Source organism: Oncorhynchus mykiss, chromosome 9 (assembly GCF_013265735.2).
Source record: "Oncorhynchus mykiss isolate Arlee chromosome 9, USDA_OmykA_1.1, whole genome shotgun sequence".
Taxonomy (NCBI): domain Eukaryota; kingdom Metazoa; phylum Chordata; class Actinopteri; order Salmoniformes; family Salmonidae; genus Oncorhynchus; species Oncorhynchus mykiss.
Window position 1 is genome coordinate 64,465,317 of NC_048573.1, and position 52,692 is coordinate 64,518,008.

Genomic DNA, 52,692 nt, shown 5'->3' on the forward strand with positions numbered 1-52,692 from the left:
CAGACATGAGTGCATTTCTCGATTGGTCAAATTAACATTTGGGGGCTCAAGGGAGAATGATACAATTACTCCATGCAAAGAGAAGGGGATTAGAGTCTAGCTCCCTTTCCTTTGACTATCATCACGAATGTGTGTGATCAGGCTCCAGGACAGAAGCAGCTCGATAACTGAGCACCCCATTTCTCTTTGATCTGGCTCTTCCCTTCATCCCTCTGCCAAATCATCATTAAAGATAGAGATTAGAGGAAGGATAGAGGGATCAGAGAAGAGGCCCAAAGGAAGGGGGGCTTTAGGTGAGGAACCCCATTTGCTCACTGTGTTTGATAGTAGCAGTAGTACTGCATGGTCCTAGAGACAAGCTGGGGTTGTCAACTTACAACTGGCTTTGTGAGTTACTACAGCCAAGACACTAAAGGAAAATCTATGAAGGAGTTATGACTTTTATTGGATTCAGAGGAGGCTGGTGAGAGGAGCTATAGGAAGACGGGCTCATTGTAATGGCTGGAATGTAATCAATGAAACGGTATCAACCACATCAAACATACAATAACCACATTTGACTCCGTTCCATCAATACAGCCAATACAATGAGTCCGTCCTCTTGTAGCTCCTCCCACCACTGATGTTGTTATATCATGGACACTGAATGATATACTGATGCTTCATACAAACCAGACGTCTGAAGCAGACATGTACCACCATCTGTTTGTGTTGCCTCAGGAAAACATGAGTAATGCTGAAAATAGAGCCAAGGTCTGGACAAGGAGGACCGCTCACTCCAAAACGGTCCACATTAGGCATGGTCATGGATGGACCAGTTACACAATACCTTAAAGACGTCAGCTTAACATGGTGTGTAGCTACACCAGGGACAAATTTATCAGACACCAAATCGAGAAAAAAAAAAGAGACTGAAGAGGGACTAACATTCTGTTTCTCGTTGAGAAATGTTGTGTAAAGGTCTCAGTTGCGTGCCCTAATGAACATGACCCATTGGTAGTGAAATGACATAAACAAGAACAGGAATATTTTTGTAATAGACATCACTGCCAGGTTCATATCTACATGATAGTCTGATCTCACATCCACTTCTCTGGAGGGCATCTTTCATTTGCATTAAGATGAGCTTGTGTGTGTTTTTGTGAGGCAGGGGGGGAATTATCAAGAAGAAAAAACAGTTAGCTGAAGCACACATTTCATCTCTCTATTGCTCAGTTTGAAATGGATCACAAGTGCAGGATGATTATCAAGGGGAAAAACTTGACTAATTAGATGTGACAGATTTGTAAACACCACAATTTTACAGCATCGAAACACAATTGAAAATGTCTCAATAAAGACACTTACATGTGAAGTGTTAACCTCAGGGATGTGTTTTGGTACATTGACCAGAAGATGGAGCCCTTGCTTTAGCTGTGAGTCGCTCCCTGTCTGGCTAGCAGAGTTCTCGAAGTACAATGGTGTGACAAGGGAACTCTGCAACTGAGGAAACAGTACATGGTTCAAGTGGACTGAAATTCTACATAATCTACAGTATAAAAGAGCATATTTATATATTATAGTGGCTACCTGAGCTTCCATTCAATAAACCTTGACATTGAAATATGTTAAAGTGTGACAAGAACAAAAAGGGCAAACAACCACAAAATATAGTCACAACTTTAGTGTCTATAAATGTTTTTATTCAAAAGATTTAAATGCTTGAATTTATCCAGTATTCTGAAGGAACAAAGTGACTAACAACAAGGTTGCCTGATCTGACCATATGTCTGTACCATAGAAATAATTCCTTCCTATTTCTATGGTCTGTACTATAGTTAACACATGGAATGTTATCAGAGATGAGGGACATAAAGCTGTCAACTTAACTGGTAAGAAAATGCAAACCAGGCAGCAAAAATGTATTGACACACTACCATCCAATATCCCTCTCATAGCTAGCTACATAGCCAGATACAAGAATACCCTTTTACAGTAACGACACATGATCGAAATAATAAATTCAGACAGACAATACTCAAAGATATCCCTGGCCCTGGGAGTGTCTGATTGGATGAGTGATCAGCCTCTCCTGAGTCCTGACTGGAGGAATGGTGTGGAGTGAGTAGAGGGGAAGAGATGACATCAGAGAGAGGGAGCCATGTGTAATGGTGGTACAGTGTTAGATGAGGGGAGTTGACAGGTCCTATCGTAGCAGAGACCATTTGATCTGTTCCTTGGCAGACTGTAGCACCTGTAGAAGAAAACTAGCCTTCTAAAATAGATCATACAAATAACATACAAACACACACGTTTGTATAATGAGCCTCCAGTCTGTGTTTATGACATCCATTTGAACTTTCTTTGCATTTTAAAAATGAGACTTTCCCTTTCAAAACAAAGAATGTAAATGAATACCACCAAGATGGATAGACGGAGACCAACTGCCCAAAGCAGACGATTTTATCTCAATAACAAATCATTTCTGGTTTACAATTAAGCACCTTACTGTAATAGTTTTTGATTAAAATGGTCAAAAGGAAACAAAAAGCTTTTTAGCAAAAATATATTTTTAAAAATTCAAACAATTTTGATAGGACTGTCTTGGAGTTGTCTGAGTGAGGGACCTAATTGGAGTGGCCTAATGGGAGGGATATGTAAGCAGAAACTATACGTGTTATTGTAAGATGTTTGAGAGTCGGTTATTGGTCTATTAATTTCTACCGCCTGGTGATGTCACCAGGCAGGCCATAATTCCACCCATGCAAAACCCGCTGATGAGAAGGTCCAGTGTAGATAGTTGCTGGTTGTAAAAACTCAGGAAATAATACGGCTAACATTTTTTTTTTTTTTACAATTTTACAGTGTTAGTTTCATTAGCTGTTCTACAAATATGACAAAACACAGGAAACCCTCATTTTGACTGCACTGGGTCTTTAAGTAAATGAAGGGAGACCACATGATTTACCTCAAACTTTGACAAAGACTAGATAGAGAAAGATGAGGAATGCAAGTAAAGCAAAATATGCAGGAATGAATTCATGATTAATTTGTTGAAGGAAAAGAACCACAAGGAAGACAGCCAGCCATTAATCATTAGACAGGGAGGGAGAGAGAAGGGATGGGAGGACAGCAGCTTCTTAAATGAGAACATAATCAAGACTGGAGAGGACCTCAGCTCATAGGCCACACACACACACACACACACACTGGAACCACCTGCCTATAATTAGCAATCGTGGGCTTTCCATGCATAAGGAAGAGTGGAAGCAGTAGGATTGGAGAGTGATGTTGAAGTATATGAGAGAGGGACGTCGGTAGCCTGGAAAGCCAGACTTAATTCAGCTCCATTTCAGTTTTGTTTTCACTAAATTAGTTAAGTGAAACAAGTGAGGTAAAAATATAGTTTGATTCAGTCTGGATTCCCAGGCTAGGACGTTGGGCCCAGCTCTTAAGCTTGTAAGGCTGGGTCCTGGTCAAAAGTAGTGCACTACATAGGGACTAGGGTGCTATTTGGACACATCCTAAGTCTCAGGAGAGTAGAGAGTGAATATTGTAATGGCGCATGATCCACACAGAACAATGTAGTATGCTGAGATTAATGAGGTAACTAGGGCTGTTGTACTCACCTGGGTGACAGTCTGCTCTGAGTAGGGCACATCTTCCCCCTGTAGAAGAGATTACATACTGGGGTTAGGCAACCACACTCAGAACATTAGAGTCTACTTGGTTGAGTGAAGAATGTTTTCTGAAGAGGAAAGGGACCCTTACCCTTAGTGCCACGCGGTGGACCACTTGCTGAGGATCACTTTCCAGAATCACTCTTTAGGAGACAGCAGAGAGAGAAGCTTGTTATCACTCACACTGTGCAAATAGACAGCCACACAGGACCAGACCACAGCTGTCTTATGACTGTGTTTCACTAAGATCATACAACCATACTTATTGGTTTGGACAGTTGAAAATAAGCAGTGGTAATTCATTTAGAGTCAATATTCAAAAATTATAAGACATGGAACTCACCCCCCATCCACAATTTCATCCACAGCGAGAAAGAGACCTTCCATGTTCTCAAGTAGAGCTCTCCTCTCAACATTCTTCCTACAGAGAAAGACAGATAATTATAAGGTTTGCCTTTTGATGAAAGATGGCAAAAGATGTGATGTAAGATTAGCTCTCACCTCAACATTCATCTCAGTGAGTCAAACAAACAGTTCAGAACAGCTTTAGGTCTCACCTCAACATTTGGCTCAGTGAGTCAAACAGACAGTTTAGAACAGCCAGAGATCTCACCTCAACATGTCTCAGTGAGTCAAACAAACAGTTTGAACAGCTTTAGGTCTCACCTCAACATTTGGCTCAGTGAGTCAAACAGACAGTTTAGAACAGCCATTAGCATCAACTGTTGGAGGGGAACAAAACACAGAAACAACAAAAAGGTAATTTAGAGCATGGCAGAGTGCACTGCACCGAAATTAATAATACAATTGATTTATTATATATACACAATTTATTTATTCATATATATATATATATATATATATATATCTCCAATCACGGCCTTCCAATATGATTACCTCATTTTCATGCGAGCTTCCAACGACATAGAAGAAGAGATCAATGTTGCTCTTGTAGACAACTGTGAGGCCCTCTAGCAAAGCGATCTCACCTGAGTATGCACAGAAACATGACAATGGCTGCATTTATACATGGCCAATTGTGATAATTTTTTTCACGAATTGGTCTTCTGACCAATGAGATCAGCTCTGAAAATGATCTGATGTGAAAAGATTTGATTGCTCAAAAGACCAATTAGTGGACAAAAGACCAGAACACTATTCACTGACCTGAGAATATGTACATGTGTGTATTAAAATGCATTTCATACTGTCAGTCCGGTGTGTCTTGCTGAAGATGTTCTTCTCAAAAGCTTTCTGTTCCTTTACTGAAGGGTAGGTGTCATCATAATACTGTAAATAAAGCATTAATAAAGAGGCGTTAAACCACAACTAATTGTTGTTTGTACATTTCATATGGTATGCTAATAATGCAGCTGTGTATTACATAATGACAGAATGAGTTACATAGCAGGGATCACCAACTTTGGCCCTAAGGTGTATGTGTATGTGTATGCAGGCTTTTGTTCCAGCCAAGTACTAACACACCTTTATGTAATACACTTATCAAAGTCTTACTTTAGCATAGAGTCGTTCGCCATCATTATCCAGAATGAGGACTGCTTTCACGGTGTATAATGACGGTTCCTGTTGTGAAGATACACAGACATGACTGCCTTGCAGATAAGTTACACATCATCAATACACAGTCGGTAGCTAGCTAGCTAGCTAACGTTAGCAAACTAGCAAGCTACCAAACTAAAGAAAAGTACACTTACTAGCGGAAACATGTGTCAATACTACCCTGATAGCCATTCCTAGTAACTACGCATTGTAACCAGATATTTGCTGCTGTAACTAACTAGCAAGTTAGTTTTCTAAAACAGCGGATGGTGAGTTCGCCAGGTAACGTTACCGTCTATAGCTAACTAACTAACAGCTCCTTCCCAATTCTAAGCAGGCAGCAAGCACACTAATCTCTCTTTTGCAAAGGTTGCTAGACTCCCAACAAAAATCGAATCAGGAAATGTAACATAAATAATGATTTTTTTTAAATAATAAACGTTACCAGCATTACCGTATCCATCTTATTTGCTAAGTAGCTAGCAAACTTCCTAGTTAGCTGCCTAAACGTTTCTCGTCTTCCATTGGATGATAAACCGCATCAATCAAAACGCCCCGCTATGACACCGCTCATTCTGTTCTGAGGACAGAGTTCAAAGCACAGACAGAACAATGGCTTAGTTATAAAATTCGTTGGTACAAGTCAACAAGCCCATAACAACAATTTATATACACACTAGATGACAGATTAGGAGTGCTGTGTTGAAGCCAGTGCCTCCATTTTGGCACTCCCCCCACAGTTGCGTAAAAAGGTTGCACATTTTTAAATAGTTTTCAGAATTTCAGTTTATGTGATAAAACAAGCAAGTATGGTGTATAGAATGATTTTACCATCTAACCCACTGTGAAATGTATTTTTCCATAAACAAAATATTGTATTTTCAAATATTTGAATCCGTGTATAAAGCCGAAAATAAAAGATGCAAAAACTAAACTGAAGGGGAAGCATAGAAATAGCCCACACAGAACAAATCTACTGCTTCTTAAGGCCAGTTTATACTTGCTCTACTGACATGTCTGTAGACAATTAGATTGCTACAAGTGTAGTAGGTCAAAACAACATTTCATTTATATTCCGGTGGAATGTCTGTAGACCGCCATGGCGACTGTCAGTTTCCTTGTTGTACAGACTTGAAAAAAGTTTAAATGTCTGCGACTGTTACCGGACTGCCACAGCAACCAGACCAAATCCTCCAGTGACAAGATGATGCAGGAGTTCTAATATTCTAAGATAGAATGACCTACTTTTATTTCGTCACACTGTGGCAGTATGCTATTTTCTTTAAGGTCGCCATTACATTGTAAATAATTATCTTGTTGTGGGTTTATTTTCCTGTAATAATGAAAGCTAAAGTTAAGACATTATAGATATACCATGGACATTTGGTTTGTTGCTAAATAGTTAGCAACAAACCAAAACATTGTTTAGAAAATTGCTTTTAGTTGCCTGGCTTGATAGGTTGACATTTACTGAATTCATTTTTTAACGGATGGATTTATTGGTGTTAAAATAGAGAACGTATGCTATTTGGAGCACCGGGCTGCTGATATCAAGCAGAGGCTGTTGTTTTGTGTTTATAGCTTTTCAGCACAACAACGCCAAGTTTGATGTCGGATGGCAATAGAATGTTCATGATGTCGCTACGAGAATTGACTACAGACATGACTGTAAACCAGCCTTTAGACTTGCTTTTAATGAGAATGACAGATCTATAACTCACATTTCTATGTGAATTTGGTTGGGTAGCCCACAATGTCAGATATTGCAGCTTTAAATACATGTAACTCTGTCCTTGAAACGTTTAATTGAAATCTGTAGATCTCCATTCATTCCTATGGACGACTGCGCCTACTGGGGAGTGCCAATATAGCCGATCGGTGGTTTCAAAGTCTCTATGGTCAATACATAGCATCAGCAATCAAGGGTTTATATACAGTGCATTCGGAAAGTATTCAGACCCCTTGACTTTTTTCACATTTTGTTACATTACAGCCTTATTCTAAAACTGATTACATCGTTTATTTCCTCATCGGGGCAGCAGGGTAGCCTAGTGGTTAGAGTGGTGGACTAGCAACCGAAAGGTTCCAAGTTCAAATCCCCAAGCTGACAAGGTACAAAATCTGTCGTTCTGCCCCTGAACAGGCAATGTTCATAGGCTGTCATTGAAAATAAGAATTTGTTCTTAACTGACTTGCTTAGTTAAATAAAGGTAAAATAAAAATCAATCTACACAATGACAAAGTAAATACAGGTTTTTAGAAATTGTTGCAAATGTATATTAAAAAAAATTGAAATATCACCCCGCTTCCAGTTCTCTGCTGCCAATGACTGGAACGAACTGCAAAAATCTCTGAAACTGGAAACACTTATCCCCCTCACTAGCTTTAAGCACCAGCTGTCAGAGCAGCTCACAGATTACTGCACCTGTACATAGCCCATCTATAATTTAGCCCAAACAACTACCTCTCCCCTTACTGTATTTATTTATTTAGCTCCTTTGCACCCCCATTATTTCTATCTCTACTTTGCACATTCTTCCACTGCAAATCTACCATTCCAGTGTTTTTTATTTTGTATTATTATTATTTATTTTTTACTTGCTATATTGTATTTACTTTGCCACCATGGCCTTTTTTGCCTTTACCTCCCTTATCTCACCTCATTTGCTCACATTGTATATAGACTCATTTTTCTACTGTATTACTGACTGTATGTTTGTTTTACTCCATGTGTAACTCTGTGTTGTTGTACGTTTTGAACTGCTTTGCTTTATCTTGGTGTAACGGATGTGAAACGGCTAGCTTAGTTAGCGGTGCGCGCTAAATAGCGTTTCAATCGGCGACGTCACTTGCTCTGAGACCTTGAAGTAGTAGTTCCCCTTGCTCTGCAAGGGCCGCGGCTTTTGTGGAGCGATGGGTAACGATGCTTCGTGGGTGACTGTTGTTGATGTGTGCAGAGGGTCCCTGGTTCGCGCCTGGCGAGGGGACGGTCTAAAGTTATACTGTTACATTGGCCAAGTCGCAATTGTAAATGAGAACTTGTTCTCAACTTGCCTACCTGGTTATATAAAGGTGAAATAAATAAATAAAAAGTATTGGTGGTTCCAAACTTCTTCCATTAAAGAATGATGGAGGCCACTGTGTTCTTGTGGACCTTCAATGCTGCAGATTTTTTTTGTTACCCTTCCCCAGATCTGTGCCTCGAAACAATCCTGTCTTGGGGCTCTACGAACAATTCCTTCGACCTCATAGCTCGGTTTTTACTATGACATGCACTGTCAACAAAGGGAAGCAAAGCCACAAGCTGCCCAGTGACACGAACCTACCAGACAAGCTAAATTACTTCTATGCTCGATTCGAGGCAAATAACACTGAAACAGAGCACCAGCTGTTCCAGATGACTGCATGATCACACTATCCGTAGCCAATGTGAGTAAGACCTTTAAACAGGTCAACATTCACAAGGACGCAGGGCCAGATGGATTACCAGGACGGATACTCCGAGCATGCGCTGACCAACTGGCAAGTGTCTTCACTGACATTTTCAACCTGTCCCTGACTGAGTCTGTAATACCAACATTTTTCAAGCAGACCACCATAGTCCCTGTGCCCAACAACACTAAGGTAACCTGCCTAAATGACTACCGAGCACGCCCCCATTTTCATCGACGGGGCTGTCGTGGAACAGGTTGAGAGCTTCAAGTTCCTTGGTGTCCACATCACCAACAAACTATCATGGTCCAAACATGATCAGAGAAAGGCCCAAAAAATTGTCAAAGACTCCAGCCACCCTAGTCACAGACTGTTTTCTCTGCTACCGCACGGCAAGTGGTACCAGAGCGCCAAGTCGAGGTCCAAAAGGCTTCTTAACAGCTTCTACCCCCAAGCCATAAGACTACTGAACAGTTAATCAAAGGGCTCCCCAGACTCCTCTTTTATGCTGCTGCTACTCTCTGTTTATAATCTATGTATAGTCACTATAACACTAACCACATGTATATATTATCTCAACTAACCGGTGCCCCCGCACATTGACTCTCTACCGGTACCTGCTGTATATAGCCTCGCTTGTTATTTTACTGCTGCTGTTTAATTACTTGTTACTTTTATTTTCCATTTTTTTTCTTAAATTCTTAAATCATTGTTGGTTAAGGGCTTGTAAGTAAGCATTTCCATGTAAGGTCTACCTACACCTGTTGTATTCGGCACATGTGAGAAATAAAATTTGATTTGAACCTTATATAGAAAGATGTGTTCCTTTCCAAATCATGTGCAATCAATTGATTTTACCACAGGTGGATTCCAATCAACTTGTAGAAACATCTCAAGGATGATAATTGAAAACAGGATGCACCTGAGCTCAATTTTGAGGCTCATATCAAAGGGTTTGAATACTTATGTAAATAAAGTATCTCAGTGTTTTACTTTTAATACATTTGCAAAAAATGATAAAAACCTGTTTTTGTTTTGTCATTATGGGGTATTATGTGTAGATTGATGAAAATGTTTTTTTTAATACATTTTAGAATGAGGCTGTAACGTAACAAAATGTGGAAAAAGTCAAAGGGTCTGAATACTTTCCAAATGCTCTGTACATAATTGATCCAGACTATTGTTTGACTTGGGCAGGAGCTCACCGGAGCTGAGTACCAGAACCTCAAATTTGCTACTGCTAGAGCTCCTGTAACCGCTTGTAGAATATTAGCTAATAAGCATTGTGAAGCTCCTGCACCTAAATATAAACAGTACCGTCACCCAAAATGAGTACAGGCACCTATTTCAATGAAGTCAATCACTGGTCCAGGTCATTCTAATTAGGTGTAATACTTGAGAGAATATACTTTGAATGTAATCTTTATGTTACTGCAAATTAAACAATTGGTCATATAATTAATTATGCAGGCTTTAATTGTGTTTAGGTATCAGGTTCAGGGTCCAAAGTTTGTGGTTGGAGGAGCTGACTGTATCAAATCAAGACAAAGTCATGGAGGGACTGTGCAGTTAGGTAGTAACATTTCCAGCAAGCAGAGTGGTGGTATCCCACATAGCCAGAATAGGGGTATTATAAAAGTCTCAAGTCAGTTCGTTTTCTTTGACCAAAGGACATGCTCTTTGAGGTCATGTTCTTCAACTACACCACTGCAAACAGTAGATTTTACATTGCAGCATTATGTAACTTTTATATAACCATTATATAAAGGCCTACGGTAATGGAGGTAGGCCAACTGTGTTCCACTCTGACCGTAGATCCTCTGATTTCCCCTTTGATTCCAAAGTCTGTCTGAGTATATTCAGACATGTCGTATGAAACGTTTTTTTAAAGATCCTCCCACATTAAACCAACCTAATTATCCTGGTTGTTTCTTCTGGGAAGTATCAATCTGGAAACCCATGGATGTTGATGCTGATGGGATTTCCCCTTTTTTATTCCCAATCCATTCAGCATGACATCAGTGTTTACGTGTCAACCTCTATTTTGGTTAAGACATCAATTATGTCTGTTATTGTTATTGCAGTTATAGGCAGTATTGTGATTGTGATATTGTTTTCAGGGGAATGGCACATTGCCATTAAAGTTATTATTTAGGTCCTAGAATGTATGCTTCCAAACTTAAATGTAAATTCATATTCTAGATTATGTAGCCTGCATTAAATGATAGCATATGATTACAAAAAAATACACTTGCAACAGTCCTGTGGTTAACCGACACATTTTGCAATGTTGCAATGGTTTTTCACAATTTTACCACTAAAGATTTCGAAATGACCCTTGATGTCTGAGAGGAAACACAATATGCAGCCTTGAACTGTTCAGTTAAAAGGTTGATGCTTCTCAGAGGAATGTTGGCATGCCATATTGTTTGTAGTTTACAAGTATAAGAACATTTTGGTTTTAACCGAATCCTCTGATCTTGTACTTGAATTGCCTGTGTTTTTACTGTATAGACTATTCGCGATATAACCATGACAACAGTGACTGTTGCTACTTTACATGCCTAATCCAAAAATCTATTCATAATTTACCCAAAGATTTGTATAACTAAACCAAGATAGACCACAGCCTGTCATTTCCAATGGGAACAAATTAGTCATAGTGTGTAGAACAAGCAAGGAAGGGGGTAGAGCCAAGCACCAGCTAGCAAGATCCTATTGGCGCATTTTAGCATGACCTGCATATTTCCGTTAGGGAACGCCTACTATGTGAAGTGCACGTGTTCAATAACTCAAGGAGTGCCTTTAGAAGGGTTGCCTTTGCACTCCTTCTAAACAACTCAATTTAAAAAAAAACTTTTGCAAAGGGTAAAGTCTACAAACCTTAGTCAACTCTGTTCATAACAAATTATAAGTTTTGGGAACAGAAAACTGTATTGAGATCAAATGTTTCATCAATGAGAAAATGTGCAGAATGTCGGCCAAAATCCATCTCGTTCCATCTTCTCCCACTGCCCGACAGTGGGTTTACTCTCACTACCATATTTTGTAGTGAGTGGAAACGCCAAGTGGATGCTTCACATTTATACATCCAGTGAAATATCTGTATCCTTGTTGTATCTGGGATTTACCTCTTTACAAGATGGGCAAATGGGTTTTCCTTTCAATTCAATAGTATTGAATCTGAAAGACAGGTCACAGAGAGGGGAAGAGGCCTCCATAACCATAGCTACTAGCTTTTCAAATAACACACTTGTAGTGAGAGCTAGAGGAGAACATGTTTTCATGTAACTGATGGAAAATCGTAAGCCGTTGACAGTGTAAAGTCTAAAGGTGACACTTTTGCATTATGCCTCCTCCTAAAGTACTCAAGCCACTTCAAATGAACACCTTAATCAATATGATGACTACATTAAACAACAGGATCTCCAAAAAGCATGTACTGGTATAACGAATATCCACTTTCTCTGGTAGTTCTATCACAGTCATCATTACAGTAAACCTGATGGCGGTCTGTTGCGGTTGAGTAAAATGTTTGCCATTGACCAATCATTACACCTGACAAACAACAAATGAGGAACATTAACCTGCAGTATCATTGCATTCATTGGTAATGTCTCAATATGAACAATGATAAGATGTACAGATTAGGCGACTTGTGATATTTCACAATACAGCGTCATCTTTTCAAACCTCACATTTTGAAAAGCTATTATTTTATGACTTTGTACTTCAAACAATAATGAGATGACATTATTTATCAGCAGGAAGTATAACAGGAATGTGTATGGTCATAATGGGGTGCGAAGTAATTGGAAGTGTTTGTGTGTGTGTGTGTGTGTGTGTGTGTGTGTGTGTGTGTGTGTGTGCATGCGTGTGTGCATGCGTGTGTGTCTGCATCCATTCATGGATGCAGAAACAGAGTGAGAGAGGGAGACAGAGGAGGAAAGGGAGGATGCTGGGTGGCGGAAGCTCTGCTCGGTGCTGATAAAAGCAGCGTTGGGTGCTTATGAAGGGAGCTGCTAACTGCTGTGGTTTTAAGCCTGAGATGGGGAGAGGGGAGCAGCCCATGCTATCACATTGTCCCTTAAACTTCCCTGCCTTGTACCGTCCGTTGCACAATGCTGGGCGATGTCTACTGTCCACTAACTGTGAACACACATTGATATTTACTTAGGAATTGGGCTGGGGTTTATGTTGAATAGTATCATCATTGCTATTGTCCCATGTCCTGTCTCTGAACATGATGTATTGCTGATATATTTGTGGTGATGCATGACATTCCCCTCCATGGTATCAATAAAGTACTACTACAGCTACTATTTCTACTTTCCATGTCATCTCTCTTTTCCTCTCTCTTCCAAGCAGTTACTGGCTCATTGTTCCCTTCTTCAGACCACAACCAGGAGAAACAAACAGAATCATGTTGTTCAGTGCTGAGGTATTTTTTCCGCTCGAATCATATACAGCATATTTTGGGATTGTTAAAGCATGACCTCCAATACCGCACCTCTGCCTCTCTAATGACACAATGGTGACAATAATTAAAAAATACCTATTTAGAGGAATAACACATTATTAATCATGGAGTAGAATGAGTAGGACATGCACCTCTTCTCCATATTGGTGTCCTTTAGTAGTGGATTCTTTGCAGCAATTCGACCATGAAGGCCTGATTCACATAGTCTCCTCTGAACAGTTGATGTTGTGATGTGTCTGTTACTTGAACTCTGTGAAACATTTATGTGGGCTGCAATCTGAGGTGCAGTTAACTCTAATGAACTTGTCCTCTGCACCAGAGGTAACTCTGGGTCTTCTTTTCCCGTGGCGGTCCTCATGAGAGCCAGTTTCATCATAGAGCTTGGTGGTTTTTGCGACTGTACTTGAAGAAACTTTCAAAGTTCTTATAATTTTCTACATTGACTGAAATTCATGTCTTGAAGTAATGATGGACTGTTGTTTCTCTTTGCTTATGTGAGCTGTTCTTGCCATACTATGGACTTGGTCTTTTACCAAATAGAGCTATCTTCTGTATACCACCCCTACCTTGTCACAACACAACTGATTGGCTCAAACGCATTAAGAAGGAAAGAAATTCCACAAATTAACTTTTAGAAAGGCACACGTGTTAATTGAAATGCATTCCAGGTGACTACCTCATGAAGCTGGTTGAGAGAATGCCAAGAGTGTGCAAAGCTGTCATTAAGGCAAAGGGTGGGACTTTTGAAGAATCTCAAATATAAAATATATTTGGATTTGTTTAACACTTTTTTGGTTATGATTCCATGTGTTATTTCATGGTTTTTATGTTTTCACTTTTATAATACAATGTAGAAAATATTAAAAAATAAAGAAAAACCTTGAATGAGAAGGGTACTATTTAATGAAGCTGCCAGTTGAGGACTTGTGGGGCGTCTGTTTCTCACACTAGACACTTTAATGTACCTGTACTCTTGCTCAGTTGTGCACCGGGGCCTCCCACTTCTCTTTCTTATCAGGTTAGAGCCAATTTGCACTGTTCTGTGAAGGGAGTAGTACACAGCGTTGTACGAGATCTTCAGTTCCTTGGCAATTTCTTGCATGGAATAGCCTTCATTTCTCAGAACAAGAATAGACTGACAAGTTTCAGAAGAAAGGTCTTTGTTTCTGACCATTTTGAGCCGGTAATTGAACCCACAAATGCTGATGCTCCAGATACTCAACTCGTCTAAAGAAGGCAAGTTTTATTGCTTCCTTAATCAGCACAACAGTTTTCAGCTGTACTAACATAATTGCAAAAGGGTTTTCTAATGATCAATTAGCCTAACTTGGATTAGCTAACACAACGTGCCATTGGAACACAGGAGTGATAATGGGCCTCTGTACGCTTATGTAGATATTCCATAAAAAAATCTGCAATTTCCAGCTACAATAGTCATTTACAACATTAACAATGTCTACACTGTATTTCTGATCAATTTGATGTTATTTTAATGGACAAAAATGTGCTTTTCTTTCAAAAACACTGACATTTCTAAGTGACCCCAACCTTTTGAACGGTAGTGTATATATGTACAGTATATATGTATATGATGGGATGTATAGACATTATGGACAGTATATGGATAGAATATGTAGTATATCTGAAGAATAGTATATGTTCAGCAATAGTTGAATAGGTTGGCCTTGACTAGAATACAGTATATAAATATGAAGTCAGTTAAACAGTATGTAAACACTATTAAAGTGACCAGTGTTCTATGACTATGTACATATGGCAGCAGCCTCTAAGGTGCATGGTGGTGTAACCGGGCGGTAGCTGACTAGTGACAGTGGCTAAGTTCAGGGCAGGCTACTGGGTGGTGGTTAGCTAGTGGTGACTATTTAACAGTCTGATGGCCTTAAGATATAATCTGTTTTTCAGTCTCTGTCCCAGCTTTGATGCACCTGTACTGACCTCGACTTCTGGATGATAGCGGGGTGAACAAGCCGTGCCTCGGGGGGCCAAGGGGACAGGGACAAAGGAATACATAAATAGTGAGTTTGGGGGATTATACTCAGAGATGTTATACAAATCATGGGAATGGACAAGAAATCGTATCAAAATCAAGAGACACTTTAAAGCAGAACAAATTGAAAAGTACTTACCCAAGATGTCAAAGACCAATTGCTGCAAACAAACACCACCACAAAGAGAGGGCGTTGAGCTAGGAACTGCAATTAGGGTGAAAACCATTGTGGTCTGGGTAATAACAGCCTAGTCTTTGGAATTCTTAGGAGGTGGGTGAGTAGGGGGCTGGGTGCTAGGAAGCTGAGAAGTTGGGAAGTCCCTTCTCTCTCTGATTCCTGGTAGACACCCACCTCTCTTGACTCTGTCAGCCACCTACTCGTTACATTTTTTTAGAACAATGACACAAAAACATCATCATAATCTGTGGCTTGGAGCTGGGATCTGACTTGATAATATGACTTTTTAAAACTTCTGCCATGTTCTTTTATGTGTACTATTAGAAGTACACTGAGTGTACAAAACATTAGGAACACCTTCATAATTTTGTGTTGCCCTCAGAACAGTCTCACTTCGTTGGGGCATGGACTCTACAAGGCGTCGAAAGCATTCCACAAGGCCCATGTTGACATCAATGCTTCCCACAGTTGTGTCAATGTTGCTGGATGTCCTTTGGGTGGTGGACCATTCTTGATACACATGGAAAACTGTTGAGTGGGAAAAACCCAGCAGGGTTGCAGTTCTTAACAAATTCAAACTGGTGCGCCTGGCACCTACTACCATACCCTCGTTCAAAGGCACTTCAATCTTTTGTCTTGCCCATTCACCCTATGAATGGCACACATACACAATCCATGTCTCAAGTGTCTCAAGCCTTAAACATCCTTCTTTAACCTGTCTCCTCCCCTTCATCTACACACTAATTGAAGTCGATTTATGAAGTGACATCAATAAGGAATCATAGCTAGGTGTTCCTAATATTTTGTACTTTCAGTGTATGTTCCTTGTGATTTACAAATATGACTGGTTTCTTGTTTCTTTATTCAACGTTTTGGAAATATGAACCCCACCTTTATAAATCGATTTTGTAGAATTCTCCTTTCATGTTGTTTTTTGGAAAAACATTCATGTTGCATGTCGTTACTATGCATCCAGATTTGGAACATGAGAATACCACACCAGCACTTTGGACGACCGCTATATGTACAATACTGCACAGAAGTAAAACTACTCCACCAAGCTCATCAAATAATCGAGAAGAGTTAAATTGGCTTATTACCAATTAACAATTCCTGTATGTGTATAGATAAGTCTAGTAAAATGTCCACCATGCTAGTGTTACTCATTAGACAGGTTAGGCTTGCCTTTATAAATACAGAGTGTGTTAGATTGGGGCAGTGTTGGGGAGAGTTTTGTAAGTCACGCTCCTCTCTATTCTACCCCTGCTCCTCTCTCTCCCTCAGTGGTTGCTCTGCCAGATAGAAGAACAATGTAGCCTTTCTTACCTGGTGGAGGTGTACATTCCATCCCTACTAAACTAAGTCTCAATCCAGCCTGTCTGCAACTCACCCCCGTCCCCCACTTGCACAGGACCCTCTCTAACAGCAATCAATACCAGGGTGGTTTAACTCCAGGTGCTCCAGATCACACTCCACAAACCTCTCCTTTCAGAGGACTTCTGAGGGAAGCTTTCTTATAGGCCTTTCATACGAAGCGGACTCGCTGATTCGCGATCAGCTAGATTTGAATAAGGATTTGTGCATCATGTTGTATCATGTCTACGAGTAATAATGGTTCATTAATCTGAGAATGTAGGCAACATGTAGATTAAACATATATTCATCCTAGCTAAGACTAATTTGTCTTTGTTTTAAAAGGTAACAAGGGGTTGTTTGGGGGTATGCCGTGTCCTTGGTCTGTGGTTTTGTCTTGTGGGGAAAAAGGGATTGTTTGTTGTTGTCAGAGTGCAAGTGTTTTATTAATGATAGAAGCTAAAAACTGTGGTGTGGTTGCTTTACAGGAAAGTTGCTTACATCGGAGGCAGAGACACCCCTTTTCTGCTGGGGACTGTCTATGTAGCAGAGCAGAGAGCTAGAGATTGGCAGAGAGAGAAACACAGAAAGAGAGAGAGTGAGAGAGAGAGAGAAAGATAGATAGAAAGAGTGAAACCACATGCACTCCCTATAATGGTTGGTTAAAAGTGGACACGTTCACCTTCGTCCTCACAAAAGTGAATATAAAGTCATTTTATTCATCTCTACCTGGATTATTATGTTTCTACTGTGTCATTCTGAAGAGTTTTGTCTCCCGAACACGTGTTGAAGACTCAGAGACATGTTGCTCAGGTATGTTCTTTCTCCAGCTTTTTTTCATTGCCAGATAATGCTACTTCTTTCATGTTTTACACATACCCTGTTTTTCCTTTTTCATACCCTGTTTTCCTTTTTATTACCTTGTCATCACTGTGCAAAACAGGTTCTCAAAAATATTAGAAGCAATTCATAGCTGGTTATTCAACAAACATAATCCCATTGACAACATACAACTGACAATCACTTGCCACTAAATTCAAAAATAGTCACAAGCATATATTAAAAATATTATGCAAATGCCCAATATGAAGAAGAAGCATATATTTATAATCAAACTGTCATCCTAGTAGCCTATATATTGAGTAGAAAGTATTTAGGCCAGATAACTTATTTAGCCATTAATTTATCTCCAGTTAGTAAATGACCTATTCACTGTTACTATTCAAGTCTTATTTGTCCTCTTCAGGAATTAGTGTCATGGCTACCTACTGACCATTTCTAAGATATTACTCTTCAGAACTACACAATGCGTCCTTTTCTCTTGCCCATAGTACTCTGTCTGGGTTAGCATTGCTGCCCTTGCGCCTAGTATCGTGAGTAAAAAAATGTAAGCTGAGTAGTAGGATTGTGATATTCATGTATAGCCCACCACCTTCTCACTCTGAGCTATTTTTTGTGTTAATGCAACACCTGATGTAAGATCTGTAAGACCTGGTTGATAGCCAGGCCAGGCGACTTTATCTGCCCCCTCAGTACTAGAGGAAACAGCCTTCACCACAAACATAACAGTGGTTATGGCAGGATATGAGTTACAAGCCCATCTATGTTGTTTATGCTATGCATGGGAACCTGTAGCTACAGATCACAGAGTACAAATACAAAGATGGATGACCATGTAGTGGTTTGATGAATTAGGTGACGGTATTTACTGGGATAATGTCACATTTTTGCAATAGTGTTCAGGTGAGAGCCATCACCTCCTAGCTGTGTGAGAGTGACATGCGAATGTGTGAGCCAAAGTAATGAATCAAGTTTTCTCCTCTGAAGCAGCAATGTATCCTATGTTGTAAATTACATACTTTATCACTAAGATCTTTAAATCAGGAAAACTTGGAATATACAGATTGCTTGAAAATATTTTGTGTTGCCGGGGAGATGAGAATAAAAAAAATAAACAATTGTGGTAATGGAAGATGGAATGGTCATCATTGTGCTGTTGCAGAGGATTCCTGCTCTGTTCCTGAGTATAAATAAGTTGCTTGAATGACGTTGAGTTCCAAACAAAGCCAGTGAGGAATGCCAGTAAATGCTGGAAGATGCATAACTTAGTTTTTGCCTGTTGCCTCTCATCATCCAAAGTATCTTAGTCAGTATCTATAGTGCCAGCAACAATACATAAAACTAAATATGAAATTCATGTGTGGTACAATGACTATAAAAACCAGGACAATATACTGTCTGCTACTCTCAAATGAGCACTTATTAATGGGAATGTCCCAGATGTATGTCCACTATCATCATTACTGATCCAGAGCGTCTACAGAGGGATAAAATACATTACGTCTTATAAAGCATTTTAAAGGTTAAACCATTTTTAAAGGTTAAACCATTTATTAAGCCCTCCCTGACTTTCAATTTACACTAAGAAGCATAGGCCTGACTGCATAGGCCCCAGCCCCTGTTTACTGCTGCAGAGGGAGCGCTGTGCTGTCTCCCAGCAGATTGTCTTATCAGTGACTGACATAGTAGCACCACAGCTCAGCTGATAGGAGGGATCCAGCCCAACGGAACTCTGTGTGCCTGGTCGTCGCATGTCCCAAACAGTTTAACACAGAACATCACCCAAACACACATCTAGTACATGTAGCCATCTCTAGTGGGTCTACCTTTATGGTATGTGCATCTTTCTGGGGTATGAAATGAGGTGTGTGTTCAGTTTACGGAGGTGATGAATACACCAGGTTATCTTCAAGGATTGTAACATGTAGTGTTTTTCTTAGATGAGACGTCTAGTGTTTTTCCTTTGTGTGTTAGCATCTATGTATTGAATCAATAGAGACGAGTTCAGCATGTAATCAGTTTATTCTGATGGCTAAATAAAAATGAAAAAAGCGAATAATAATTGTTTCTGCCGGTCTGTTCCAGGAGGGTTCCCTGCAACCACAGCCTGTCCTGAATGTGTGCAGCAGCCAACTATATACTCCCACTGGGGAGACAAAGTGAGGTGGGTGACATCATGTAATTAAATAGACCGTTGAGACAACGTTGTGTGGTGGTTGTGTATTTGCTGGGCATCGGATTCTTTCCTGTGAAAAAGGGTTTAGTTTTGTGTTCAACTATTTAAAGAAGTATCATTACATTTTTCATGTTGTAAGTGTAAATACCGTCAAAATAGGGTTGTAAATAAAGCATAAAATGCCATAACTCAAAGATATCTAAGATTTACAACATTTACCAATTCATTCTCTAGGGCTTGGCGAATCCGGGCAGGCTGTGTGGGGGGGTGTCGATGCCCACCCATGCCCCTGGAGCCCGGTCACGTGGAGCCCCCCACGACCCAGAGATGGACCTGGCCTGGCAGGAACTGATGGCCATCACAGATCTTCAGGTAGGAGGATGAGTATTCAATAGCCTGATAATTATGTAATCATATAGCTCAAATGTGATTTGCGTTTGATTGAAAGCCTCTCTCTTCTGCCTACATCAGCTGGTCATGTAGCCATAGCGATATGGAAAACTATAGCTATTGTTTTTAATGATATCCTTACTGTGTGAGATGCAATTTCATACTGTTGGCCTCTCTTAGCAAAACACTCCCATGGCAGTGAATTAGGCAACCACAAACAGACAGACAGAAAAGAGAAAATGACACAATCTTGCAAACCAACCACAGTAGTGTCAAGTTTATGTATACACATTTAATCTAAGGAAATGCTGTGTATTCCCACTTAAAAATAACACACACTCGACAATGGGCCAATTGAGGTATGGCAAGATGAAGAGACAGGGAGTGGGGGCAAGCACAGCACATCGCATAGCACGGTACATCGCAAGCAGCCCCTTGCACAGCACAATGACCACCTGTTTCCACATGAAACTTGATAACACACCTAAGAGAGACTTGCATGGGCAGCATGAGCTATGGGTGTATACCAAGGTGGGGGTGACCTGTGTGCTATGGGTGTATACCAAGGTGGGGGTGAACTGTGTGCTATGGGTGTATACCAAGGTGGGGGTGAACTGTGTGCTATGGGTGCATACCAAGGTGGGGGTGAACTGTGTGCATACCAAGGTGAGGGTGAACTGTATGCTATGGGTGCATACCAAGGTGGGGGTGAACTGTGTGCTATGGGTGCATACCAAGGTGGGGGTGAACTGTGTGCTATGGGTGCATACCAAGGTGGGGGTGAACTGTGTGCTATGGGTGCATACCAAGGCGGGGGTGAACTGTGTGCTATGGGTGCATACCAAGGCGGGGGTGAACTGTGTGCTATGGGTGCATACCAAGGTGGGGGTGAACTGTGTGCTATGGGTGCATACCAAGGCGGGGGTGAACTGTGTGCTATGGGCAGCAGGTGACTTATAGGTAAGATAGCCAGCTCCCCCAACCCACACACACACAGCTTTAGAGTTTAATTTCTTACACTCATTCCCCATAGATGATTTATTCTTCTCCTATGAAATTATATTTTGCATGTTCACAAATACACATAGCAATTTAAATCTCAGGGATAAACATGTAGAATTATTTTGTTTTATACATAAAGTAACATAGTAATGATAAACTAATGAAAAGAGAAAGCATCAACTAATGATTCTTACTTTGTTTTTCATTTTAGGAGTTTGAGGTCCCCCATGATGGCCCATATGAAAGTATTCAGTACCATCCCACAGAGCCACCTAGATCTCTGGGAAGTTATAGCATAGCTCAGTCGCACTCTCATACACAGTCTCTCCCCTGTTGTGGTGAGACAAACCGTGATGTTGCATATGAGGGAACCTACTCTGATGTAATGCCAGCCTGCCAGCATCAGGCTACCAGTGAATTAACTGAGGCACTGTACAGACATTCTGGAACTCATTCTGGAGCCCAGCTGAATCCCAGAGTTCTGAACCCTCTGCCACCACCGCAGATGAATTTTCTAGAACAAATGAGTCTGATGAGTGTCAGTGGTGAGGGGTCTGTTGGAAAAGACAATGCTGGCCTCTCTCAAGGTTCGAGTCGACACATGCTAGGGACTGATCACAGGCAGGGCAAACACCAACCATGCACTGTGGATGATCTGGAGTCTGACTCAGGCCTATCGCTGGGGTCTAGCCCACCGCTGGCCTCACCGGATGATGTCATGACCGGCATACCTGCTTGTTCAAGCACAGAGGTTGGTCTGAACTATAGTCACAGGGGGATGGAGAGTATGGGTGAGCAAGAGAGGAGAGCTAGCCTCCTGTACTCCTTGGATTATCAGCAGCATCCTACTCAGTCCTACCCCTACTCAGGGCCGCACCCCTCTTACTTCCCTGTAACACAACCATCCCAAATGCAACCACAGCCTCACTTCCTGCCTCCCATGTCAATGAAACATCAACAGGGTTTACCGGGTGCATTGAATGACTTGCACCTTAACAGCTCTGTCAGCATAGGGAGCTCTTCTCAGGCGTTTTATGTAAAACCCAGAGGCAACCCTCCTCCTGTCCCTCTGAGCCGGGACGAACGCAGAGCTCACGCCCTCAAGATCCCTTTCCCTCTGGGGAAGATCATCAACCTACCTGTGGACGACTTCAACGAGCTCCTGACCAAGTACACGCTCACGGACTCCCAGCTCGCCCTCGTCAGAGACATCCGCCGGCGGGGGAAGAACAAGGTGGCGGCTCAGAACTGCAGGAAGAGGAAGCTGGAGAATATAGTTTACCTGGAGGGAGAGCTGGGTCAACTGCAGGCTCAGAGGGATCACCTGGCCAGAGAGAGAATGGAGTTCCAACACAACCTGGCTATTGTTAAACACCGCCTCACAGACTTGTATGCGGAAGTGTTCTCTCAGCTCCGGGATGAGGATGGACATCCCTACTCTATAGAGGACTACTCTCTACAGCAGACCGCTGATGGGAACGTGTACCTGGTGCCACGTACTGACGTGTTGGATGGAGAATGATGAAATCTATTGGACAGGCATTGTATACTGCCTCACTGTTTCTATACCATTATGAAATGTTGATACTACAGTACAGTAAGAGCCAATAAGTATACTGAAAAAAAATATAAAAACAATTTCAAAGAGTTTCACTAAGTTACAGTTCATAAGTTAATTAAAATAGATCAATTAGGCCCTAATCTAAGGATTTCACGACTGGGAATAGAGATATGCATCTGTAGGTCACATACCTTTATAAACATTTTTTTTAATGGGCCTCAGGATCTCACCACAGTATCACTGTGCATTCAAACTGCCATTGCCAAATGCAATTGTGTTCATTGTCTGTAGCTTCTGCCTGCCCATACCATAACCCCACTATGGTGCACTCTGTTGACATCAGCAAACCACTCACCCACACACGTTGTCTGCGGTTGCGAGGCAGGTTGGGCGTACTACTGAGCTGTTTAATCAGCTTCTTGATATGCCACACCTGAGTTGGAAGGATTATCTTGGCAAAGAGTAATGCTCACTAACAGGGATATAAACAAATGTGCACAAAATGAGAAATAATTTTTGTGCATCTTATTTCAGCTCATGAAACATGGGACCAACATGTTGAAAGTATATGGCAGCTAAAAGTTTAGATACTGTGCTCATGTACAAGCGAGTCAATAGTTAGTTACAAGTGAAGTCATATGGCTATGCTTGTTCTGGATACATTTTATTCAATGTTGTAAGACCAGTGCCTTCAGAAAGTATTTATACCCCTTGACGTATTCCATATTTATTGAAGTATTCACACCCAAATCAAAAGCTGATCTAAGTCAAAACTAGGCCACCCACATTCAATGTAGTCTTGGTAAGCAACTTGTGTATATTTGGCTGTGTTTCAGGTTATTGTCCTGTTGAAAGGTGATTTTGCCTCTTAGGGTCTGATGGAAAGCAGACTGAACCAGATTTCCTTTAGGCTTTTGCCTGTGCTCAATTCCATTGAACTAAAGAGAAGGAAAAAAAAAAAAAAAAGTTGCCCTTGCGGATAAGAACACCCATAACATGATGCAGCCACAACCGTACTTAATGTGTCGAATTTGCCCCAAGCATAACACTATTCAGGGCATAGTAATATCTTGCAAACCGGATGCATGGTTGGAATATTTGTTCTGTACAGGCTTCCTTTTCACTCATTTAGGTTAGCATTGTGGAGTATCAATGTTGATCCAGCTTCAGTGTCCTCCCATCAGCCATTAAACAGTTTTAAAGTCACCATTGGCCACCATCTCCAGCAGCAGCGTTTTGAAGGACACCTGTATCTTTAGTGTAATTAGTAATGTCACCATGTGCAAAGTGACATTCAATAACTCCCTGGTCTTGATGTTAGAAATGCACTGCTCAACCTCAAAGATAATTAATTGTATGTGTGGGGTACAGAGATGAGGTAGCCATTCAAATCATACTTACGGCACTGAGTCCATGCAACTACCTAAGCAAATTTACTCTGCAAAATAGTCACTCCACATTAGTGGTCGACATCTTTACACATTTCAAAAAACAATTCCACTGACATGGGGTATTGGTGTAGGACAGTGACGAAGTTGCAATTCATTCCATGAAAGTTCAGGCTGTAACAAGGTTGAAAAACTCAAGTGGTGTGCAAACTTCCTGGTCATGCAATCAAGACATACATTTGGGGAAATTATATTATGTCCCTGCATGAATTGTATTAGAGGATGAAAATTGTTTACCAACTATGCAGCTGTTTAAGCATAGTATTTAGCAAATGACAGACCAAAATAGAAGATATTTATGTAAAAATATTTTATTGATAAACAGACGTGGGTAAAAAAAACAAGTTAAATCCTGCACAGCAGTAACAAAAAAAAAAACGACCATTGCATTTCTCCAGGCACCCTAAAACAGAAGACAAATCACAACAGCCTTAGAGATGAGGCTTCAGATATTCCCCCACAATAAAAATGGTGAATATTTCCAACCGTTATTAAACGGTCACTTACCTTGTGCAATGTTACGGTGTGCAACGTCATCATGCTTTCAGTAGCAGTCCTTCAGAGCAGAGTTAGTTTCCTAGGAAATATCAGAAGAAAAGTAGACTGAGACAATACAACATTGAAAGGTGTTAGTCTTACCATTTCATAGTTTGACTGCCAACATAAGCATGCATTACAAGGATTGTAGCATATCTTTACGATTAGCGCCAAAGGTCAATGCCCCTTGTATTACCAGATGAACAGGGGGCAGTGATTTGTACTAAAACATCTCTGCACATCCAAATAAACTGTACATGGTCATGAACGCTATACTATTCATGTCTACATTAACTACAAGAGTTTGCGCGTACTAACTACAGAACATGTAATTTAAACTAACAGTAGTTGGAAAAGTCTCCTTACCCACAGACAGCATTTAAGCCATTTGGTAGCGGCTGCCTGCTAGTCTCATGCCTTCTTGCTACTCACTCTCCCCTGCTTCACACTGCTCCTGTCAGGCGATGGGCTGTTTACTATGACTCGCCCTCAGCTCAGCTGGCTTCCATGGCTGGCTAGCCTCAAGACTGCATCATGTAAGCTAGCCTTTGCTGGCAGGTGTGCTGTATGACAGGCGAGTGATCTAGCCAGCCAACTCAAATCTCCGGTGCAGTTCTCAAAGAGATCATGAACTGTTGACTGAGTATTATACTACCATAACTTACTCCATTGGGACCGTGTTCAGCAATGACTTCAAAGCTATGGTATCACTTTGTCAAACCTTCCTTTGAGTGATGTGCTGGATACATGTTATTTCCTACATTCTGTAGTATGCGCATTGGAAGAGACTAAGGACGTCCCACGCAAGAAATAAATAAAACATGGGGCTAGGCAAGTCGCCATTGACAAGTGGTACTTTTCTTCAAGAGTCATTGACCTAATCCATCAGTCGTGTGGACCTGTATTTGTTCTAATGCATTAAACACCCAAACCAGAAAACACCCTCCCCCTCATTCCCCTAAAAGACACTAACAAGACTGAACGACAGTTTAAAAAAAACTGAAAGGTGGTTTATTTCAACTTGATTGGTTGCAGTTACACAAAAATAAAAACGACTCAAAGAAAAACTACATAAAACCTCATTGGAATGCTTGCTTTCCAGAAACATCAAATAATCCTGTTTGACAACACAGAAAAACGAATGAAGCCCCTCCATGATTTCTCTATTGTACACATCTCTTCTTGTAGCAGATGTAACCTGCCACATCTGTTTGGCTGAGCAGATCTAGGTTGTAAACCTGCAGCTGCCCTGTCACTTGTCTCGCTCTCCTCTCCTAAGTACTGAGTCCTGTTGAACAATATGGAACAACATCAAGTTAAACTGTGTACTGACTGATGGAATGACCAGAACCTACTACATGAGATCCAGAGCCAGCATTCTTAACACTAGGCTCAAGAGCTAAAAACACAACTACAAGGACTCTATGTATCAAAGTGTAAAAGAATGGATCCCCTAGTTTCAGAACACTACATATTTAACAAAGTCTAGAATATGCGTAAGTCTCATCTACACACGTTATGTTTCAAACAGTCACATTTAAGAACATACCTTCTGAACATTTAGAACCGTCGTCCACCGGAGCCCCCACCATATCCGCCACCGCCGCCACCCCCACCTGAGCTACCTCCATAACCACCTGAAAAGAAACATACAAAAGGTCAAAGGTTGAATCAGAAAGAGCCTCCAGAAACTCATAAAGTACAAACTAAGGTGTTAATTTACAGTCAAATGCTTTGACAAACTAACCGTTAGTGCCAAACCAACACATGTTTACTGGTTGCTTAGCACTGGCTGAGCAGTTGATAGCCTGACGTGTGCCACCTACCACCATATGGGCCACTGTTCCTGCCACCGCCGCTACCCCCGCCACTGCCACCACCGCCGCTGCCACCACCCCCACCGCTGCCACCAAAGTTGTTACCCTTCATCGGGCCGTAGTTGGAAGCCTGGTTGTTGTAGCTGCCAAAGTCATTGTAGCCATTTCCGCCACCATTGCCGCCGCCACCACCACCGCCGCCGAAGTTACCTGCACACAATTTAAAAAAAGTTTCATTACTCAGTGAAGATTAGTCTGGCCATTTTACACAGGCTCAAGGATATTCCCAATCATTTGTGTACAGCTCGGATAGTGTATTTCATGCATCACTTTCATCAAGTCAGCTATGACCGAGTTCTCATACTACTTCTTATTTAGTAGACCATTTCGGTTTCTGGCCCAACGCTCTTAACCGCTAGGCTACCTGCCTACGCCTCTAAGGTTTTGTATGCGAAATCTCAGGTTCAATATGGTAACATTTTATGCTTACTACATGCCACTTAGAAGGGAAGTATAGGTAGATCAATACTTTAACCAAACAGAATGTAGTGTGAGAATTTGATCACAGCCTATGAAGCCATCCACTTACCAGCAACTGGTGCTGCCTCTTGTGGTGAAGCCATGGACTTACCGCCGCCAAAGTTCCCGCCGTTGCCATTGCCATTGTTGTAGTCGTTATAACCATTTCCGCCACCGTAGCCCCCACCCTGTCCTCCGCCATAACCTCCTTGTCCTCCACCGTAGCCACGGTTACCACCACCACCATAACCACCAGGTCCTCCTCCATAGCCACCTATAGAAAGTAAGGTTCTAGTCTAAATACACTCCCAGCAACAAGCGTACACACTATAGATATACATGGAACCCTGTGGGTTTGATTTCACTGGGGGCATGTGAGAGAAATGTATGCACTTTACTGTAAGTCCCTGTGGATAAGAACATCTGCCAAATGACTAAAATGTAAATGGACCAGTCTGTTGCTGTGAGTCTCATGGTATAGCTCTTCCTGCTGTCATTTGTCCTACAGAGAAATCAAATCTTACCATCTCCTCCCCCATAACCATTGTTGTAACCACCATCGCCACCTCCATATCCACCCCCTCTGCCTCCTGAAACAGACGAGTCAGCATCACCTAAAGTATATTGAAACAATCACAAGTGGTTAAGTACACAGGTTCAAGCAGAGATATTGAGTGGTTCAGGACCACCACATACCCCGGCCACTGAAGTATCCATCACAGCCAAAGTCATTACCTCCGTATCCCCCACCTCTGCCATAGTTGCCACCGCCGCCACCACCACCACGGCCTGGGAAGAAAATTATAAACCATTAGTACCAGACCAACCTCAAATAATTAAAGATTAAACCACTTGCCATGAAGAAGTCATGGACTTACCACCCCTCATACCCATTCCTGTAGTCTGCATCTCCTGTCTGGACAAGGCTTTCCTCACTTCGCAATTGTGACCGTTCAGTGTGTGGTACTTCTGAACTGGGGATAGAAGAGACTTAAAATTACAGCAGAACACAAAAGGCCAGTGATTTTAATTATAAAGAAAGACATTCAGACCACTACTTACTAACAATCCTGTCCACTGCATCATGGTCATCAAACGTGACAAAGGCAAAGCCCCTCTTCTTGCCACTGTTGCGGTCAGTCATAATGTCAATTACTTCAATCTTGCCAAATTGCTCAAAGTAGTCTCGCAGGTGGGAGTCTTCTGTGTCTTCCTTGATACCCCCAACAAATATTTTTTTCACTGTGACATGAGCACCTGGTCGGCTGGAGTCCTCTCTGGACACCGCCCTCTTCGGCTCTACGAGCCTACCATCAACCTTGTGGGGACGTGCTTCCATGGCAGCGTCAACCTCATTCACACCAGCATAGGTGACAAATCCAAACCCCCTGGAGCGCTTGTTGGCTGGATCTCTCATTACCTGTTGGTAATATAGAGAGTAATGCAAAAATATTTAACTTACACCGATGTTCAATGTAAGTTAACCAATCAAACCCTGACTGACAATGGAAACCCTTTCCGTAATAGTGCAGCCAACTAGGTATAAAGGTTTCAATGTGTACACAAACACTCACCACACAATCTGTAAGAGATCCCCATTGTTCGAAGTGTGCTCGCAAACTCTCATCCGTGGTTTCGAAGCTCAGACCTCCGATGAACAGCTTGCGGAGCTGTTCGGGTTCACGTGGGGCCTGGACATAAAGGGAGAATGCATTTAGAGCGAAAGAAGCAAATGAGAGCGAGCTAGGCCAATCATTTTGACATATTCCTGAAGTTACCCGAAACAAGTTGTGGAGATCGAACAATAACATATGATGCCGTCAGCATATGTAAAAGAAAGGCCTTGACCACGGGTGGTGGGGGTCGACTGCGACTCCATATTGTACATTCGGCAAGTGTACACCAAACAAAATATTTTTTTAAACCGGTAAATGTGAACAAACTATCGATTAATATTATAGCAAAAGTGTAGTGTAAAACAAAGGATACATGTAACGTCCGCTTCAAATGGCTAAACAAAACGCAAGAACAATCAACGCCATGAGGCCTGCAGCTAAGATGGCGGCATCCCCACAATTATAGCTGCAATAGACGCTCGTGAAGGGAAAGCCATTTTGACTAGATTGGTCAACGTGCACGATATAGTAATACACTAAACGTATATATCACAACATTGTAGGTAGATATTCATTTTAAAAAAACTTACCTCCTTCGACATTGTGGCTGGTAGTTTCCGATCCCTTGTTCCTTATTCGAGGACAGAAATTCTGCGACAGAGAGACGACCGTGCCTGGAAAGAAAATAGTATAATAAATAGGGACGGATACGCCTCTTGGATTCAGCAATTGGTTAGCTGTTCCCGCTGAATTATATCGTTCCTCTTCCGCTGCTACTCAGATTGGGTACTTCACAGTCAGTTATCAGCAATATCCAATAATAAAACGACACCAGCCGGGGGTGGGCGTGAGTTTACGTTTTATATTGTTTTAATGTGTACGTCAAAATACGTCACTTCAATGGAATTGAATTTGATGTTCTGGCAAGTCTGTATAAATAAACGTAATATAGTATTTGAGAAAGCTTGCCAAATGATCCTGAAATGTCTGCATATTTCTTTAGTGGATATCTCTAGCCATAACATTTACTTATTAAATCACAGTTATTTAGTTTGACGCCGTCCTTTTCGTGGGCGTGCACGGTCTGCTATTGTGCTTTTGGCGCGCAAGCTAGTCGTGTGGGGAGGGGGAACAAAAAGCCCAGAAAAAGCATCCAGCCAACTGCTGAAGCTAACCGTGTGGTGGAAGAAAGCAATTTGAGTTTCCAATAAATTCATCCGAATTACAAAAGTGAGTAAAAACATGAAGCTTTTTCTTGGCTAGTTAAAAAAAAGCAGAAAGTCTTGAGGATAACGTTTGCAAAATTGCTTAGTTAGCTAACATTATCTAGCTACGTTGGTAGTGAACGGTTAGCTAGCTGGTTGGGACAAACATGTTAGCTAACGTTTGTGTAGCTACACGCTTTCGACTACTTAGATTTGAATGTCCCTGTGCATCGTTTTCTAACAAACTGCAATGAATTAAAACCGCAATTTGCTAACTAAGTACTTATTTTACCCCTATTGAGAGGAAATTTATGTGTTTTATCAAATAAGTCAAATATACGCATGCCGGCTAATTTAACAGTATTGGCTGACTGAGCAAACGTTAACCTAGCGTACTTTATAATTCAAGTGATTCCTTTTAAACGGACAATCAGCTGTCGGGACATGGTTGAGGAATAATTAATTTAAGCCAGGGTTTAACCTAGATGACCCCCGACAAGTTAACTAGTTTATCGGCTTTATAATTTTGATGACTTTATAGTGTGCGTAGTTAGCTTGCTATGGACAGCAGACCAGTGTGTGTGTAACTTTATTGCACACGTTTCTAAACTTGTTTCGACGTTTGCTAGGTTCTCAAAAGTTGAGACGTGCCACTTAACTCACCCTAGGTACTGTAACCTAGCTAGCCATGGGAAAGAAGACTCGTGAAAATGATGATGGTGCCTCAGGCTCATCTTCAGAAGAGGAAGAATTCATTGTGGAGAAGGTGCTGGACAGGAGGACGGTGAAGGGCCGAGTTGAATTCTTCCTGAAGTGGAAAGGTTATTCAGAGTAAGTCTGTTCCTCATGTGATTGTGATGCAATGTTACTTTGACATGTTTTCAATATGAATATGCTTCCTGTAGCAGTAGCTAGCTCATTTCAAACTTTAGCCATCCAAATAAAACAAAAATATGTCGTGCCTTCCAGTATGTTTCAAAACGAGAGTCTAAAATGTTACCAGCGTGTTTTGCTGACTAAACTCCATGGTGAAGGAAAATTCTGATAAACTCCACCAACAGAGTTGAGCAGAGACCAGGCTCTGTGGAATTCAGCCCAGACTACATCGATTCACCCAAGGTCAATACTTCCAACAATTTTTAATTATGAAATGCCTACCATGTACCTATGTTTGTTCTCTGTAGTTGTGCGCCTTTGTTAGCTGAAAACCATACTTTTAAAATAATATGTAATCAAATACAAACACTGACCGTTTCCTTGTTGAAATTCAATTGGCACATGCACATTTTCATAGCGTTACCATCCTAGAGCAATAGCAGTGAGTAAACAGTGGTTGTATTTGATGAACGTTTCATGAAAAATGGTGGACTTCAGCAAACAAAAGCATGCAACTACAGAAGACAAACATTGGTACAAGGTACACGTTTCATGATACTTAAAAAAAATTGCCCTTGGTCAAATTAAGTTATTCTGAGCTGAATTCCTCAACACCTGGTCTGTTTAACTCGTTGGTGGAGTTAATCAGACACGTCACAGTTGAGTTTAGTCAGCTACTGTGTCTAATGTTCAACTCTGACTCCTACACATGGAGGGGTAAACATTCTTTGGAGACTCGTAAAATGACCAATGTAGTTTCCCCCCCCTCTTCCTTCCATAATGTGGCTTAGGTAGTGGGCTTCGTGGCCATTAGCTCAGCTGCCGACCTAACATTTGAGGCCCTCCTTATGGCTGCAGAGACGATGTAGTTTTAAAAAAAAAAAATGTTTTAACTGCAATTCTATACATTTTGCCATGGCTTATGCTGAGTGACTCCATGCCATGACAAAAATACTACCGAATGCATAATTTTTAGATTCTCCCTGATTGTCTTTATTTTGGTAATTGTTAGTTCTCAGATCTTTATTTAAAAAATAGGGCCATTCTTTTCAACATGCTTTAGTTTTTTTTGTTCACACTGAATTGTTTAAACTGTTGGGACACTAGTGTATATACCTCCGGTCAAATGTCAAGCTTGCTTTTACAATGCATGGTTCATTGCAGAAAGCACAACACATGGGAGCCAGAGAAGAATCTTGGCTGCCCTGAGCTCATTGCTGGGTTCATGAAGACCTACAAGAAGCCTAGCAGTAGTGGTGCAACCCCCAGCAGTGGAGGATCCAAGTCCAGCGCGGGATCATCAGGCCGTAGCAAGGAAGGCAGCAGCAAGAGGAGGAACTCTGATGATGATGACGATGAGGAGGGGAGCAGCAACAAGCCCAAGCGGAAAAAAGAGGTGTGTAACCTACCTCATTAATTGGTGTAGATAAACCCTTTTACCCCAAAATTGGTTTATATACCAGGCTAGATCGTTTACACTCGACAAGATCTAGGTGAATTGACTGCCAGGTGCAAGTCTACGAAACCAATCCTCGATTACTGAAAGGGGGTGACTTTCATTGCAATTTGTTACCTCCAGCATTTGCAGCCTACTGATAGGTGGGCTGACACTTAACAACCTCTTCAGTGGTGCTGCAGCGTTGTTATTGTAGGCTAGAACAGCGGCTTGATCTTCCTGGTGAACTTCTCATTTGCAAAGAACTCACTTTAAAGTGAAATGGTAATCAACACCCTCTTGATCGACTTTCACTGGAATGACAAAGGCTTTGTGAAATTAAACTGTTCACTCAGTTTCTGTGCTTAACCAGCCCCCCCCGCAGCAGTGCCAAAGTTACACTTGTATTGTACAACATAAAGGTATTACTCGTCTTTTCTCCAGGATGATGTCCTGATTGCGAGAGGCTTTGAGAGGGGTCTGGTACCGGAGAAGATTATTGGAGCCACAGACTCCTGTGGAGATCTCATGTTCCTCATGAAGTGGTGAGTGTTGAGTACTTAGACATTGTTGACCTTGTTGTCTTTTGTTAGATTACAACACCATAAGAATTTGTTTACAAACTGGTTAACTGTAGTGGTTGCTCTACTGTGTTGAAGATAATAGTTTAGTTCTACTAACGTTTTGTCCTGATTGAGTTTTGTGACAAATTGAGTTGTCGACTAAGCCGTATACTACCAAATCTTGGCTTTAAATCACCATGGCAGCAGGTTTGTAAATAAGGATGTTATATTTATTATTTCCTTACTCTACAGGAAGGACTCTGACGAGGCAGATCTGGTGCTAGCCAAGGAGGCCAATCACAAGTGCCCGCAGATCGTCATAGCCTTCTATGAGGAGCGCCTCACCTGGCACGAAGATGGGGACAAGAAAGAGAAGGGTGCTGTAAGCATGTGAGCGGGATGTCTTGCCACGGGAACGGTCACTGACCTCTTGCCCCCGACTCTGCAGGGACATCCTGGAGACTCGTATAGCCAGCACCAAATCACACCCTATTCCTCCCCCTTGGCCTTAACCCTTTGATGTTAACTTGTTTGAATAGTCTGCATAGGTATAATCAGTGGTGGTAAATATTCCACCGTATTGATCTGCAAACATTGAAGGGTTAGGGCAAAATAGAGGGTTGGGGAGGGATTTGGTACCGACTGACAACCCCCACCCCATTGGTAATGACATAACAAAAACCACACAAACCAACGATGGAGAACACTGCCCACTTTCTCATGATACCTCCCTCCATGCCCCAATGTACAGGCTAATATCCCTGAATAACTAACAGTTCAACCTTGCCATTTTACATAGAAACTGAGAAGGATGCAGGAAGATTGTGGTGCGCTCGCTACTGGGAAGGGCTTGTTTTTTTGTTTTGTTTTTCAACCTCATGCTTTATTCTCTCACTTTGTACTTTTTGTGCAGTATTTTTTTTTGATTTTTACGGCATATAATTGTCAGGAAGACCGTAGATTCTGTGGTACCCTGTCTAGGTACAGGCAGCCATATTAAGGTGACTTGAAGGTAGTTGTCTTCACTGAGACGTTAAAATGGGCAGTCTATCATAGCATGGTCCAGGGACCTGTATTCAGTGTCTGACTGCTGATCCAGTATCTGGTCCATATATTAATTGATTTAACAGGGCAACTGATCCTCGATCAGACAATCTGTGGAAACGTTGAATGTGGGCAACGGCCATGTTTGACACTGGGAAGCCAACAGCCTTGCAAGTCTTAAACCTTAGTTAGTTATGCAGTAGAAACAATAGAATTGTATTATCCGATTTCCCCCTATTGGGCCACCTTGGTCAGAAAACATCTTCTAGACTTTTTCTTCAGTAGTTTTAGTTCAACTTTGATGTTCTAAGGTAAATATGGCCCCTTTATGTAAAACTCCTTCCATGGTTTTTCTCTCAAATTTGCTAGTAGTGTGGCTGGATTGTACGTTTTGTTTTAATCATCGTCATGTTAATATTTTAGCTCTTTTGTCCCAATGTTTTATTTTCTGTAGCTATGCCCTGTCAACTATGTAGCTTTGATTCCATTGCTGAGATCATGAATATATTTTAGAGTAGCTGCTTATTCCCAACTTGGAATTGGATTATTTTGATTACCTTTTAATCAGTGTCCTCACATCAAGCACAAGTAAGAAAATATTACAGATGAACTAGCCTCTGCTGAGTGCCCTAACAATTGGATGTATCAGTTTTCATGGAAAGGTCCCATGATCTGACTGGTGACACTCAATCTTAACTCCACCTCCACATTTATTGGATTGGTTGAACCGTGCAGAAAACCTCCCCCTGTCAGTTTCTTCCTCTGGTCAAGACCAGTATGTCGGGGCTCTAGTTTCAGGCCATTATTTTATGCCTGCTACAGATGAACAGAAGGGTCACTTCAAAAGTTGTGCCCGGTGTTTCAAGCCATTGTTTGCAAATGTGAATGACCACTTGATTGTTGAGTGTATATACACAACATTATCACAGTAATGCTGAACTGTAACCATTCCTATGATGAGAGGTTGGACAATCCACATGCTCTGCAGTAATGTGAAACAAAACCAGCATGGATTTGATCAAGGTACACCACCCTGTGGCTAAATGTCTCAGCGAAAGTGCTCTTGTCAGTGCGCTGTATGGGAGACTGGAACAAGGCAGACAGTGTTATTTCATGGGATACTTGTTGCTTTAGTCTAACATTTTAAGATCATGTCAGTACTTTGGATTAAATGTTAAGTGTATTTTTTCCACTTGCTATCATTAAGTTGATTTAAAGGAGTTGTAGGAAGATTTGACCCCTTACACCTTGTTTCCCATATCAACATCCACATATGTAGTGACAAACTGGAAGGTCATGTAGTCCCTCAAGAGGCAAATATCCCAGTTCATTTGGTGTAGCCAATATATTGCTGAGTTGATGGACAGAGTCCTGTTCATCGGCTGTTCTCTAGATTTACTCGTACTCGATTTGTTCCCCTCTCTTGCAGTGAATTCTTTGTTTTTTTTGTGAATTCTGAGTTGTCTAGCCACTGTAGTCATAGAAACAACAGTTTTTTGTAAATGACATCCTTCCGTTGAGAAACATCCCTATTCTGGACACGTGTAACAGGGTTGTACATGTTTCATGTCATTAGATATTTTTTTTTGTGTGTCCTTGAATAAAAACCTGTTAACTTTTATTTTCTCACACCACTCCTTTACTTTCAAAGATTTCATTTGAAGGCATACATTTTTTTTTATTGTGTTTTTAAATGTGCAGCATTTGTATTTTACCATTTTTAATGCTCTGCAAATTTGTTTTGTCTTGTATTAAATTGTAGTAAACTGTTTCCAACATTTTAAAGGCCTGGTGATGTTTCTACTAGCTGAGTAACTGCACTAATCATATTATACCAGCAGATGGAGCCACTTGGCATGTTACTATGGACATGTCAGGAGATTTTTAACCAGAAATGGATCGACTCATTACTGTTTTGCCCATAAATCTCATAGCTCACATTCGAGAGCACTTGGTGGATCTTAATTTATAAGAATGCAATAATTGATATGCTGTGAATAGTTGGTTGACGAATGTGTAGTCTGACTTTTCAAAAACAAATTTTAATTGAACAGTACCATGTGGGCGACAGATGGGAGGAAGTATTCCTTTCATGCAACTTTACGCTCTTTACATGAATTCATTAAATTGACTATTCTCTTCCACCTGGGCAATATGAGGCAGCTTTACACAATGTTCAAACATTAGGAACACCTTCGTAATTGAGTTCCATCCCCCTTTTGCCCTCAGAACAGCTGCAAATCTTTGTGGTATGTACTTTACAAGGTATTGGAACTTTTCCACAGGGATGCTGGTCGTGTTGACTCCAATGCTTTCTACAGTTGTGTCAAGTTGGCTGGATGTCCTTTGTGTGATGGACCATTTTTGATACACACCGGAAACTGTTGAGCATGGAAAAACCCAGCAGTGTTGTGGTTCTTGACACACTGATGTGCCTGGTGTAACAGTACTCGTCTTGCGTTGTGTACAATCAGTCATCGACACGGAACTCCAACATGTAGCACCAGTCATGTAGCTTTATTCTGATAACGACAAAATTGCACGTCATGCAATGCACGTCTCACCATCCAACTCTGCACTCACGCACGCTGGTTTGGTGCTTGTTCACTGGGACAGTTACCAAAATAATACAATTACAATATAATATATTTAACAATGTACCTGATAAGAACGACACAAAATTGCACGTCTCACCATCCAACTCTGCACTCACGCACTGTACAAAATATATGAACCCCCCCACCAGACACAGTAAGTTGCTAGCTAATACTGGCGTGAATTCTCCACAACAAAATGCACAACAAATATTCTCCAAAAACCCGCTGCATCTTATGTGTGATGTTCGAATAACATTTACAAACAATTTTATATAAATTGTACATTTAAATCATCACTTGAGAGTGTAAAAATAACTTTTGATGTACAGTGCTTTGCAACCAACAATTTACCGCTGGTTTGGTGCTTGTTCACTGGGACGATTCTAACTGCAACATCCCCCCTCGTAAGCAAGCTACGCAAACCAGCCAATAAGATGCCATGTTGAGTAGGTGAAGGCAAAACAAACTCAAACCAAAAACCCATTGGCTTAACAATAAAGTGGCAAGGGGAATCACCAATATAACCCTGTTACACTCCCCCCTACTGAATTCCACTTGCCAAGAAAAATAACAAAATACAAAACGGCACTGTGCAAACATACCAGATACAGAGACACTCAACATATGTACAGAATAATCCAGAGAAGAAATATATAAAAAAATATATATACTACCTAATAGAGAGAACTAAAAGGTAAAGCTGTGTATATCAAGGATGCAGACCCTGCTTTAAATCAGTCACTAAATATTCCAGTCATTAGACTATTCTCCTTGAGAATTAGAGTGAAAAGCAGTTGATCAAACCCCTTAGCCCTCATAGGTAAACATGCCTGTCACATGTTAAGTACACTCGGTGACTTTAAAACATCCAAGTAATAAAATAAACCACCATAAGAGACTATCATATCCGTCACATTACCAGCCTGCAACCTCTAATCATGGTCACAATGATGTAAAAGCAAAACAAATAAAAGATGTCAATACCATTGACCCTCTATTCACATATTTAACCTTCAAGAGCTAACTTTCTGCTGATTCATAATCTCAATCAGTCTTGACACTGGTTTAAATAGCCTTCCTGCCCTTGACCTAATATGACCCCGACTACCTTCAACTGCATAAGGGGTAACAGTGTTGTGTACTGTTGCAATAGTGTGTCCGTCAACACAATCAGTACGTAACTGATCAGGTAAGGAATGGTCCGTGTTTGGTAGGTCAGTACGGATATCGTAAGCAGACTGGTCAATTAGCTCACTCACTACACTGTTACAGTCTCGTCAGATTCTTGAAGACTCTCTGATCGAGGCAGACCTTCCAGCTGCAGTATATCATCCACGGAATCCAAAGGTGAAATATCCTGAGCATCCAAGGATCGCACATCACCCTCCAGGCTTGTGTCACCTGTTCCTTCAGAAGACAACTCTGACACCCACACTCTGGTTCTGTACTCAGCACCATCATCCACTGCAGTGTCCATGGCAGCTGAGACCACAAGGCTGTCATTCATGTCCTCAGATTCTGTTAATCCAAACATGTCTGTTCTCTCCTCAACAGCAGCATGGGGAAGAGGAAGAAAGTTGACTGGCATTATCAGGTTGCGATGTACCGTCTTCTCCCGTCCAGTGGAGCTGTTCTGAATCTTAAAAGTGTGACTGACAGCATTCAATCCAGTGACAAGGTAGACAGTATCCTCCCAACGGTCAGCGAGCTTCCGCTTTCCCCGCTCCCCCTTGTTAGCCAGCAATACTCGATCCCCAATCTCCACTGGTGCTCCTCTGACTCTTCTGTCATAAAGGTCAGCATGCCTCTTCAACTGCTTCGCTGCAGATGCCTGTGCTGCATTCATGGCTTCTTTCAGATCTCTCCTCAAAGACTGAACAAACTGGTCATAGTCGACAACTTCTGGGTTCTCTATGACAGAGCCAAAGACTATGTCAACAGGCAGTCTTGGTGTCCTCCCAAACATTAGCAGGAAAGGGGCAAAGCCTGTGGTCTCGTGGATTGTACAATTGTATGCAAACGTAAGGGACTTCAGCGCCTGAGGCCATCTGTGCTTTGCTCTCGTTGGCAGGGCCCGGATCATATTTCCCAAAGTCCTATTCATCCTTTCGCAGGACCCGTTCCCCATCGGATGGTATGGCGTGGTGTGAGACTTCTGAACGCCTGCAACACTCAACAGTTCGGCTATTAAAGCGCTCTCAAAGTTGGCTCCCTGGTCTGAGTGTATACGGTGAGGCATCCCGTAGACACAGAAATAGTTGTTCCACAATTGATGAGCTACTGACTTAGCAGACTGGTTCGGACACAAGAAGGCATGAGCCAATTTGGTAAAGTGGTCAGTAACAACGAGCACATCCAAGGATTTGTTTGAAGAATCTTCTGCAGACCAGAAGTCTATGCACACTAGTTCAAGAGGCTCAGTTGTTATTATGCTCTCAAGAGGAGCTCTTGCTTCCGGATCAGGAGTCTTGCTCACCACGCATCTCCTGCAGCACTTCACATAAGCTTTGCAAGAACCTCTGTCTTGTCAGGTAGACTGTTCTCTGTTGGCCCTGGTGGCCAGCTTCATCATGGACACCCTTCAACACCATTGCTTTCATGGAGGCTGGAACCACATACAGATACATTTTCCTCTTTGTAACCACATTCTTCGAAACACGATACAGTACACCCATCTTCATGGTCAACTTGTCCCAACTTCTGAGAAGACACAAAACCTCAACACTCTCATGGGCACGCTCTCTCCGGGATGGTCTTCTCCCCCTCTCCACAAAGAAGATGACTTTGCTGATCACGTTGTCATCACGCCAGCTTGGCGACCCATCTCTGTTCACAAGCATCAAGCTTTGCTTTGGTCAGAATGTATGTCAAGGGATTATTATCCGTCCATACCGTGAACTGCTGTCCCCGTAGCCAGTGGTGGAACTTGTCACAGATAGCCCATTTCATGGCAAAGAACTCGAGCCTGTGCGCAGGATACCTCGACTGTGCATAACTGAGGGACTTGCTCGCGAAGGCTATAGGTCTCGCTGTAGTTCCCGGTTCCTGCACCTGAGATAGCACAGCACCTAAGCCATTGCTGGATGCATCCACCGAGAGTAGAAAGGGTTTTTCGAAGTTGGGGTGGGCCAACAAAACCTGGTCCAGTAAGGCTTGCTTTAGCTGGAATAAGGCCTGTCTGCATTCTGTTGTCCAGTCGGCAGCCGTCAACTTCCTGACAGGTGAGCTTCGCTTCTTTTTCCAGCGTGGAGCCTTGTGTCCAGTAGTCAATCCAAAGAGAGGCTTTGCAATGGTTGAGCAACCTTCAATGAACTGTTGATAATACACCACCATCCCACGGAATGACCTCAATTTCTTCTGAGATGGAATGTCAGTGCCATCTTTCATCAGATCGGCTTCTGTTACTCCTGTAATGGCCCTCACCTTCTCAGGGTCTGTAGCTACACCATCCGCACTAATGATATGCCCCAGAAACTTCACAGACCTCTGCAGAAAGTTACACTTTTTTGGCGCCAACTTCAGGTTGTGAGCCTTGAGACGGCCAAAAACCATTTCCAGGCGCTGTATAGCCAGATCTTCAGTGGGCGCATAGACCAAGACATCGTCAAGGTAACACAGCAGGCTAAGAAAGTTCTGATCCCCAAAGATGTTTAGCATCATCCTCATAAAGGTTGCCGGACTATTACATAACCCCTGTGGCATTCGATTGTATTCGTACAATCCAAATGGCGACGTAAAAGCTGTGAATCTCCGGTCATCCTCATGCACTTCCACATTGTAGTAGCCAGAGGTCAGGTCCATTGTCGAGAAAAAGGCATTTCCACCTAACGCAGCCAGCGCGTCAGCCTGGTGAGGGAGTGGGTGGGCGTCTTTGATGGTGCGAGCATTGAGCAAACGAAAATCAGTACAGAGTCTCAGGTCTCCAGACTTCTTCCATACAAGGACAAGGGGAGAGGCGAACTCACTACTAGATGATATCACGTTCTTCCATCTCATTCAATGCTTGTTTGAGCTTCTCATAATTATTTGGTGAAAGGCGTCGGTAGGGCATCCAAAAGGGTTTCTCATCACTCAGTTGAATGCGGTGAAGACATCCGGAAGCTTTTCCACAATCCAACTTGTGCCTGGAAAAAATAGACTGGTACTCAGCTATGAGCTGGATGAGTTTCTTCTTACCAGCAGGAGACGCTTGACAGGAGGAGACATCAATATCAGTCAAACCTAAGTCACGTAAGACCTCAGGATCGCTTGAACTGTCCGGTCCGTCAGTATCGTGAAGTTGGCTGGAACCGTCAGTCAGTGTCAAGTCATCTTGGCAGTCAGTGAGTATATCAGCCGTTCTCTGCACTTGCTGCTGGAAAGCTGCTGATGAATCATCATTCACACACGAACAGTCAAAGTCCTCTAGAGCCATGCAAGGAAAGACATCGGCTAGAGTGGCGTTTCGTCTCAATGTCACTGTCTTCTGAGAAGGGTTAATCACTCTAACAGGGAGCCACCCATCCCCCCGCAATAGAGCTACTGTCCTCCCTACCAGTATTGACCTTGGTGTTGACCTTGAACTGCTGGGCTCAATGACAACAGCACTGCCAGCTGATAGATTCTGAGTGTTTCGTAGTCTGCCCCAGACTAAGTGCTCCTGCATAGGCTCTAGAGTCACAGCCCCTTTTAGTCTCACAGTTCCAACTTTGTCAGGTACTTCACTGTCTCTCCATCTCTCCACATTAGCCATCATATCGATTAGCTTGCTCTCCTCACCCCCGTCACACACAGGAGTATAAACCCTCTTCCAGAGATCTCCATCTGTCTTCAGGTGGCGAATTAAGTGCTTTAGGAGATTGCTGCCCAAGATGAGGTCATCACTCTGGCCTTCCACCACCAGTGTAGGCACAGCAACTCTACTTCCGTACACCTCCATCTCCAGCTCACATACTCCCAAAGGCCTTGTCTTCAACCCACCACAACCAACCAAGACTACCTCTGTAGGACTCAATGATGGACTTTTCAACACTCCTGCATGCAACAGTTCAGGTAAGACCCTAGAGCTCAAGGTACAAGCCATGGATCCACTGTCAAGCATAGCTCTCACTTCTACTTCTCCTCCTATTAACACCTTGGCATAGAATAAATCGTCATACGGGGTAAGTCTCTGTGTGTTCTGCATTATGATACTCTTCTCAGTCTCCATTTCGTCACAAACACTTTTATATACAGACTCCAAATCAACAGCTCTCACTGATGGGGACTCTACAAAAGGCCCAACACTCTCCCCTTCTACATGCAGGCCTACTAGTTTTCCGGAAGCTGAGCAGTGATTACTGTAGGGACTCCACCAGCTGTGCTCAGAGCTGCGGCCTTGGGGCACTGAGAGCGTGCGTGGCCCTGCAGTGAAAGTAAGTATCATGTCCAGCATCCCCGCACACGTTACATGGCCCATTAGACTTCACTTTGCTCCTATTCCTTTTTTGGAACTTATGGTCAGACTGTTGTGGCCTCTGCTCCAGCACACGCTCCAGCATGGCAAGGATACGTTCCATCGGCTCAGCTGAGCCCTGAATAGTCTGGGCTGGGTAAGGCAACGTATTGGGTACTTCCATGTGGGTTCTCACAGCAGGCATGGTGATCGGCATGACAGCACCAACTTCCTGCTTCATTGTTGCGATGGCTGGGGTCAACTTAGATAAGTGAGAGTACCTCCGCTCCCTCCTGTATTCATCCAGCCTCTCATGAACATCTGCAGCAGTCCACTGCTGTAATGGCTTGCACTTAAAGATAAGCGACAGTTCAGAATTAGGGCAATGTCTGATCATTTATTTATTTTATTTTACCTTTATTTAACCAGGCAAGTCAGTTAAGAACAAATTCTTATTTTCAATGACGGCCTGAGAACAGTGGGTTAACTGCCTGTTCAGGGGCAGAACGACAGATTTGTACCTTGTCAGCTTGGGGGTTTGAACTCGCAACCTTCCGGTTACTAGTCCAACGCTCTAACCACTAGGCTACCCTGCCGCCCCGACATGACTGTGAGCTCACGAGATGGGTCTTCAACACTTTTTCCCTGTCTCTTTAGACAATCTTCAGCAACCTCCATAGCCCTGTTCAGTCTGAGCCAATATTCAAATGGTTGTTCATCAGTCAGAGGTAATGTGGCATAAAAGTCAGCAAGGGGCATGCTTGAAAAAACAGTGTCACTAAAATGTTGTTTCAGTATGTCAAAGATGGGACTCGGGCCTTTAGATAAATCAATGGAGGGATTGCTGCGTATGCCAACTTTAACAACATCGCGGGCCCTTCCCATTAGCCTGCCCATAACCTCAACTGCTTGGTCCATCACAGACACGCCCCTCTTACGCATGTAAACCCTTACCATATCCTCCCACTCATGCACTGTGCACTTTTCAGAGCCATCCCCCCGAAAGTACACCGGTTCCCTGATATCAGACTTCAATACCAGGTTCAGGCCTGACACATCCATACCCCTCGAGCTGCATACACTCCCCATAACATTGTCCCCAACATGCCCAACAATTGCCTTTGACTCCAAACAGGAGGCAATGTTCTCCCCAATGGAATGACCAATCTGCTGTACTATGTCTGCTATCAAATCCATGGAGACCTCCCCACTCCCTGTATTTGGCAAAACTCTTTCATACACATCCTTGGGCGTGTCCATGGGTAACCTATCATCAAAACCCTCCAGTTTGGGCATAGGTGTAGAAGTAACTGGAATTTTGGCTGAACCCCTACCAACAGATGGTGACATATTAAATGACAGGAAACCCCTACCTCTCCCAACACCTTCCATTTTAACAATGGGAAATCAACACCCTAATAAAAATGTAAATAGCAAAACATGTATATATATATATTTTAAACCTCACGTCAAAATCTAACCTATATCTAGTACACTGGTAAAACTCACCCTATTTATATCAGATATACATTAGAATTGCAATTAAACAAGTAACACAAAAGTTCATCAATTTCGATAATAAAACGTTCTAGTGGCGCCCTCTTGTGGCGAAATGCGATATCGCCATAAACTGCACCAGCAACGTCTTATCTGATTCTTCAACAGCAACCACGGCGAAGTTCTGAGATGGAAATCCAGCGAAGGATGATCCGATCCAGAAGAACGGTCACGGCACCACTGTAACAGTACTCGTCTTGCGTTGTGTACAATCAGTCATCGACACGGAACTCCAACATGTAGCACCAGTCATGTAGCTTTATTCTGATAAGAAAGACACAAAATTGCACGTCATGCAATGCACGTCTCACCATCCAACTCTGCACTCACGCACGCTGGTTTGGTGCTTGTTCACTGGGACAGTTACCAAAATAATACAATTACAATATAATATATTTAACAATGTACCTGATAAGAACGACACAAAATTGCACGTCATGCAATGCACGTCTCACCATCCAACTCTGCACTCACGCACTGTACAAAATATATGAACCCCCCCACCAGACACAGTAAGTTGCTAGCTAATACTGGCGTGAATTCTCCGCAACAAAATGCACAACAAATATTCTCCAAAAACCCGCTGCATCTTATGTGTGATGTTCGAATAACATTTACAAACAATTTGATATAAATTGTACATTTAAATCATCACTTGAGAGTGTAAAAATAACTTTTGATGTACAGTGCTTTGCAACCAACAATTTACCGCTGGTTTGGTGCTTGTTCACTGGGACGATTCTAACTGCAACATCCCCCCTCGTAAGCAAGCTACGCAAACCAGCCAATAAGATGCCATGTTGAGTAGGTGAAGGCAAAACAAACTCAAACCAAAAACCCATTGGCTTAACAATAAAGTGGCAAGGGGAATCACCAATATAACCCTGTTACACTGGCACCTACTGTACTCTGTTGAAAGCCACTTAAATATGGCCCATTCATTCTCAATGGCACGCAGACACACAATCCATGTCTTGAGGCTTAAAAATCCTTCGCCTGTCTTCTCTCCTACATCACCGATTTTGAAGTGGATTTTACAGGTTACATCAAAAGGGATCATGGCTATCACCTGGTCAGTCTGTAATGGAAAGTGCAGATGTCTTGCATAGTAAAGGCTACAGCTAGGGCCTAGACTAGTTATTCCTGCTTCGATTACATGGTGATCAGTAAAACTCCTGACCCTAATCATGGAACAATCAGATCTCTGCCACTAGGTCTCCCTTCCTTTCACTCTTTCAGTCTCTTTTTGCTGCAAAACTATATCTGGATAGTGGAATTTTCAGAGAAAAAAAATATAGTTCTTCCACAAATGGAATGCTAAGGTCACCAGTAAATTGTCCAGCTTGTGGGACCATTAAGCCCAGCAGAGGGAGTGAACGGGATTTTATGGAGCCTGGTCTGTCTGTTCTCTGCTGAAGAACTGGGAGAGGCTATGTTCCTATTCTCTACCCTTCTCCCAAAGACTGCACCCACCTTCATCCCTTTAAAAGGAATTGACTGGAGTCCCTACAGCCATGCTTCCACCAATCTAATGTTATTAACTGCATGAGTTGGAGTGAACAAGTGTACACTTCTGGAGGATAGATGATCAGAACGCAAGCCTTAGGACCATGGTGTGTTTGTGTGTGGTGTATAAACACTGAGGCTTCTGGGAAAATATGATCAGGCTTAAAGAACCAGTTGAGGTCAAATAAGCGAGGGACTACAGATGAGAATTTGCTGTCTAGCTAAATCAATATTTCAGCTCAGTATTGTGCGTCTGAGTTATTTGTGTACTGTAAAAATACAATACCTGGATTTCCGGTGATTTTTGTTGCAGTGATGTCATGGAGTGTGAGCAGACCTAACAAATGGAGGGACTATAATGGGTTTGTGTGCTCGCGCCAGCCTCCACAAACACAGCCGGTGCGGTAAGAGTATCAGTAACTTTCAGTGTAAATGAGTTTGAGGACATTGCCTATGACAGGTTGGTTGTCTTGCTGCACATCATCACAAATGAGTGTCGAGGTGGCTACTGTGCAGCTGGGGTTGCTAGAGTCGGGGGAAGGGAAGGATGGCTGAGGTGGGCTTGGTCAGTGTTGCATGGTCTGTTCAACAACACAGACCTATTATACACACGCTGCCACTGACTGTATACAGAATACATTATATTATTTTGTCAAATGTTCAGAAGTTATGGGGCTGTGTGTGTCTGAGTATCTCTGAGACCAGTGCAATTTCTGGTGGTCTCACTGGTGTTCTGAACAGCTTTGCACAGCTGTCCTCCAGCTGTTGTTCTGTGTTATTGCTGCAGACATTATGGCCATACCTTGACTGCAGTGATGGCTTCTGCCTCAGCCTCTCACAGCGCAGAACCAGAGCTGGGTTTGAAATAATGTAAAATACCTTATCTGTGCAGACTGTGCTTGATTGATCTTTCCTGGCTTAATGGACTAACAGAATAGTCCAAAAGGCACGCCTGGCGAATCTCACGCCAGGCAGCTTAGAGCAAGCGTTCAAAAAGTGTGAAATATTTTAAATGGTATTTTAACCCAGCTCTGGCATTATCGTCTCACAGCACAGCGGCGCGTAGATCACTGATCCGTATGAAGGTGATTGCGAAGTGATTCTTTAATTTGACTCACTATCATGTTTAATGTGCAGTAAAGAAGGCAACAGAGAGACCCAGCATCTCCATATCTAAATTACGTCCCAAATGGCACCCTATTCCCTATTACGTGCATTACTTTTCACCAGGGCCTATAGTCCCCCCCCCGCCTCTCCCTTGGCGGGAATGCGACCAACCTTCACTTCCCTCCTCGATCCTTCCGTTCCTCCCTCCATTAATATCTTCTAGTGACCAGGGCAAAGAGTTATAGCTGGCATAAAAGGCAGGTAATGCATTGTTAACTCATCCTGTCTGCTCAGAGCTGATAGATCCCTCGCTTTAAATCTCAATGCTTCCAATAAAATGTAAATGCTAATGCTTAAACAGGCTAGCTAGACTTACATGCTAGAGGAGGGTGGCGCCTGGGGATGGGGTGGGGGTGACGTTTAGGCCACGCCTGAAAGGGTGCATCCAGCAGAGAATAGGGGAGAGGGAAAAAGGAGGAGAGGAAGGAATTTCAATTCATGGAAATAATAGCATCACCAGATTCCTAAACATAGGCTACACTCAAGTTTTGTTGTGTTACAGTATGTTGTTGAGAGACCCACATGTGGTGGAACAATAATAGTTCTCCTCCATTCACCAGCAAAGAATCAAAGACTCCTTGTCTCCGTGTGGGTATAATGCATGATGATTCCACGTCATAGTCAGTGTAACCTTGGTTTTCTAAATGTTGATCCATTTCTCACTTTGAATTATCCCTCTCGTTTCTCTGCCGACTGGTAAGGACGATGATTTTTGTTCCTTCGTAACACCCGCTTGTCCTATAATTACATCATTAATTCATTTGCAGAAAAGAAAGGGAGAGAGAAAATATTGATAGCATTAGTAAGGCCAATGCATGATGAACCAACAGTCCTACACACACAATGTTGTAATCATTTCAGAACAGAATCCTTTGATTCCAATACAACCAGTGTCTATTCCTGCATGTTTTAAAGATGATACATTTGTAATTTCGTGAGTAGCTAATAAGAGGCACAAATTATTGAAGTTAGCTAATTGTTACAACAATTGGTATTACATTGTTATATAAAAAAGTACATTGTAAGAACATTTTGCAATGTTAGAAGACAAAGTATGGGATATACAATATTAAACTCTTTAGACTGTAACATACTATGGATTGACCAATTTGTTTTCTAGTGCATTCTTCTTGACCTCAGTACAATGACTGAACCATGGGTCGTGTTTATCAGGCACTAAAACAGAAGAAAATGGACACAAACCGGGAGGGACTAACGTTACATGAACTTGTCCAATAAGAAATATTCCTTTTTTGTATTCTGTTGTACCCTAATGAATATGATCCAGGTCCTCCTTATTTACAGCACAGCAGTTAAGTGGACAGCTTTAAAACACATTCATTCTAATTGATTTCAGAGTGGGACTACCACCATAGATAGACAATTACTACAACGGGAATTACCATTCAAGTCTATATGCACTATGTTCAAATAAATCTATTCATGTGACTACTACCAAGAATATCCCAGTGGTCGTCCCTGTCGGTAAATTATACATGGAGATTGGGACTGTGGACAGTGTTAACATTATAACAACATTTAATGCTGTATTAGACATTACTTTGGGATGGCGCTCTCTTTGCCATGTGTAAATTCCCATTAGATAACCCAAGTTACCCTGCGACTGCACAATGTGATTCAGATTCTGATTAAAGAAGAGAAGGAACTTCTCTTGTGGTAGAAAATGCACTCTCAGCAGGGACTGACTTTGAAGCACCACAGACATAGGCTATAATGTACAGTACCAGTTCAAGTTGGAACACACCTACTCATTCAAGGGATATTTTTTTACGATTTTCTACATTGTAGAATAATAGTGAAGACATCAAAACTATGAAATAACACATGTGGAATCATGTAGTAACCAAAAAAGTATTAAACAAAACAAAATATATTTTATATTTGCGATTCTTCAATATGTGTTGTTTGATAGTTTTGATGTCTTCACTATTATTCTACAATGTAGAAAATAGTAAAAATAAAGAAAAACCCTGGAATGAGTGGGTGTGTCTAAACTTTTTACTGGTACTGTATATCAGCCATTTAAACATGATCCTTTACGAGGTTGAATTGTCCAAAATCTACCCTAACGTAGCTCTTTAGAATAGGTGCTCAATGCATAGCTTCATTCTACGTAGTATGCTAGTGTGGATATTGGAACAGAGCGTCAGCCAGAGTGAAGATAGAGATACAGGGGGTCTGATGACATGCAGTCAGTGACCAGTAGATCTAGGTGGGAAACAGACACCTGCTTCACATGATATCCTCACTGGTGAGTACTCACTCACTCACTCACTCACTCACTCACTCACTCACTCACTCACTCACTCACTCACTCGGGCGGGCAGGCAGGCAGGCAGGCAGACAGGCAGTGTAGTTAGAATAGATATTCTGAGGCTGGAAAGAAAAGGGGAAGGTCAGCCAAAGGTAGTCACTTGCTCCCTGGCCCTATCCTGTCCTCCATCAGCCCCTCCTTCCCTGCCCTCCCTTGACCCAGAGGAATCACGGCTGCATGACTATTGGGTCGTTTCAGATAGCATGTGTCCCTGCATTTTACCACAGAGACTTATTGGCGCCCTTTTACGTTGAAAAGTCGGCTTGAGTTTCCTAGAGGGGACATGTGTGGTGAGCGTTAATCCGCTCACATTCAGCCCAGACACGTTCTGCCGCTGGATATCTGGTTGTCAGCCCTGCCCAAAGCCCTGGCCAGGTGCTGCATGTCCACCACCGATCACTGACCAAGGCATTCTAGAGCAAGCCCGAGAGAACGTATCGCTATATCTGTTTACCCGAGTATAATGTTGTACCATAAAGTATCTAATGTTACGCTCTCAATGAATGTGTGGTATTATACTGTTGAGATTTTAGATGATGACTCAGCTGTGACTGTAGACGTGAGAAGCCACATCTGTCGAATGTTAAACTATGCACCGGACCTCGGTTCAAATAGGATTCGATGTCTTTCAAATACTTTAGCTATGCTTGATTGAGCTTACCTGGTGCAATGGAACCAATGGAATGCAAAGCCCACCCATCTGGAACCCAAGGCAGGCTCAATCAAACGCTCAAAGTATTTGAACATTTTTTCAAACACGCTTTGGACCAGGTTGGCTCAGGCTGCACATCATACAGGCTTTGAACCAGGTTGGCTCAGGCTGCACATCATACAGGCTTTGAACCAGGTTGGCTCAGGCTGCACATCATACAGGCTTTGAACCAGGTTGGCTCAGGCTGCACATCATACAGGCTTTGAACCAGGTTAGCTTTGTCTCCACATCCTACAGGCTTTTAACCAGGTTGGCTCTGTCTCCACATCATACAGGCTTTGAACCAGGTTGGCTCTGTCTCCACATCATACAGGCTTTGAACCAGGTTGGCTTTGTCTCCACATCCTACAGGCTTTGAGCCAGGTTGGCTTTGTCTACACATCATACAGGCATTGAACCAGGTTGGCTTTGTCTTCACATCATACAGGCTTTGAACCAGGTTGGCTCTGTCTCCACATCATACAGGCTTTGAACCAGGTTGGCTCTGTCTCCACATCATACAGGCTTTGAACCAGGTTGGCTTTGTCTCCACATCCTACAGGCTTTGAACCAGGTTGGTTTTGTCTCCACATCATACAGGCTTTGAACCAGGTTGGCTCTGTCTTCACATCCTACAGGTTTTGAACCAGGTTGGCTCTGTCTCCACATCATACAGGCTTTGAACCAGATTGGCTTTGTCTCCACATCCTACAGGCTTTGAACCAGGTTGGCTTTGTCTCCACATCCTACAGGCTTTGAACCAGGTTGGCTCTGTCTCCACATCATACAGGCTTTATTGAACCAGGTTGGCTCTGTCTCCACATCATACAGGCTTTGAAGAACCAGGTTGGCTCTGTCTCCACATCATACAGGCTTTGAAGAACCAGGTTGGCTCTGTCTCCACATCATACAGGCTTTGAACCAGGTTGGCTCTGTCTCCACATCATACAGACTTTGAACCAGGTTGGCTCTGTCTCCACATCATACAGACTTTGAACCAGGTTGGCTCTGTCTCCACATCATACAGGCTTTGAAGAACCAGGTTGGCTCTGTCTCCACATCATACAGGCTTTGAAGAACCAGGTTGGCTCTGTCTCCACATCATACAGGCTTTGAAGAACCAGGTTGGCTCTGTCTCCACATCATACAGGCTTTGAACCAGGTTGGCTCTGTCTCCACATCATACAGGCTTTGAAGAACCAGGTTAGCTCTGTCTCCACATCATACAGGCTTTGAACCAGGTTGGCTCTGTCTCCACATCATACAGGCTTTGAAGAACCAGGTTGGCTCTGTCTCCACATCATACAGGCTTTGAAGAACCAGGTTGGCTCTGTCTCCACATCATACAGACTTTGAACCAGGTTGGCTCTGTCTCCACATCATACAGACTTTGAACCAGGTTGGCTCTGTCTCCACATCATACAGACTTTGAACCAGGTTGGCTCTGTCTCCACATCATACAGACTTTGAACCAGGTTGGCTCTGTCTCCACATCATACAGGCTTTGAAGAACCAGGTTGGCTCTGTCTCCACATCATACAGGCTTTGAAGAACCAGGTTGGCTCTGTCTCCACATCATACAGGCTTTGAAGAACCAGGTTGGCTCTGTCTCCACATCATACAGGCTTTGAACCAGGTTGGCTCTGTCTCCACATCATACAGGCTTTGAAGAACCAGGTTGGCTCTGTCTCCACATCATACAGGCTTTGAACCAGGTTGGCTCTGTCTCCACATCATACAGGCTTTGAAGAACCAGGTTGGCTCTGTCTCCACATCATACAGGCTTTGAAGAACCAGGTTGGCTCTGTCTCCACATCATACAGACTTTGAACCAGGTTGGCTCTGTCTCCACATCATACAGACTTTGAACCAGGTTGGCTCTGTCTCCACATCATACAGACTTTGAACCAGGTTGGCTCTGTCTCCACATCATACAGGCTTTGAAGAACCAGGTTGGCTCTGTCTCCACATCATACAGACTTTGAACCAGGTTGGCTCTGTCTCCACATCATACAGGCTTTATTGAACCAGGTTGGCTCTGTCTCCACATCATACAGGCTTTGAAGAACCAGGTTGGCTCTGTCTCCACATCATACAGGCTTTGAACCAGGTTGGCTCTGTCTCCACATCATACAGGCTTTGAAGAACCAGGTTGGCTCTGTCTCCACATCATACAGGCTTTGAACCAGGTTGGCTCTGTCTCCACATCATACAGGCTTTGAAGAACCAGGTTGGCTCTGTCTCCACATCATACAGGCTTTGAAGAACCAGGTTGGCTCTGTCTCCACATCATACAGACTTTGAACCAGGTTGGCTCTGTCTCCACATCATACAGACTTTGAACCAGGTTGGCTCTGTCTCCACATCATACAGACTTTGAACCAGGTTGGCTCTGTCTCCACATCATACAGGCTTTGAAGAACCAGGTTGGCTCTGTCTCCACATCATACAGACTTTGAACCAGGTTGGCTCTGTCTCCACATCATACATTTCAATTGGAAATGGTCAGGAGATAACTGAAATGGCCATGCTTTTTCTAGGAGGGTTTAAGGTTCTGAGAGCCCGTGAAATCCTCTGGACTTCCAACTGAGATATTTATTTCATCAGGAAATGTGGAGCCCATATTAATTGATCCGCAAGGATTTGGATCCAGCAAAAAGTTCAAGTGCGGTACTTTCAGTGCCTTTGACTCAATAGATTACTTTCCACAAGAGGAAACAGGTTTAAAAAGCACAGTGGATTTCTGATGGTCATAGGATTAGTGTGGTGTAGATTACCAATCCCTCTTGCTCTGGATATCTGCATTCACCAGATTAGTGCATGCATTCACAACAGTCCCAAGCCTTTACATAGATCAGAAATAGGAAGTATATTTGATTACTTTGAGAATGTACAGTATTTGATCATAGACAGCATGTCATCAGATAATTGATCATAAACAGACAGCATGTCATCAGATCATTGATCATAGACAGCGTGTCATCAGATCATTGGTCATAAACAGACAGCATGTCATCAGATCATTGGTCATAAACAGACAGCATGTCATCAGATCATTGGTTATAGACAGCGTGTCATCAGATCATTGGTCATAGACAGCGTGTCATCAGATCATTGATCATAAACAGACAGCGTGTCATCAGATCATTGGTCATAGACAGTGTGTCATCAGATCATCGATCATAGACAGCGTGTCATCAGATCATCGATCATAGACAGCGTGTCATCAGCTCATCGATCATAGACAGCGTGTCATCATATCATTGATCATAGACAGTGTGTCATCAGATCATCGATCATAGACAGCGTGTCATCGATCATAGACAGCGTGTCATCAGCTCATCGATCATAGACAGCGTGTCATCAGATCATCGATCATAGACAGCGTGTCATCAGATCATCGATCATAGACAGCGTGTCATCAGATCATTGCTCATAGACAGCGTGTCATCATATCATTGCTCATAGACAGTGTGTCAGATCATTTCTAGTGATTGAGAAGACGGGTCACAAGTGACATGACCCTCATTCAAACATTTCATGTCTGACCATGGACTCCATCTCCTCTCCTCTCTTTTGCCAGAAATAAACCCATTCTTCCCTGAGTACCGTGGCAGAAATCCAGGAAACGTGAGATCATTTGGGGAGCAGACCGAACAGAGGGTCTATCCACCACCAGATACCTCCCACTTCAGTCCCTTCTTATCCTCTTTCCTCACTCTAACTT

At 42.4% G+C, this 52,692-nt stretch overlaps 4 protein-coding genes across 18 annotated transcripts; 2 read left to right on the plus strand and 2 right to left on the minus strand.

Annotated features, from left to right (window-relative positions):
- Positions 1 to 1,650: 1,650 nt before the first annotated feature.
- LOC110532659 (coatomer subunit zeta-1) lies at positions 1,651 to 5,974 on the minus strand. 8 transcript variants are annotated; one of them, XM_021616740.2, is made up of 10 exons: positions 5,897 to 5,974; positions 5,665 to 5,799; positions 5,175 to 5,243; positions 4,868 to 4,949; positions 4,557 to 4,648; positions 4,326 to 4,381; positions 4,003 to 4,080; positions 3,751 to 3,802; positions 3,609 to 3,647; positions 1,651 to 2,254 (listed from the first exon to the last, which is right to left on the minus strand). In XM_021616740.2, the coding sequence occupies exons 2-10, from the start codon at positions 5,680 to 5,682 to the stop codon at positions 2,186 to 2,188; spliced, it is 555 nt and encodes a 184-aa protein (XP_021472415.1). In that variant the 5' UTR covers positions 5,683 to 5,799; positions 5,897 to 5,974; the 3' UTR covers positions 1,651 to 2,185. The 8 variants fall into 8 exon arrangements, with proteins under 8 accessions (XP_021472415.1, XP_021472418.1, XP_021472419.1 ...); XM_021616743.2 differs by having other exon boundaries at positions 5,674 to 5,799; positions 5,897 to 5,973; XM_021616744.2 differs by having other exon boundaries at positions 1,651 to 2,233; positions 5,897 to 5,971.
- Positions 5,975 to 17,238: 11,264 nt separating this feature from the next.
- On the plus strand, positions 17,239 to 24,888 carry LOC110532661 (transcription factor NF-E2 45 kDa subunit). Of its 3 annotated transcripts, none has more exons than XM_021616748.2 (4): positions 17,239 to 17,483; positions 19,596 to 19,674; positions 19,921 to 20,058; positions 21,290 to 24,888. In XM_021616748.2, the coding sequence occupies exons 2-4, from the start codon at positions 19,627 to 19,629 to the stop codon at positions 22,598 to 22,600; spliced, it is 1,497 nt and encodes a 498-aa protein (XP_021472423.2). In that variant the 5' UTR covers positions 17,239 to 17,483; positions 19,596 to 19,626; the 3' UTR covers positions 22,601 to 24,888. The 3 variants fall into 3 exon arrangements, with proteins under 3 accessions (XP_021472423.2, XP_021472424.2, XP_036844569.1); XM_021616749.2 differs by lacking the exon at positions 17,239 to 17,483 and adding an exon at positions 17,587 to 19,343; XM_036988674.1 differs by lacking the exon at positions 17,239 to 17,483 and adding an exon at positions 19,356 to 19,374.
- Positions 24,376 to 29,323, minus strand: LOC110532662 (heterogeneous nuclear ribonucleoprotein A1). 5 transcript variants are annotated; one of them, XR_005053320.1, is made up of 11 exons: positions 29,167 to 29,323; positions 28,535 to 28,651; positions 28,023 to 28,380; positions 27,839 to 27,934; positions 27,696 to 27,749; positions 27,485 to 27,574; positions 27,031 to 27,234; positions 26,451 to 26,651; positions 26,174 to 26,261; positions 24,595 to 24,664; positions 24,376 to 24,490 (listed from the first exon to the last, which is right to left on the minus strand). XR_005053320.1 is itself a non-coding variant. In XM_036988679.1 (10 exons), exons 1-9 carry the CDS (start codon positions 29,176 to 29,178, stop codon positions 26,185 to 26,187), a joined length of 1,155 nt encoding a protein of 384 aa, XP_036844574.1. In that variant the 5' UTR covers positions 29,179 to 29,323; the 3' UTR covers positions 25,613 to 25,912; positions 26,174 to 26,184. The 5 variants fall into 5 exon arrangements, 4 of the variants coding, with proteins under 4 accessions (XP_036844574.1, XP_036844573.1, XP_021472425.2 ...); XM_036988679.1 differs by lacking the exons at positions 24,376 to 24,490; positions 24,595 to 24,664 and adding an exon at positions 25,613 to 25,912 and having other exon boundaries at positions 27,073 to 27,234; positions 27,851 to 27,934; XM_036988678.1 differs by lacking the exons at positions 24,376 to 24,490; positions 24,595 to 24,664 and adding an exon at positions 25,613 to 25,912 and having other exon boundaries at positions 27,851 to 27,934.
- Positions 29,324 to 29,450: 127 nt separating this feature from the next.
- LOC110532663 (chromobox protein homolog 5) lies at positions 29,451 to 35,484 on the plus strand. Of its 2 annotated transcripts, none has more exons than XM_021616751.2 (5): positions 29,451 to 29,806; positions 30,411 to 30,612; positions 31,822 to 32,053; positions 32,537 to 32,637; positions 32,908 to 35,484. In XM_021616751.2, exons 2-5 carry the CDS (start codon positions 30,470 to 30,472, stop codon positions 33,047 to 33,049), a joined length of 618 nt encoding a protein of 205 aa, XP_021472426.1. In that variant the 5' UTR covers positions 29,451 to 29,806; positions 30,411 to 30,469; the 3' UTR covers positions 33,050 to 35,484. The 2 variants fall into 2 exon arrangements, with proteins under 2 accessions (XP_021472426.1, XP_021472427.1); XM_021616752.2 differs by having other exon boundaries at positions 29,459 to 29,806; positions 30,450 to 30,612; positions 32,908 to 33,356.
- Positions 35,485 to 52,692: the final 17,208 nt, after the last annotated feature.

What these genes read in the sequence shown, in the direction of transcription:
- LOC110532661 (XM_021616748.2), top strand. Translation starts at nt 19,627, where the DNA reads ATGTGTGCAGCAGCCAACTATATACTCCCACTGGGGAGACAAAGTGAG. An exon ending in CACTGGGGAGACAAAGTGAG is followed by an intron (nt 19,675 to 19,920) that starts GTGGGTGACATC and finishes TTCATTCTCTAG; the next exon opens with GGCTTGGCGAATCCGGGCAG. An exon ending in TGGCCATCACAGATCTTCAG is followed by an intron (nt 20,059 to 21,289) that starts GTAGGAGGATGA and finishes TTTTCATTTTAG; the next exon opens with GAGTTTGAGGTCCCCCATGA.
- LOC110532659 (XM_021616740.2), bottom strand. An exon ending in CAAGACACACCGGACTGACA is followed by an intron (nt 4,649 to 4,867) that starts GTATGAAATGCA and finishes GTGCATACTCAG; the next exon opens with GTGAGATCGCTTTGCTAGAG. An exon ending in CAGAGCAGACTGTCACCCAG is followed by an intron (nt 2,255 to 3,608) that starts GTGAGTACAACA and finishes GATCTATTTTAG; the next exon opens with AAGGCTAGTTTTCTTCTACA.
- LOC110532662 (XM_036988677.1), bottom strand. An exon ending in AGGAATGGGTATGAGGGGTG is followed by an intron (nt 27,750 to 27,838) that starts GTAAGTCCATGA and finishes TTTTCTTCCCAG; the next exon opens with GCCGTGGTGGTGGTGGCGGC. An exon ending in AGAGGCAGCACCAGTTGCTG is followed by an intron (nt 26,652 to 27,030) that starts GTAAGTGGATGG and finishes AATTGTGTGCAG; the next exon opens with GTAACTTCGGCGGCGGTGGT.
- LOC110532663 (XM_021616751.2), top strand. Translation starts at nt 30,470, where the DNA reads ATGGGAAAGAAGACTCGTGAAAATGATGATGGTGCCTCAGGCTCATCT. An exon ending in AGCCCAAGCGGAAAAAAGAG is followed by an intron (nt 32,054 to 32,536) that starts GTGTGTAACCTA and finishes TCTTTTCTCCAG; the next exon opens with GATGATGTCCTGATTGCGAG. An exon ending in CTCATGTTCCTCATGAAGTG is followed by an intron (nt 32,638 to 32,907) that starts GTGAGTGTTGAG and finishes CTTACTCTACAG; the next exon opens with GAAGGACTCTGACGAGGCAG.